General features: G+C 34.8%; 4 protein-coding genes across 8 annotated transcripts; 3 read left to right on the forward strand and 1 right to left on the reverse strand.

Annotated features, from left to right (window-relative positions):
- The first annotated feature begins 13,576 nt into the window (after window positions 1-13,576).
- On the forward strand, window positions 13,577-17,370 carry LOC113706655 (disease resistance protein RPM1-like). The gene is made up of 2 exons (XM_072063889.1): window positions 13,577-14,668; window positions 14,932-17,370. The coding sequence occupies exons 1-2, from the start codon at window positions 14,042-14,044 to the stop codon at window positions 17,245-17,247; spliced, it is 2,943 nt and encodes a 980-aa protein (XP_071919990.1). The 5' UTR covers window positions 13,577-14,041; the 3' UTR covers window positions 17,248-17,370.
- A 19,475-nt stretch (window positions 17,371-36,845) lies between these two features.
- Window positions 36,846-39,650, forward strand: LOC113706654 (disease resistance protein RPM1-like). Its single transcript, XM_027228585.2, has one exon. It carries the CDS (start codon window positions 36,846-36,848, stop codon window positions 39,648-39,650), a length of 2,805 nt encoding a protein of 934 aa, XP_027084386.2.
- An 8,659-nt stretch (window positions 39,651-48,309) lies between these two features.
- LOC113707066 (protein AE7-like) lies at window positions 48,310-54,218 on the forward strand. Of its 2 annotated transcripts, none has more exons than XM_027229224.2 (6): window positions 48,310-48,587; window positions 49,845-50,013; window positions 50,835-50,940; window positions 51,029-51,128; window positions 53,204-53,249; window positions 53,852-54,218. In XM_027229224.2, exons 2-6 carry the CDS (start codon window positions 49,890-49,892, stop codon window positions 53,953-53,955), a joined length of 480 nt encoding a protein of 159 aa, XP_027085025.2. In that variant the 5' UTR covers window positions 48,310-48,587; window positions 49,845-49,889; the 3' UTR covers window positions 53,956-54,218. The 2 variants fall into 2 exon arrangements, with proteins under 2 accessions (XP_027085025.2, XP_027085024.2); XM_027229223.2 differs by having other exon boundaries at window positions 48,313-48,587; window positions 49,860-50,013.
- Window positions 54,219-54,432: 214 nt separating this feature from the next.
- On the reverse strand, window positions 54,433-58,862 carry LOC113707064 (vacuolar protein sorting-associated protein 25-like). Of its 4 annotated transcripts, none has more exons than XM_072063125.1 (7): window positions 58,635-58,831; window positions 58,419-58,519; window positions 57,210-57,349; window positions 55,406-55,459; window positions 55,209-55,297; window positions 55,055-55,130; window positions 54,433-54,690 (listed from the first exon to the last, which is right to left on the reverse strand). In XM_072063125.1, the coding sequence occupies exons 2-7, from the start codon at window positions 58,475-58,477 to the stop codon at window positions 54,569-54,571; spliced, it is 540 nt and encodes a 179-aa protein (XP_071919226.1). In that variant the 5' UTR covers window positions 58,478-58,519; window positions 58,635-58,831; the 3' UTR covers window positions 54,433-54,568. The 4 variants fall into 4 exon arrangements, with proteins under 4 accessions (XP_071919226.1, XP_027085021.1, XP_027085020.1 ...); XM_027229220.2 differs by having other exon boundaries at window positions 58,631-58,810; XM_027229219.2 differs by having other exon boundaries at window positions 58,626-58,810.
- Between the last annotated feature and the right edge of the window lie 13,227 nt (window positions 58,863-72,089).

The raw sequence follows: 72,089 nt of genomic DNA on the forward strand, positions 1-72,089 counted from the left end.
CCGAAAAAAGCGTGGGAGCTTATTGAAGCCATGGCAGAGAACTCTCAACAGTTTGGCTACTGTGAGAGTAACCCCACTCGTAGGGTTAGCGAGGTAGGGACGTCATCCATTCAGCAACAACTGTCAGAGTTGACATCCGCTGTTAGGCAATTAGCCATGGGAAACACGCCGCGAGCGAAAGTATGTGGAATCTGCACGAGTATGGACCACTGTACGGGCACATGCCCCCTTTTGCAAGAGGATGGGGCGGAACAGGTAAACATGATTGGAGGCGTGCCCGCGCCCAGCAGGCAGTACGACCAGTACTCCAATACATATAATCCCGGTTGGCGAGACCATTCCAATTCCAGTTATGGGAACAGACCGTAAAATTCACTCTCAAATCGTTTACCAGGGTTTCAGCAACCATGGCAACCAAAACTCAAACCTTCATCCTCCAACGCAGGAAGTTCTTTGAAGGATATTGTCAAGAGTCTAGCTACGACTACCGCACAGCTCCAGCAGGAGACCAGGTTATTGACCTCGAATATGGCTCAGTTCCAGTAGGAGCCCAGGTCAGACATGAAAAATATGGAGGCTCGAATAAGCCAAATGGCAACTACCATCAATCGCCTGGAGTCCCATGCTCATGAAAAATTGCCATCCCAACCCGAGGTAAATCTCAGAAATATAAGTGCCATGACACTGAGGAGTGGCAAAAAACTGGAGGGGCCTAAAGTGAAAAATTCGAAGAGCAAAAGTGAGGAGAAGATAGAAAAGGAAATTGAAGAGGAAGGACGTATTCGCAAAGACCCTAAGGTAACATTCACTCCTTCACCTCCCATTAAATCTAACTTACCTCCTTTTCCTTGCAGGTTGGAGAAGACAAAAAAGGTAGAGAAGGAAAAAGAGCTGTTGGATGTGTTTCGAAAAGTGGAGATTAACATCCCCTTACTCGATGCAATCAAGAAGATACCTAAGTACGCCAAGTTTTTGAAAGATTGTGCACCCACAAAAGGAAGTTAAGGGGTGATAAAAGAGTGGCGGTGGGAGAAAATGTGTCAGTTATACTCCAAAAGAAACTGCCACCAAAGTGTGGGGACCCAAGTATGTTCACAATTTCCTGCAAAATAGGGGTACCCCAATTAGAAAAACGATGTTGGATTTAGGGGCGTCAATAAATGTAATGTTTAAAACTATTTATGTATCTCTTAATCTTGGACCATTAAAAGGCACGGGTATTATAATCCAATTAGCAGACCGTACCAATGCTTATCCAGAGGGGTTAGTTGAAGACGTTTTGGTACAGGTAAATGAGTTAGTATTCCCAACAGATTTTTATGTCCTAGATATGAGAGATGAGAGGGCATTAAACCCGTCACCTATTTTACTAGGTAGGCCATTTTTAAGCACTGTTGGGACAAAAATAGATATGAATGAGGATACTTTGTCGATGAAATTTGATGGTGAAATTGTGAATTTTAATATTTTTGATGCAATGAAATACCCGGATGAGGCTAACTCTGTTTTTGCTTTGAGCGTTATTGAACCTCTTGTACAGGACGCATTTGAATTGAATAGGGGTGATGCACTGACAGTGGTATTGGCCAAATATCTTGAGTTGGGAGCAACTCTTAATGTAGAAATAAACGATGAGTTACACCGTGCAGTTGAAGCACTGCATTCGCTCCCACCAATTTCTCCTAAGTATCAGCTTACTTCTCTCTTTGTACCAGAAACTCAGGCGAAATTGTTGCCTTCTATTGTGCAGGCACCTGAGTTGGAGCTCAAATCTTTCCCAAAGCACTTGAAGTATGCATTTCTCGGAGACAATGAGACGCTACCAGTCATCATATCTGCTCACCTGTCACCAAGGCAAGAAGACAACTTTATTCGTTTTCTTCGGGATCATAAGGAGGCGATTGGGTGGAGTATAGCAGACATCAAGGGAATTAGCTCCTCATTATGCATGCATCGGATCCGGCTTGAGAATGATGCAAAGCCGGTAAGACAGGCGCAACGGAGACTGAACCCACTAATGATGGAAATGGTAAAGAAGAAAATACTTAAACTCCTGGAAGTGGGGATCATCTTCGCCATCTCAGACAGTCTTTGGGTGAGTCCAGTGCAAGTAGTCCCGAAAAAGGTGGGAGTAACCGTAGAAGAGAACAAAGAGGGCGAAATGGTCCCAGTGAGGAACCCCACAGGATGGCGTCAGTGCATTGATTACCGGCATCTGAACACTGTGACAAAGAAAGATCACTTCTCTCTCCCTTTTATTGATCAGATGATAGAGAGGTTAGCTGGTCGTGTCTATTATGTTTTCTTGATGATTTTTCAGGTTATTTTCAGATCACAATAGTACCGGAGGATCAGGAGAAAACTACATTCACCTGCCCCTTTGATACTTTTGCCTATCGAAAGATGCCTTTCGGCCTCTGCAATACTCCAGCGACTTTTCAAAGGTGCATGGTGAGTATCTTTTCCGAATATGTAGAAAAAATTATTGAGGTGTTCATGGATGATTTTAGTGTGTATAGCGACAGTTTTGATGAATGTTTTGATAAATTAGTTTTGATTTTGAAAAGATGCATAGAGGCAAATTTATTTCTTAATTGGAAAAAATGTCATTTCATTGTGGAGTATGGTATTGTTTTAAGACATGTAGTGTCGGCTAGGGGAATAGAAATAGATAAAGCAAAGGTCGATATTGTTTCTGTTTTACCTTACCCCGTAAGTGTACGGAAAGTGCGTTCCTTTTTGGGTCATACAAAGTTCTACAAGAGATTCATAAGAGATTTCTCCAAAATTAGAGCACCGCTGTTCAAAATGTTATAAAAGGATGTAGCATTTGACTTCACCGAGGAGTACAAGGTGGCATTTGATAGATTGAAAGAGTCATTGACATCGCCGCCCGTTATCCAACCTCTAGACTGGCGCCTTCCATTCGAAATTATGTGTGACGCGAGTGACTACGCAGTGGGAGTTGTGTTGGGGCAAAGAGTCGGTAGGGCCACACATACAATTTACTATGCATCAAAGGCGTTGAATGGAACTTAGCTCAACTATTCTACAACAGAGAAAGAATTGCTAGCTGTGGTTTTTGCATTAGAAAAATTTAGATCTTATTTGTTGGGTGCAAGAGTAACAATTTCTCTGATCATGCAGCCTTAAGGTACTTGATGACGAAGAATGATGTAAAACCAAGGCTCATTAGATGGATCCTGCTCCTGCAAGAGTTAAACCTGGAGATTAAAGATAAAAGTGGGGCAGAGAGCCTAGTTGCTGATCACTTGAACCTCTTGCTTGCACATAAGGAGGAGCAACCATTGAGAGAGGCATTCCCAGAGGAATAACTACTTGCCGTTAATTCGTCGGTGCCTTGATATACTGATATAGTGAATTTTCTAGTGACTAATCAATTGCCTGCAGGTTGGCCGAAAGCTAGGAGGAACAAGTTAAAAAGTAACGCCAAATACTACATTTGGGACGACCCATACCTTTGGAGGCAATACTCGGATCAAGTGCTAAGAAGGTGTGTAAGTGCAGGTGAATTCCACTCCATTTTAAATTTTTGTCATTCGTTTGCATGTAGAGGGCATTTTGGGTCCAAGCGAACAGCTCGCAAAGTGTTAGAGAGTGGCTTTTACTGGCCTACCCTTTTTAAAGATTCGTACTTATTTTGCAAATCCTGTGACACCTATGTTGCAATTCTACCCCCATATTGCTTGTTAAAATTTTTGATGTATGGGGAATAGATTTTATGGGTAATTTTTCATCCTCTTTTGGTTTCTTATATATCTTACTCGCGGTTGATTATGTTTCTAAATGGGTAGAAGCCAAAGCCACCCGTACTAACGATTCTAGAGTGGTTGCAGAGTTCTTAAAATATAATATTTTTATCCGCTTTGGAATGCCAAGAGTTGTGGTAAGTGATAGGGGGACACATTTTTGTAATAAAACTATCACTGCCTTGTTCCGAAAATACGACGTGCTCCATAAGGTATCCGCACCGTATCACCCGCAGACAAATGGGTAAGCCGAAGTGTCAAACAGGGAGATCAAATCAATCTTAGAGAAGATGGTGCGCTCCGATAGGAAGGATTGGAGTTTAAAGTTAGAAGACGCACTATGAGCATACAGAACTGCATATAAGATGCCGATTGAGATGTCACCGTACAAACTAATCTTTGGTAAGGCTTGTCATCTTCCCGTGGAGTTCTAACACAAGGCGTTTTGGGTAGTGAAGCGGTGCAACATGGACCTGGAAGAAGCAGGGATTCAAAGAAAATTGCATACAAGAATTGGAGGAGATTAGAAATGAGGCATACGAGAATGTCACGATCTACAAGGAAAAGAGTAAAATTTTCCATGATCAACAAGTCTCACGGAAATCCTTGGTAGTAGGACAAAAAGTTCTCTTGTATAATTCGAGACTTAAATTTTTTTCCAGTAAATTGCGTTCTCGTTGGATTGGTCCCTTTGTCGTTTCTAATGTGTTTCATTATGGTGCAGTGAAGATCCAAAGTTTAAAGACGGAGAAAAAATTCGTGGTGAATGGTCATCATCTCAAACCCTATTATGAAGAATTTTCGGTTGAAGAAGTGGAAGTTGTACACCTCAAAGATCCAATATATCTTGTTTGAGGGTTTCAGTCATGTCTAGCCAAAAATATTAAAGAAAGGCGCTACTTGAGAAGCAACCCAAGACTAGTTATTTTAGTTTTCGAGCATTTTTTAAGTTGTAACTAAATGTTAGTGTCATTCAGTAGTTTGTTTTTTGGTAGCAGGAAGTTGGCAGTTAGACGTGTCCACGCTAGGTGGTCACGTCTAAGGACAAGAGTTGGAAGGCGACGGTCAGAAGACTCTATAGCAGTTAAGCGTGTCCATGCCAGGTGGTCACGTTTAAGGGAAGAAAATTTTCGTCCGCAGTCAGAAAACTCTACAATAGTTAGGCGTGTTCACACCAGGTGGTCAACCCTAAGGAACTCAATTTCTGAAGATTGGTCAGAAAACTCTGTAGCGGTTAGGCGTACCCACGCCAGATGGTCACGCGTAAGGATAAAAAAATTTTTGACGGATGGTCAGAAGACTAGAGGGCAGTTAGGCGTGCCCACGCCTAAGATAGGGGTCCCTTGAACTAAAAAAAAGGGTGAAAAGATGAAATTGCCCTTGCTAAAAAAAAAATTTCAAAGACCCGAAGCCCTAATCTTTTTCTTCTTCTTCTTTCTTTTCTTTTCCTTCTTCTCCTTCCTTCTTCTCTTTCTTTTAATTCTTCCTCTTCTTTTTCTCTTCTCGCCACCGCAGCTTGCACGTCCGCCACTGCCTCCTAGCTGTCCGCCGCCCTCTCTAGCTCGCTTGACATCCTCCAGCTGCGCACAAGCGAGCCCGGCAGTGCTCGCACGACGCATGACCATCGCGAGCAGCACGCCGCCAGCCGCGCCCCTCCTCCTCGCGTAGCGCCCATGCCAGTCGCGCCACTAGCGCGCGGCACCTCCCTCGCGCGCACCAAGCAACTCCAGCACGCAACAGATCTGGGCGCCCTCTACGCGCTCAACCCCTGCCCTCTGCGCGCGAGCTTTTCTCATGCGTCCTCACCAAGTAGCCAGAGCGCGGACCATCAACCCCTGCTCACCAAGCCTTTGCTCAGCAACGCATGCAGTCACTAGCAGCAGCAGCAAAGCGCGCGCGCCTCCTCGAGCGAGCAGACTTGGCGCGCTTCTCCACCTCTTTGCCGCCTCTACCTCTTCCACCGTACCCGCTGTTGTTGCTGTTCTCCCCTTCGGTGATTTCTTCTTTAATTTTCTGTCATTAATTAGTTGAGGCCGATTACTAGTTTCTATTAGATGATGCCAGATTTTAATTTCTTAGCTGAAACCAGATTTTTGATTTGCTAGCTGAGGACAGAAATTTTGTGCTTGTTTGGGTGCTGTGATACATCTGTGGTTGATTGTTGACTATCTGTTAAATTTTGTGCCTAACCAGTGATATTTGGGGGATGTTTTTACTCTGGTTGCCTGTTTAATTAGTGTTTAGGGAGTTTTGTTGTGTTTATCTCATTATTTAATTTTGGGGTTGAATTGGTAGTGTTTAGAGAAAATTTTACTGTTTATATGCTTAATTAGTTTTTGGGTGAGTTTATTGTCCATTTCTACAATTGTTTTTGGTTGGGAGCTGTGTTTAGAGCCCTTTGCTGGGTGGCTGCCTATTATCTTCTTTTGAACACCATTACCTAGCCTTTGCCTTGTTAGCTGATATCCAATGACTAAACCAAAAACTAAAGGCAAGAACAAACCTTCCACATCCACCCCACAGCCTACGGTCCCCTTGGGTGGACCTGCCCCGGCGACTGATCCGGGAGAGCCCTGAACCCGCCTTAGGCAGAATAGGGAGGTTCATATCTCCTCTCCGACCCATTTTGACGGTCATTTATTTGACATTCACCCGGGCTGCCGACAAGGAGTGGTACGCCTCGACTTGCACAAGGAAGATAATTCCTTGTAAATATATCCATGGCCCTACACTTGATTTATTGCATCTTAGGGATGAGGTCACGAAGCATTTAGCTGACATAGGTTGGACCCGTTATTCTGCTATCATCTTACCTGTTTTTACTGAGTTAACTTGGAAATTTTATGCCACTTTTGAATTTAATATCCCTGACGAATTCTCTGTTACCACCCTGAGGGTAGTGCGGTTTAGGTTGATGGGTAGAGAGTTCACCCAATCTATCACGGAATTTAATTTGGCCCTTGGATACATTGACATTCCCTACTCCCAGAGTGAGGAATATATGCACAGTCCGTGCGAATACACAGAGCCATTTTTCTCTTATAACATTGGTTATTGGAGAGAATTGTCGGTTGACCGACACAACTATGACCCCAACCAGTCTAAGGCATCTTTTCTTAAGAGCCCCGCCTACCATTATTTACATAGATTTATGGTTTACAGTTTCTCTGGCAGAAAGGATAGTTCGGATACTTTGACTAATCCTGAGTTCTTTTTCATTTGGTGCATGGTTACTAGGACTAAGGTCAATTTGGGTTGCTGGTTTGCCCTCCACCTTAGAACTGTGTTAGGTAAGAAAAACAAGTCATTAATCTTAGGCTCATTTATCACTCAATTGGCTGTGAATCTTGGGATTTTGGACTTGAATAATCATAATGTGCATCGTGCTTGTACTATGGAACTCCTCGATTTAGCTTGTTTGGAAAAAATGGGTCTTGTGCAACAGGTGAATGGCGTTTTTCAGTTCGCCCCCCCGGGGCCAATCTCTGTTGCTCCGAAGCGCAGAGCTTCCAAATCCACCGCCCCGGAGGCCGGTAGTCCTTCCACGGATACCCCCGGACCGTCCTCTTCGGCACCTCCACCGTCTTCCTCCGCCGATAGCCAGTTTTCAGTCCTTCGGTTCCAGATGTAGCACATGGACACTCGTATGGGGCGGATGGAGCGTCAAATGGCCGGAATGGCTCAGAATTTAGTGCAGTACCTCCATCACGTGGGTTTCCGTCCGCCCTTCCCTCCACAGCCGTAGTTCATTTCTGCCCTCCTCCGTTTTAAGGGAAGTGTCGTTGCTCGAATACCTCTATTTTGATCTTTCTTTGCTTACATTGGGGGCAATGTAAGGTTTAGATATGGGGGAAGGTTAACTATGCTTTGAGTTGTGCTTTTAGTTATTTGGTTTGCATTTTGCTTGCCTTAGTAGTTAAACGGTGATAAGTGTGATTGCGATATTAGTATAAGCAGTAAGTTCATGCCATGGGGTGTTCTACTTGCCTTGATAATGAATTGATTGATGAATATGCTGAACTTGATATAAAGTTAACCACTTGTGCGATTTTTGGGCCTAATTTTTTTCGTTTGTTTGAGTGGTTAGTGCACATGGTTTGTCATTCTAGAACTTGCTCGGTTATGCATGTCAAGACCACAGTTGAATGAGTTTAATGCATTGAAATGATAGGGCACCTAGGATTGAGCCATTTTTGGACTTTCTTAAAAACCGACCTTTAGTTCATTTACCATTAGGGAGTGAAGTTGATCCTTAACCCCTATTCTTCGCTTAAGACCTTAGTTTTTACCCGTAAACCCTCTTTTTTTTAGACTTTCCTTTTGAATCTCGTGTAAAGAAGTGCTTTGATTTCATTACATGGAAATGTAGAGTATTATTTGGGAGGCATTGCATATACATGAAAAAAAAGCAGAAAAACAAAAAAAAAGAAAGAAAAAAAAAGAGCAAGAGAAAGAGAGGAAAATTTGTGAAAAGAAGAAAAAAAAGTGTAGGAAATCAACAAGTGGAGTTGATTTTTATGGTGTTGGAACTTATTGAAAAAAAAAAAGAAGAAAAAAAAGAAAAAAAAGGAAAAAGAGAAAAAAAATGAGGAGCAATAGGTGAATGAAAAAAAAAAAAGAGAAAAAGAAAAGTCAAAGGTGGTGGCAAGGGCCAATTTTTACTTCACTTGGGGGATTGTTGAGGTGCCTCGAAGTTTCAAATGTGCAAGAAACTATGTAATGAATTTCTGAGCGTTCTCTTTACATTTTTACACCCTTCTAAATCCTTTTTATCCTACCTTCTCACCCCAACCCCGTTACAACCTTGCAAAGTCCCTTGATTGCTGCATTTAGATTCATAAGTAAGTGGTGGCGATATGATATATGAGCAAGCTTATGGTAGTGTCATACTATTGTGTTGATTTTAGAGCCATTTTATATACATATCCTATACACTTTAGAGTGAATGAGTGCACCTTCAACTGTGAGAATTGTCGATTTGGTACATTCTGATTTCGATGAGGTTATTGGGAGATTTGAGATGCCATTTTTGGTATGAACTGCTGTGAATTGCTTAATATCTTGATTGTACTACTGAGTTAATTATGCTTGAGAGCAAGTATTGTTTAGGTGTGGGAGAAATTGATAGGGTGCATTTTAGTGGGGTATTTTGGGCATTAATGCACGATTATTTGACTAAATATTTTCATTAATTGGGTGGATTCTACTGATATTTTGTTTTGATGCTAACTGCAGGAATTGATGCTAAAAAGTGCTTGAAATCAAAATTTAGAAGATTCGTCGTACGTGAGCCACTTCAAGCAATGGGTTCCACTCGAGAAGCTGAAGAAACTAAATTGTATATAGACTTGAATTTTATTTTTATTCTACTTTAGGGAGTCTTGTTTTAATTTTCAAATACTAATTTCCGATAAAGAAAAATCCCCTCCTGGAATTTCGGGTGACCAAAAAAAAAAGAAAAAACAAAACAAAACAAAAGGAGGGCGGCTTCGCTTCGGGAGGAGATTAATCTTTTGTCGGGCTTAGGTTTTTTTTCGTCTTTTTCTTGGCCTCAGAATTAGGTTGCCCGTGGCTTGTAAGAAGACAGGAGACAAAAATGCCGCAGTTGTTGACTTTGTATTTTGGCTTTTCTATCTTATGTGGATTGAATTGAAGAAACCAAGCAAAGCAATCTCTCATATGTTGTTTTTGTGAGGAAAGAAAGAAAGCGAAGAGGAGCCGCAATTGTGGACCTTTGGCAATGTTTTTCATTCTTGCTTTGACCGAAGAAAATTGAAAGTGCATGCTCTCTGTACGATTAGCTTTGGAAGACAATTGAAAGCAGCCATAATCAATTGTTCCCTTTTCTTTCTTCGGTTGACCGAAGTGAACGAGGGCCAATTTCTTTCGTTTGCTTTGATTAAGGAATCGACGGCTTCTTCCAACTTTGCCCGCATGGCCTATACTTTAATTATGGGGAACTAAACCCCTAATTCTAGTCAAAGGGATAACTGACGAATTGGTTCAATAATTACTATAAGATCTAAATTATTTTTAATTATTTTCTTCATTTATTGATATTTATATGCTCCTTGATTTTAATTGTTATAGCCTTGTGTATGATTGGTTAGTGCACAATAATCAATCATTCATGTAGGTTATTTTGCTAAGTAGGGGTAATTGAATCCGTAATTGTTCGTTATCTCTACCTCAGTAGCAACTGGCGTGATTGGGTTTATGTCAGGGGAACATACGATCTAGATTAAACAAACCCTCGTAGCGTGTTTGTTAGTTAGGATTGGGCCTTTCTCATTTTTAATGCAAGATAGAAATTAAATCCTACAGTCATACCTAGAGTTGTTTTTGGGTTAGAGAAAGAGCTAACGGTCGTACCTTAGCTATCGATAAATTAAGGAAGAATTGGTTGTTTATCGCATGCATGACAACTATAACCAATCTATTAATAAATGTTGGAATTATCTGTGAATCGATGATCAGTGCATGAACCATTTCTGAAGTGTACCCTTGGCTAGAGTTCCTCTAATTATTTCTTTTAATTATTTTCTGTGTTTAATTTACTTAGTTGGCATTTAATGCCGAAACCCCCCATTAATTTTGACTTGAAAAGGAACAAATTTCTCGCTAGTCCCTGAGGAGACGACCCTACTTACCACTGTCTACTAGTTAGTGAATTCAGTTAAATAATTAATTCAAGTATATCGGATTAAGCAAACTCTTCGGGAACAGGGTGAATCAAGTAACCCATTGCACACCTAGAGTCCCTGCTCCAGTACTAGAATTGATTATTGACTGCTTCAAGTGATTGTTAGGTTTTATTTATTATTATTGCACAAGTTCGGCACCGGTCAATTAATATGAGCAATAACGTTTTTTTTACAAGAGAAAAAGCTCTCAAGTACATAAGAAAACCTGTACTATATACAAGAGATACAAATAGACTTAATCAGTTAAGAAAATTTAACAGATGTTAGGATCCAAATGCAGAATGAACAACTATTGAGATATCAAGTGCATAACAATTTCATGAGAAACAAGCAACAAGTATGAAAGATAGACGACACACAATATTTAATGTGGTTCGACTCCACCATTGAGTTTACATTCACGGAGAGAAACCCGTTCTTTATTATGAGAGGAAAATCCTATACAAGAATACAACTTGAACCCAAATCCAATCCTTGTATACCATCTCTCATCTCCCAAGAACCCTCTCTCACACTCCATGTATAAGGCTACATGATACCCTTGTGTGCCCTTGTGTGTCTCTTGTATAGTATGCCAACCTATCTATTTATAGGGAATATTATTTGGCCAAAACCCAAATAACAATAGGAAACCAATTATAATTCCTAAACTTACATAGAATAGGAAATAACTTCTAATCTTAAACTAAATAGAATATTTCTTGGCTACTATTTCAAGCAACTAAAACCAATTAGGAAACTAGTTACTTCCACAGAAAACAAGAATTCTCCCTAAAAGAAATTAAACCAATTTCCTAACAATAGACAATCCCCATTCCAAAGCTATCAGACAATTTTCATGAGTTTCAATTATACAGGTTTCACCTATGGTGGAAGCTGGCTCACCTATGCATGGTGGGAAGAGCAAAGGAACAACACATCACTCTGGAGTAGGGCACAAAAATGCTATTGAAAGTAGTGACCGGAAAGCAGAAGAAGTTTCACACAAGGTCCATTGTACTTTTAGGAGAAATAACATGTATGTCCCTCAACAGTTTATGAGCATTTGTATGCACTCAAAAATTGAATTAATTTTATATAAAAATAATTTTCTATGTAATTGCATTTATTATAAATTTAGCAAAGAATTTTGGTTTATAAGGTTATTGTAATTTAGTAGTTACAATATCTAGAGTTGTTATATTGACAAAATGTGATTAAATAGTCAGAGCAAAAATTGGTTTTTCTTTAAGGATAAAATAGAAAGTTTAAAAAATGTCATAAAAATGTTTACACCAACTGCAATTCGTCTAACTTTATATGTTGCATAGATAGTGGCTTTTTAATTGGAGTAAAAATTATAGATGAATTATTAGAAACATAATTAACATAGTGCTTCAAGAAACCAGAATCGTGACATAATTGACCTAGTAGATTTTAACTTAAATCTAAAAATTAGATAAGTAATCTTATATGTAACATTGTGACTTCGATATCGAATTTGTAGATGAGTAATCATAAACATAATTAACATAGTATTCCAAGAAACTAGAATTGAGATTGTAGATAAAATAATCATAAACATAAATCACATAATATAAAGGTTTCAAGGATTGAATATTTTAACTATAAAAATAACTGGATGGTTATCAACTTAAGTCATAGCTCCACAACTAGTTATACTGGACATGATAGGCTATAAATCACAAATTTGACTAATGAAGTAGTGTCAAAATTTTTTGGCTTTTTAAATATTACCATTATCTAATGACAAGGATAACCAAATTATAGTAAAAATCAAAATTTACATAAAACAAAATAAAACTTTAGTCGATTAAAGGTATGTTTCTTAGAATTGTAAGTACACTCGAGAACTTAAAACATCATTAATTTATTAATTAATTAGTTCCTCTTTAAATTAATAAAAATTGTATGGTCACAAAGTCATTAATTTGCAGAGGCTTTGCTATAATTTTAATTACTTGCATATGCTTATAATATGTCATGTACACTAGTATAATATTAACTTTAAAAAACACTAGAACAAATTGAGAGAGTGAAGAAAATTTAGAAGAAAAAGAAGTGGGTAAAAGGGGAAAAAATGTCTTATGTCTTATTACTTGCATTTATGTCTTATTGTCTCTCGGCCCTTTATGTTCTCCCAATTGAACATTTGCAACTTAGTCTTATCAGCCCAATCTACTGTTAATGTATATGCATATATGCAATTTAGTCTTATAGAAAGTCCCACATTCCTCTGCTCCAACTGCCTACCGGTTGCCTTGCCTAAGCCCATGTGGACCCATAAGCCTTTGACAATGGTCCCAGGCAGAGTTGCGGCGATTGTAGTGGTTCTGCCATGGATTGGTGGGAAGAAACTCCCGCTTTGCACACTAGAACCACTAATTCACAATCCAACGAGCAACGACGACTACATAGTTCATACCTAACAAGGATTGGAAAAAAAGCAAAGGAATGACTTTATTACAAAGAACGACGACTTCAGCTTCAAAGTTTACATTGGACCATAGTTAGTAAAATAACGTGACGGGTATAATACGAGATATTATATACACGTATATTATATGGAATTTTTTTGAAAAAATATGAGTAAAAGTTTGACATGAAAAGATGTGTTCGAAAGAATTACGCATATAAATTAATACATGAATAGTATGAACATATTTCAATGTTATGGAACTAAAAAAGGTAAATTTTCCGAAGACTATACTACATTTATACCAATTTTAAACTAATTTTTATGTATGAGACGTTAAATTTATTAAAATTTTATTACTTTATCACTTAAATATGTATAAATCTATAGTTGCTATGATATATGTCGCTATTATTTTATATATAATTCAAAAATTATGTCATTATCTTACTCAAATCTTAAAATTTTTTGAAAAAATTGAAGTATAATTCATGAAATATAATACATTAAAATTTTATTACGTGTTATATATGGTTAATTGAAAAGTATAAGTATTCTTTGAATATTTCTTAAATATATGAAATATGAAAAATTTTTGGAATGAAACGTACGAACATGTGTTAAATGGATATAATACAAGTATTTACTGACTATGCATTGGATACAGAAAGTCTAGATTATACTCCCTTCAAGGCCAAAAGAAAGTCTACATATTCGGTCTTTTCCTTTTTTTTCCAAATTTTGATTGATTTTAACTTTCATGTTAAAATCAACTGGGGCTAGCAAGCAAGGAACAACAGAAGAAAGAGCAGTTCGGGACCGGGATATAATAAAGGAACAAAGACCGGGTAAGTCAAGTCCTCCAGATTCCAGGCATTCAGCTGCCACTTTCCATCCATGGAGCCCAGTAACGCAAAAGAAAGTTTGATTTGTTGAATTCTACATGTCTATCTATATTCTAGCCACTCGATATTCTACGGACAACTTAAATTCAAGCCCCACGAGTCACGGAAAGGAAAGGCCGACTTTCCTGAACATGATATTTCCAAGCAGCTAGTTAACCCTTCCCTTTGCAGAAGAGAAAACAGCATACTTTTTCTTGTGATTATTTTGGTAGGAAAACCGACTCCTGTGAAATTTACCTAAGGAATATGGCTGAGAGTGTTGTTGGCTTTTTAATTAATCAGCTCTCCACCTTACTTTCCCAAGAGAGCACGCTTTTGGGAGGACTTCGTCCGGATGTTCAGTTCATCAAAGATGAACTCGGCAGCATGAAAGCTTTCCTCCGACAAGCTGAAGCAAAGGAGGACGATGACTCTCAACTCCAAGAATGGGTAAAGCAGGTTCGAGAAGTTGCTTATGATACAGAGGACGTTCTCGATGATTTTGCCTTCCGCTTTGCTCGTGGTGATGCAGATGGATTCTTTGGCCGTGTTGGCAAGATCTACAAGTCAACAAAAAATCTGAAAGCTCGGCATCGGATTTCTTTGGAGATAAAGGACATCAAGGCTAGAGTTGAAGAAATTTCTGCAAGGCATCAAAGGTACCAATTGTTGTATGGTACTCAAGAAAGAGGCCCCAGCTCTTCCCACGTGGCAAGCGCAGATTGTGATATTCGTGACCAAGCACTCCTAATCATGGTTCGAAGTCTCGGCCGAGACCGAGACGACTCGGCCGAGTCGTCACCGTCTCGGCCCCTACCGATACGATACCGTGACGAAACGATACCGAAATACTTGACTCGCCGAGAAATCGGCCGAGTCGTCACCGCAACGGATTGACTCGGCCGAGTCACACCAAGTCACTCCGAGTTATTCCAAGTCAAGACGAGAAATCAGCCGAGTCATACCGCGACGGATTGACTTGGCCGTTTCTTTTGCTATTTTTTAATTATTTTTATTTAGCATACTTTTTTATATTATTAACAATTTTCAGAATATTAAATACTTTAAAATTGGCGTCTCACCGAGACCGCGACCGATATGCCGAGACCGATGTGGAACGTTCCGGGCCGCGACCGCGACCGCGACCGTGACTTTGAACCATGCTCCTAATTGAAGAAGCTAAGCTTGTTGGCATCGATCAGCCCAAAAAAGAGCTCATCTCCAAAATCCTTGATGACCATTCCCACTTGAAACTAGTTTCAGTGGTGGGAATGGGGGGACTCGGTAAAACCACCCTGGTAAAAAAGGTCTACGATGATGCTGCAGTGAAGAAACAATTTCAGAGCCATGCTTGGATAACTGTTTCTCAAAATTTTCAATTCAAAGTCATCATCAAGAACTTGATTCAACAATTGTACGAGGAAATCAGACAGCCGGTGCCTCCACAAGTGGATTCCATGGATGGTATTAGGCTCAGCGAATTTGTCAAGGACTTCCTCAAAGAAAGAAGGTACATCCTTGTCCTTGATGATGTGTGGAGTCTAGATGCCTGGGAAGCTATCAAATACGTGTTGCCTGACTGCAACATCGCTAGTCGTGTTGTATTGACAACACGAATTACCGATGTAGCTTCTGCATCCTGTTTAGTATCCCATGACTTTATCCATAAGATGAGTCCTCTCTCTTATGAAGATTCTTGGACTCTTTTTTGCAATAGAACATTTCAAAGTAATGGTTGCCCTTCAAATCTAGAAGAAGTTTGTAGAAAAATACTAAAAAAATGTGAGGGCCTACCACTTGGAATTGTAACAATGGGTGGTGTTTTGGCTCTGAAGGACAAGGATAGGATAGATGAATGGGAGATGATTTTTCGTGGCTTTGGCAGTGAGGTAGATGGTAGCGGTAAATTTGATAGAATTAGAAGGATACTCTTACTTAGCTACAGTGATTTGCCTCACCATCTTAAAAACTGCCTATTATATCTAAGTGTCTATCCTGAAGATTATCCAGTTAGGAATGTTTTTAATTTACTTGATACATGGATAGCACTAGGATTTATAGAAGAGAAAGAAGGAATGACAGCCACTGATATTGCTATGAGATATCTAAAAAAACTCATCAACAGAAGCTTAATCCAAGTTAAAGACATATGGGCTGATGGCAAATTGAAGGAATGTGGTCTTCATGATTTTCTGCGTGAAATCATTGTTTCAAAATCTAAAGAGCAGAGCTTCACAACCGTAGCCACTGGATATTGCACAAGATGGCCTGACAAAGTTCGACACCTAGCAATTCATAACTTCACTGATAATCCTCCACAAGGCTTCAACAGCTTGAAATGTCTTCGATCCTTGATAACATTCGGGTATAAAGATCCTCTAACAACTTCATTTTTGTCCAAGTTTTTATGTGGTGGTCCCAAGTTCCTAAAGGTTTTAAATTTAGAGGAAGCTAAATTGGACAGCATCCCAAAGGAAGTTTTCAAATTATTTCATCTCAAGTATCTAAATCTAAGTGGTACCAGACTTAAAATCATTCCAAAATCTATTGGGCAGCTTCAAAACCTAGAATTTTTAAATCTGGATCAAACCACCATAACGGAGTTGCCTGTAGAAATTATAAAGCTAAGAAAACTCCGTTCCCTTATTGTAGGCAGAGAGGGTGATTATTCAAATAACTTTGCAGTTTGGGGCTTTAAATCTCCGGATGGAATTGGAAAGCTTACTTCCTTGGAGAGGCTGCATAATATAGAAGTAGATGGTGGTAAAATAGTAAGGGAGATTGGGAAGCTCATTCAGTTGCGGCAATTATCCATCACAAAGCTGAGAAGAGAAGATGGAAAGGAGTTGGTCTCCTCCCTCTTGAGGCTGACTAATCTTCGAGAGTTACGCATCGGCTCCATTAAAGAAGAGGAGACTCTTGATCTCCAACATTCCATCTCTCCAAGACTTGGATTTCTTGTAAGGTTGCGGTTGAGTGGGCGTTTAGAGAGAGTACCGGAATGGGTAATGTCACTTCAATCCTTGGGCACTTTAGCCTTGCTGAATAGTGAGTTGACTGAAGATGAGAATGCAATAGACTGCCTTGGACACTTGCCCAATCTGGTAGCTCTTATGCTCTCTCGTGCTTATGAAGGGGAGACATTGTGCTTTAAGGCTGGAGGATTCCCAAAACTCAAGGAATTAGGCATTGTGCAATTAAAAAGACTGAAATGGGTAAGCGTGGAAGAGGAATCGATGCCCAATCTCCAACAGTTTGTTATTGTTGGTTGCAAGCTTATGGAGGGCCTGCCTTTGGGCCTCCAAAACTTGACCGAGCTTAAAGTTCTTGCATTGGCTGACATGTCTGATGAGCTAATCCACGAAATACAGAATTTGGATAAACAGAGTGAAGATTATCAGACAATTTCTCATATCTCTCAAGTTTGCATTGGACACTGGATAAATGGTGAATGGAAAGAAGAGTTCCTCTAAGAAAAGATAGGTAAAGGACAATCTGTTGCAGTCATCAACATTTAAATTATGATGTTTGTTGTCAATTGCTTTTTCCTACTTCTTATCCTTGTAATAAAATCATGACTCTATATTGCTATTCAACCATAATTAGTTCCTTAGATAGTTAGACATATATGTGTTTCTACGTTTATGAATATTGTGGGATTGCCTGTTGCAACAATTACAAGTTCAATTTTCCCTCTTCTATAATTGAAAATGGGGAATAAATTAGTAATATGGATAAATTTTCATTAGGAGTAGGGAAACCTCGCTAATTCATAAAGGGTATATACATTATTTCCTGGACTTCTACAGAATTTGTGGTGACGTTTTCCTTTTTGGTTTATTAGTAAATCCCTTTTTCTCCTTGTGGCTTTCTTTGGATTAGGAACTTGAATGTATACTTGATGGACTAAATGGAAAATAAATATTTTTGGAAATGTGGGGGACTATATTTATCATTTTCGCTAGTAAGAGATTATTAAGGATGTAAAAGTCCAAAACGAGAGTGGAGAATGCTGAGATTTTCAAATTGATTCAATGATCAAGACTGGGTCTCTTTTTGCAAACAATTTCCAAACAATAGTTCATGCCTTTCTTTTTGCAAATAATTTTTGCCACAAAAGTTTTCAATAGATTCATCCACCTCCATAGATATTTTCATGCACGTTTTCATTCAAATCAAAACATTCACTGACAAATTCTTTTTCGTCAATTACCTAAAATAATGTATGCAAATCATAATTTTTAGAGCCTATATCAAAATTTTCAAAAATCTCTCACATACCAATAAACATATCTTCTGTCAAACCAACTTCCTATGTCAAACTTAGGATTGGACTCATAATCAAGTTCCATAGAGATCTAACCAAAACCATTCAAGTGATTGAGAGTCAACAATGACTCTCATATAATATTCTGCATAATCATGGATTTCTGCATAATTTTGATAAATAACTTTGCCTTCTTTTTTCTTATTTTCTTTTAACAAACCACAGAAAGGATTTATTTTAAGAATATTATCCAAATCACATCCTTTGAGATATTTCTCCACTACTGGCTCCCATTCTAATTTTTCATCATACGTACTTAGAATCAACGGACAGAAGAAATAATAAATTCATGAAAAAATTCTCAAGAAAAGAAAAGATTTGGAGACTTTTTTTTTCTAGCAAGGGAGGGGTGGGATTTAAGAAGTGGGAAAGGATGGGGGAATTAAAATTCAGAACCTCTATGCTCTATGAAATAGATTTGGAGATAGTTGTTCAAGGGAAGAGGAGAATACTCTCCATCGTGCTTATGAATGGGAGATATTGTGTTTTAAGGTTGGAGGATTCCGTAAACTCCGGCAATTACAGCTTGTGCAGTTAAAAAGACTGAAATGGGTAAGAGTGGAAGAGAAATCGATACCTCATCTCCAAAAATTTGTTATTGCTGGATACAAGCTTATGGAGGGCTTGCCTTTGGGCCTCCAAAACTTGACCGAGCTTAAATTTCTTGGGTTGGCTGAAATGTCTGATGAGCTAATCCACAAAGTACAAAATTTGGAAAAAAAAAAAAAAGAAGTGAAGATTATCAAACAATTTCTCATATCCCTCAAGTTTGCACTGGACACTTGATAAATGGTGAATGAAAAACAGAGTTAATTCACAAAACTTGACCGGGCTTAGATATCTTGGATTGTATGATATATCTGACGAGCTAATTCACAAAGGACGAAATTTGGATAAGCAAAGTGAAGATTATCAAACAATTTCTCATATCCCTCAAGTTGTCAGTGGATACTGGACAAATGATCGATGGAAAATAGAGTTCCTCTAAGAGAAGAATAGGTAAAAGACAATCTCAATATTTGACTTACAGTCTTCGATGTCAATTATATTTTTAGGGAAAAAAAAAATCTAGTTGTGGCCTTCGTGCTTTTTCCTACTTCTTATCTTTCTAATAAAGGCATGACTCTAGATTGTTGTTCAACACATTTAGTCCTTAGGTATGTATGTGTTTTTATGTGCATAAAGATTTGATTTGTAAAATTATCTTGATTCTTTGTAATAAATCCTTTTCTTTTTCCTTTTCTTGTGTCTTTTGTTTTTTGATTTTGAAAAAGTTATTTTTTTTGCTCAAAAACAAAATTCGAAACAGTGTTCTAGTATCACTCTTTGGATTAGGATAGAGGTGGCAATTTGTCCCAAATCCCAATGGGTTATCCATGCCCATGGGGACTTTGGGCGGGAGGGTATTGTAATTTGATATTGAGTTTAAAATAGAACAAATTTCAATTGTACCTATTAATTGATGAAAAATTTTGGGAAATACTTGGGTACCCATTGGGCCCAAATATCTCACCAAAAAATTTAATTTATTCAAAAATTATCTCTAACAGTTTTTCTAGTCATACCAGCGAATATAATCTAGCAGTCTTTCTAGTCATTATCCATAAGAATTTCTAGCATTTCAGTCAGTTTAGACCTGCTATCAATGGACAATGATGAGAATAAATATTCAACACCCTAAGTGCCTTAGCCATCTTGATATCTGTTGGAATATAGCTATATATCTATCTTTTCCTTTATTTGTTAATCCAATTTTTGGTGGAAATAATGAGTACAAGGCACTTGCATGTTTATTTTCTTGTTAGCTATTTCCTTTGCCTTTTTGTTTTCATGCTTTTAAGGAAGTGAAAATGTCAATTTCATATATGAATAAACCAAAATGTTCATTCTTTTGGTTTAATCCAGAGAGAAAATATGTTCATTTTTACCAAAATGTCATATCTTTTTTAAGCAATTATTGATCATTCTAGAGTGTAAATCAATGTTATTCAGGCTCAGTGGACTAATTTGATTACCCAATGCTGCTACTTGCTAACTCAAAGATTATTTTTTATGGTAATATGATTTTGTCGGAAATTGCATTACATTCCCCATTTGATGAAAAAATGAATTTATGAAAATATAAATTCACAATAAGACTAAGAGAAATTTAATAAATAAAAAATATTAAAGTTATATAAAAAATAAAAAATGAATTAAATATTTTCAAGAAACGTGAGGGACTATATTTAGCATTTTTCCTAATATATTATTAATGATGTTAAAGTCCAAAAAATGGGCAGAGAATGCTTTCAAATTGCTTTGACGATCAAGACTAGGTCCCTTGCCAAGTCCAAATTATGTGATACAATAACAGATATTAATATATCATCCTATATATCTCTAAGTCACTTTCATCCGATATTCTAGAAGAAAAGATCCCTGCAGCGTTTCATCCGATATCTCAAGCTGCTTTAACTCACGCGGATATCTTTTATGATATCATTCTTCTTTTCTCAAGAACAAACACATATCTTGACAAAAGTTTATAGAACCAGCTGAGTTGGCCACTAGGAATTTAAAGCTCTCCTTGGATGTAGCGCTTGCATTCTTATCTAGGCTTTTCTAAAAATTTCAATAGCGGGTGCCAGTCTGGTCTGATGTGTTAGGAAATTGGCTTAATTTCTTTTAGGTAAAATTCTTATTTTATGTGGAAGTAACTAGTTTCCTAATTGATTTTAGTTATTTGAAATAGTAGTCAAGTAAAGCCCTATTTAACTAGATGAGTTTAGGAAATAGTATTGGTTTCCAATTGTTAATTGGTTTTTTGGCAGTAATGTTCTCTATAAATAGATGGGTTGGCATACTACACAAGAGATACACAAGAAGACACAAGGGGGCATCATGTAGCCTTATACATGGGGTGTGAAAGATGGTTCTTGGGAGATGAGAGATGGTATACAAGGGTTGGGATTGGGTTCAAGTTGTATTCTTGTATAGGGTTTTCCTTTCATAATCAAGAACAGGTTTCTCTCCGTGGACGTAGGCTCAATGATGGAGTCGAACCACGTTAAATATTGTATGTCGTTTATCTTTCATGCTTGTAGCTTGTTCCTCATTAAATTGTTATGCACTTGATATCTCAATAGTTGTTTATTCCGCGTTTGGATCCTAACAAGTGGTATCAGAGCTTGCTTGCGAGACTGGGCTACTCAAGGTTCGTAGTTGGATCCTAGTTAACTATTGAGATCAAGTGGATTGGTAGTTGTTACTGATTGAACAATTTAATGAGTGGTATTCTTGTTTCAATGGCTTGATAAAAAAGCATTGATGATGAAGGATGGGAAATCGAAAAGCATGGAGATGCTTGACGGTAAATATAGGCAGGTGATTCAAGGGTCAAGGAAAAGGTGGAGCCCAATGTTGATTTTGGACGTGAATCAGTGGAGACTTTCTCACACCTTCAACGGTTGATATTTCATCCCGGTGGATTTTAGATTTTGGTTATGTTTTTTGGGTGATGTGACACGTGTCCCAAAGAAACAAAGAATTGTAATTTCCATGCGTCAGAAGATTCTGACAGTTACGAGTTTTTCGTTTTAGGTGGAGTCTTGGAAACCACACATGGCGAGACAGTCCTGAAAATGGGAAGAAGTATGGTGATTTTACCACTTGGTTGCCTCAATAGTTAGGGTTAGAGCTCACAAAAGAGGATCCCCGATTGCAAGTGGTGGTGAGAAAAAATCCTATAAAGAGAGATGGTGAATTGAGTCACCTTCTCACGAGTCAACTGGAGGTTAGACTCCGGGCAACTACACATATTCGTTTGCCGATTGAATCAATTTGGTGTCGGGACTGTATTGATTTGTGTGTGTAGTTTGGTACCATATTATTTGGTAGTTGAAAGCAAATGGTTGCTAAAAGAAATTTTTGCCAAGGTGGAGATTTGTTAGAAAATTGACTTAATTTCTTTTAGGTAAAATTCTTATTTTGTGTATAAGTAACTAGTTTCCTAATTGGTTTTAGTTACTTGAATTAGTAGTCAAGTAAAGTCCTATTTAGCTAGATGAGTTTAGGAAATAGTATTGGTTTCCAATTGTTATTTGATTTTTTGGCAGTAATATTCTCTATAAATAGGTGGGTTGGCATACTACACAAGAGACACACAAGGAGACACAAGGGGTATCATGTAGCCTTATACATGGGGTGTGAAAGAGAGTTCTTGGGAGATGAGAGATGGTATATAAGGGTTGGCCTTGGGTTCAAGTTGAATTCTTGTATAGGGTTTTCCTCTCATAATAAAGAACAGGTTTCTCTCCGTGGACGCAGGCTCAATGGTGGAACCGAACCACGTTAAATATTATGTGTCGTTTATCTTTCATGCTTGTAGCTTGTTCTTCATTAAATTGTTATGCACTTGATATTTCAATAGTTATTTATTTCGCGTTTGGATCCTAACATGATGTTAGGAGGTTAGGCGTTGAGTTCACATTCAGCCTTGAATTTAATCACATCTTTTACTTGACATCAGTTGCAGGCTTTCGTAGTATTCCATCAAATGCAGCGTAGATGCCAATCCAAATTCGAAACTAAGTAAATGGAAAATTTGACTTAAAAGGATTACATGAATTAGCAGTTCAAAAAGTTGACTATTTGAGGTGATATTCTTGCTAAATGCAAAGGCTCAACTAAAGACAGCAGTGATACTTAAATTCCACTCTTTCACATTTTCTTCCCCTGTTCCTCACTCACTTCGATGCATAATACCAAGGGAAAGGTCATTTTCGTGTTTATGCCATGAACAGTCAACTTCTTATGAAACATCAACTCAGGAGATGATGCATATGCTTTTGTTGCATATATGCGTTAACTATCATATATTCTGAGTAGTTAACTATGCATATCTGCTTTTCTGAGCTTTAATTCTTGTAAGTAATGGTATATGAAAGGAAGAATTTCAGGCTAGGAAGCTCATCTCGTTTTTTGTTTTCTACTCTCTTTCATATCTTTATTATTGCTTCTGCTGCTGCAATTCATTTTGAGACGAGTAATGAGACAGACTACCAATCTCTGCTTGACATCAAGGGTCTAATAAAAGGAGATCCATTCCAGGCTCTAAGCTCCTGGAATGATTCCATTCATTTTTGTGATTGGCGTGGAGTCGCATGTAGCCGGCTTCATCAAAGAGTCACTGTCTTGAATATGTTATCACTTCACTTGGTTGGTTCTCTTTCTCCCTCCATAGGAAACCTTACCTTTCTCAGAGAACTCAATATTCAGGATAACAATTTTCATGCTATGATTCTTGAAGAAGTAGGCAGACTTTTTTGGTTCAGCAATTGTAACGAGTGTGTTTGGATTGCACATTATTTACACATTATTTACACACACACACACACACATATATATAGATATATATTTTAATGTAAGCAGGAAGACTCGAACCCGAGACCTCTTGCTTACACTCCCTCCCCCGTATCACTCAATCCATCCCTCTCCCATCTTATTTACACATATTGACTTATTTGCATTATCAATATATTTTTCAACTATCTTTTTTTCTCATATTCATTACATCATGACAGGTGCCGAACCTGTGCAATAATAATAAATAAAACCTAACTACCACTTAAAACAGTCAATAATCAATTCGAGTACTGGAGCAGGGACTCTAGGTGTGCAATGGGTTACTTGATTCACCATGTTCCCGAAGAGTTTGCTTAATCCGATATACCTGAATAAATTATTTAACTGAATTCCCTAACTAGTAGACAGTGGTAAGCAGGGTCGTCTTCTCAGGGACTAGCAAGATATTTTGTTTCTTTTCAAATCAAGATTAATGGGGGGTTTTGGTGTCAAATGCCAACTAAACAAACTAAATGCAGAAAATAATTAATTAAAAGAAATAACTAAGAGAAACTCTAGCCAAGAGTACACTTCAGAAATGGTTCATGCAACTGATCATCGATTCACAGATAATTCCAACAAATATTAATAGATTGGTTATAGTTGTCTCGCACGCGCTAAACAACCAACCCTTCCTTAATTTATCGATAGCTAAGGTACGACCGTTAGCTATTTCTCTAACTCAAAAACAACCCTACGTACGACCGTAGGATTTAATTTTTAGATTGCATTAATAATTAGAAAAGCCCAATCCTAACTAACAAATACGCTACGAGGGTTTGTTTAAATTAGATCGTATGCTCCCCTGACATAAACCCAATTACGCCAGTTGCTACTAAGATAGAGATAACGAACAATTACGGATTCAATTACCTCTATTTAGCAAAATAGCCTACGTGAATAATTAAATATTGCGCATCTATTCAATCACTCACACGAGCTATAGCAATTAAAAGCAGGAAACATATAAATACCAATAAATGAAGGAAACAATTAAAAGCGGTTTAGATCTCACAGTAATTGCCGAACCAATTCGTCAGTTGTCCCCTTGACTAGAAGTAGGAGGTTAGTCCTCCATTAATGGAGAACAACCATGCAAATAATTGTTCCAAGCTTTTTTCATTGTTTTTTTCTCCAAAAATCGGTAAAAAGAAAATAATACAAAGACAAGCCGTCCTTTTTTCTTCTCCTGATTGCTTTTTAAAGCATCCCCCAAAGCCAAACGAAAATACATCCAAGCCAAGTAGCAATCCCGCGGAATCCGGCTTTCTTTCCTCTTCTCGTTTGCTTTGTTTCCTATTCAGCTTCTACTACTCATTGTTCCTTTCCAAACGTGAAAGAAGGAATACAAATAGACTAGCCTCTTTTTTCCTTTTGGTAGCCACGAAATTGAAGGAATTGATTTTCCTAATTTTTAGCTTTTTGAAACCAAATAGACTTCCTCCCAATCTTTCGTTAATAATCCACGTAGACTCCCTTTTGAATTAGAAAACTCTTGAAAAATCACATCTTTTATCTCTTTTTGCTCTACCTTCCTACAATTTGTACCAAATACCAAATATAAGTAGAATCAATCAATTAAAATAATATTTGGTTAAAATCAAGGGAAGAATAATTATAAATTTAACAACAAATCATGACTTATCACATCAAAAAAGTAGTACTGTATTTTTTTTTTTACAATATTATCTCAAACACACTTGTTGACAGTTGTAAATCAAAACTTTCTTTGCAATATCCAGCGCCACCACCTCCGTCTTCTCACCCTTCTTCTTTCCTTCACCAGCGCCTCCCCCTCCACCGTCCGCCTCCAACGCCACCACAAATCCACCCCTTTATTATTTCCCTTCCCATCTATTGGCTTCCCAGAGCAAGACTGGTATCCTATCCGCAGCTAAACTTTCAAGGAAACAAGGGCGGGGCAGTTATAATTAGCTGTCTTGAAATCACCACATTGATCTATTTATTTGTTATTTTCATTTGGTCAGGTTAAGAATTAAAGTTGTGACTTTTTCTAGTATATTAATCGATGGATAACGAACGAACTGACAATTACCACTTGCCTATATTGAGTTGTGTAAAGGGTCTTGCTTTTTCTTGCAAGATATCTGTAAATATTTGTATGCAATTGAAAATTTGGAAACGCTCTTCTACTACTGTCCAACATTTTATAATTCATGGTTATTCTGTTTGTAGTTTTTGGAGTTCTTGCATTTTCTTTTGATTATTTTCAAATTCGAATTTTTGAATCACTTAATTGTATGGGGGACACTGTACATTGCCACTAATATTACCAGTTTTTCTAGAAATACGAATATGTTTGAGTTATTTAGTTCAGGATATTTGTGGGATTTGGTCGCAAAATTTTTTTAAAATTTTTTATCTTTGCAGCGGCCATGTTGTGAATTTTGTCAAAAGCTAGTACTAGGTACGCTTCATGTCCTTGTACACGTGTAAAGCTCAGGTGTAGTTTTGGCTATATTATTCCGTACTAATGTTTAAACAAATCTATTTTATGACTCAGATGATTTTGACATGGAAAAGTTTTAAAATAGTAATAGTAATAAAGGATCTCTAAAATTAATTTGTATGAGTATGTCATTTTAAATTGATTAGTAGAATCATGGTTTTGATAAGTTGTACATGTTGGTATATGACCCCTTCTATTCTACTTGATAATTTTTTTTTTGAAGGGTAAACATTTGATTGCAATTGCATTTTGACCAGGTTTCAATTGTTTGTTTTCGAGCAAATGCATAAATATTTTTTTTCACTTGATATGGACAATGAGAACATAATAACGAATAAGGAATAACATAATTGCTTGATTTCATGTAATTTAATATTTTATTAGCTGGTAATTATACTACTAACATGAATGCTTGTTTTAATAAATGCATTACTTATTCTCTTAAAGTAAAGGGAAAAAAGTCAAAGTTCCCAGTATAAGGTAAACAAATAGCACAATACAAACAAATAAAACAAAATTAAAAACATATGTTGTCCTATGACATATTTCATGATAATTAAGTTAAGTCCGTACAGATTTTATTGATGCTTGTTTTAATAAATAAACACGCCCAATTCTAACATCTAAAATTTGATTATGCTAAATTTAGAGATATTATTATTATTTTCTTTGTAAAAAAAAAAATCTATCAGCTGTATGTTTCAAAAATCTGTTAAAAATAAGTTATTACCAATCAATGATGTCTGTATAATTGGGCAACACAAAGAAAGTCTATCAATTGTACGTTTCAATCATATATATTAAACCCGATCTGGTCCGATGGTCGAACTAATCAACTCGATGAACTTGCCACTGGATTGGGTTGGGTCTCTAATTAGACCGTCTAAGCACAAAACCCGTTGACTGGTTAATGACTCAACGGTTCAATTGGATTAAATTGGAACCCGCCCGGTTTTGTGGACGAATCGATTTTGTGGAAAAAATTTTAACAAGCTCTTGCTAATATTCGAATTCGAGACTTTAGGCATATATCTATGACATGCTTACCACTAGACTACTTTGTCATATACTATATGAACGTTTTGTCAATTTTATCTTTATTTTTTTATTTTTCAAAAGCAAATTTATTTGGAATCTTTTAATTAAAACTTATGACCCCCCAAATTCTATAAGTTATAAAATGAATTTTAAAAATAACATATTACATAATTTATTTTAAAGACAAATAATGTTTTTAATAATTTTTTGCACTTAAAATTCGTAAATAACCTTGATAATTACATTAAACACAGATAAAATTTTACACATGAAGTTTCATGGATTACTAATTAAATTTATATTTTGTCAGTTCTTATATGAATTAATTATTCTATAGCGAATTAAATTAAATGAGCATTTATGATGACATTTTTTATTATATTTTATATCATATATCCTATATCAAAAATTATGAAACATAATATTTAAATATGTTTAGTGACCCATTGATTTAACCAATCACCCACTAGTTGAATCAGTGATCCGTTAATCCATCTCCCTCGCCGGATTTCTTTCCGGATTAGATTTAATAACTATATGGTTTCAATCTAATAGTAGATTCAAAGAATTAATTGTTTAATCAAATCCTATTGAAAGAAATCCATAGTTGTTTAATTCCATTTGAAAGGGAATCTTCTTCAACATAGTTGTCAGGTACGTCACCATTGTTGTAATTCAACAAACTTCTGCATTTGTCAGGTACGTCACCATTTGAAAGGGAATCTTCTTCAGTTGTCAGCTATGTCACTCATAAATCTCTATAGACAATTGACTTTTCCTTACAAATTCCATGTACAAAAATGCCTTCACAAACATCAATTATTCCACTAAAGTCCCTGACCAATTAAGACCTCTGTTTTGAAACTCAGACCGGACCGGCCGGTCGAACCGGGAACCGGCCAGGTAACCGGTCCGAGTCTTATTAAAAAACCGGAAATTTAAAATCCGGTCAAAGCCGGTCAAAAACCGGGTTTGACCGGGAAAAAACCGATTTTTCCGGTTCAACAGTAATTTTTTATAAAAAAAATTCAAACTTTATAATATTATGTTTTGACCCCCTAAATTATTAAAACTTATCGATATACCTCAAATATTTGATACTTTATGAATATTGTCCTAAAATTTGATGTTATTTTTCAATTAAACTCATAATTTTAATTCTAAACTTGTTAATATTTATTAAATAATATAAATTGCTACTTAATTGTTCTAATTTCTTTATATTTTCTTGTTAAATATATTTGAAATATCAAATATATATGAATATACCTTTATTAATATCAATATATTATTAGATATTATAAATATAATATTTTAATTTTTAAATAATTTTTATTTATGACGTCATCCGGTTCGACCCCTATCGACCCCCGGTCGAACCCATTGACCCCTGACCCCTGACCTTGACCGAGTCGCTATCCGGTCCGGTTCTGAAAACATAGATTAAGACCCCTAGCATGTACAAAACTGTGGAAAAACCAAATGGTCAAGGATCAAGGGATTTTTTTCATCGAAAATGTGGTATGTTTTAGTTTATTTTTGAAACATATGTTTGCAATTATTTTCTTGAGAAAATAATTTCTAATTTTCCGTGCTCTAATGTTCTTGGATATTCTGTTATTTTCCATGCTATTTTAGAAATCTCAACCAACTGTGCATCACACACGTTTAGTCACAAGTTGTTATTCTGCAATTTTTAATGGGGCCGCATGGATTCAGCAGAGTTGAATAAAAAACAATTTTTCTGCTCGAGAATATTCTTTGATAGCATATCAATGCCTTGTTGGATTTCTCTTGTGGAAATTACCAACACAGAGCGTAATTGCAAAGAATATTTTCTCTAAGATAAAGTGCACACGATTGTTTAGAAGTTTAATAAGACGTAGACAATAGAGGGAATTTAGTGGAACAAAGATTAAAAAAAATGGAGAAACCAAAGAAAACTTACCATGTTTCTTTGAAACCTAAGTAAGAATATGTACTACTATAGGATTTAAAAAAAAAAAAAAAAAGCTACTGACGGCAAATCCTTGAAAATGCGAAAAATATTGAACACTGTGTCATGATTTTAATCCAATTACATTTTGCCACATCATCAAATGATTCAAATTATTGAAATAATCTAACAATTCATAACTCTCATTCAATAATAAATTTAATTTCATCAATGTAGGATCTTAACGGTACCATAGAATTCCTCTAAAAACAATTTTTTTTTTTAGTATAAGCGAGAGGATTCGAATTCGAGACCTTTTGCTTACACTTCCTCCCCCGTACCACCTAACCCAACCCAACCCTCCCCCTAAAAACAAATATTAACCGCTATATTATACCCAAAAAGAATGCATCGTTTTACTTTGCCTCCATCATCCACGTCGCAAGTTCCTCTTATATCTCACCTTTGGTATTCATGCATTCACAGATTTCTTGAGGTTATTGAATATCTAAATAAAAATGGTAAAAATTACTAATTCTTTTGTTTTTTTTTCTACGAATTCTTTTCTTGCTTATTTACTTGTTAAATTGCAGCAAGAATATGAAAGTTACTTTGCGATTTATTGGATAGAAGTGTTGGTGATCGCAGAATCCATAGCAGCGCAGAAATTTATCTATAAAATTCAGAACTTGTTCTAATTCAAAAAAAAAAGAAGAAGAAGAAGAAATATCCTTTTTGTAGCTTTTGTTTCAAACTATGCATCTAAAAGGTTCTACAGATATTCTTGTTCATTAAAATTTAACATTCTGAATTTCTATGTGACCACTCGATTGTCTCACTTTGGTTAGCCGAAACAGCCTTGCAAGTTTGGCTCTGGCAGAACAAAAAGTTAGAGGAAATGTTAAAAGGGAATTGATTAGTGAAGAAACAGCTTGGGCATTTTAAGAAAAATAGCACTGGCAGAACAAATAAAATAATCGCCAGCCATCAGAATAAGAAATCAACAGCTAGAAGAAATAATATTCATGAAAGAAAATCTCACGAAAAATAAAGAAAAAGATTTGGAGACAAGTGGCTGCTAAACGACTAATTACTTAGAATATTGTCGAAAAAAAATCGGAGATCTATGACTTTAACAATGGTGTAGTATTGAACTACTGCTGCCGGGCAAAATCTTTTTTTTTTTTTCTAAAGAACAGTGGACAACCCGGCAGCAAATGAAAATATTTTTTTTTTAAATAAAAGTGTCGAAAAAGTTTTTAAAAAAGAACTTAAAAAAGAACAGACTGGAAAAGTTTCAAAAAAAAAAAAAAAAAAGGTGCGGCACCACATGCACTTTTTCCAAGCGTTTCTTCTTCTCATCTCTCAGACTCTCTATCTGTATCTGACTCACAGGCGGTGTGGACTTTCAGACCCATAGCTTCCATATTTTATTGTTCACGACACCACTTTCCCCCCACTTTCACTCAGTCACCACGCCAGCAGTTATATCATATGGATAAATTCACTTGTTTTTTTTTTGTTTTGGTTCCTTTTTTGCCTTTCTAAATTTATTTTTTTATAGCACTTATTTCATTATAATCTTTTTTTATTCAGTATAATAAGTAGAAGGTTTCGAACTCGATATTTTACAATTATAATCATTTATTTTAACTTTTTGTAAACTTATTTAAATTTATTTTTGCAAACTAAATTATCAATTTATACCATCTTTTGCACTCATTATTAGTTTTAAATATTTACTTGTAATATTCAATAAGCCTAATTCCCAATTTTTTACCCATCCGTACTTTATGTCACAAAATTACATATTATTTAATAATTGAACAATAAGAATATAAAATTTTGAACTAACTACTATAAAAGTTAACATAAAAATTTAATTCAAAAATTTTGAACCCCTAGCATTTTAATCCTGTGCAAATTGAAAATTTTATTTTGGAAAGGTAGGAAAAGAGAATAAAACTTGTCATAAATTGATAATACTGAAAAATGAGCCAATTAATAAACTAAGAGAAAATAAAATGATAAAATAAAACTAACAATTAATAATAATAATAATGAAATAAAAGTAGTTAATATCATGACAAAATAAAAAATTTTAAAAAAATGGGTGAGGGAAAGAAATGAGATTTGGGGGAAAAGAATTCTATGGATCAATTGGGTTTGATGGGATATCCAATAATACCCATTTAATAAATGGGTATTATTGGGTAACTCATTTATACTCATATGCAAAAGTTTAAGATATGCATACCCATTTATTCATAGTTGAATATGGATAAATTTAATTAAATGAATTTGTTTGACACCAATACCTGCAGCTATCTAATTAAATTTGCCACATGCTATACCTTGAGCAATAAACTTTTTTGTATAAACCAAGTCACTATTCATTCCTGAGCGGCTATGCGTTGCATTGGTTCGATCTCAGTATAAGGGTCCATATTCATTGTTCAGAAGAAAATGAGAAACAAGCATCAAACTTAATCTTGCATGATAGTTCTATAAAACATTAAAAAATGTCCAGCCTTTTTTTTTTTTCAAAACTTTTGCATTCCTGCCTGACTGTGTCACTTTTTAAAAAATTTTTTTTTTTTTACCAGAGCCCGGGAGCCGGTGCTTTTTTTTTTTTTTTTTTAAATTTTTAATTTGGCTTTTGCTGCCGGACTGACAAAGCCCCGCAGCAATAGTTCAATATCACACAATTGTCAAAGAGCCATAGATATCTGATTTTTCTTTTTTTTTTAGCAATATTCTAAGTAATTAGCCTTACTAAACAGATTAAGAAAAGAAAAATATGATAATTGTCAATTTACATATATTAAATTTGCTATTATAAGTTTTTTCTTGTTTACGCAAAACTGTAAAAATTTATATTAATATGAGCAATAACGTTTTTTTACAAGAGAAAAAGCTCTCAAGTACATGAGAAAACCTATACTATATACAAGAGATACAAATAGACATAATCAGTTAAGAAAATTTAAAAGACAATCCCCATTCCAAAGCTAGCTATCAGACAATTTTCACGATTTCAATTATACAGGTGTCATCTATGGTGGAAGCTGACTCGCCTATGCAGGGTGAGAAGAGGAAAGGACCAACACATCCCTGTGGAGCAGGGCAGACAAAAGCTAGTGACCGGAAAGTAGTAGAAGTTTCACACAAGGTCCATTGTGCTTTTAGGGGAAATAACATATATGCCCCTCAACAACTTATGGGCATTTGTATGCACTCAAAAATTGCGCTAATTTAATATAAAATTTATTTTTTTATGTAATTCCATTTATTATAAATTTATCAAATAATTTTGATTTATAAGGTTATTGTAATTTAGTATTTACAATATTTAGAGTTGTTATAATGACAAAATGTGTTTAAATAGTCAGAGAAAAATTAGTTTTTCTTTAAGGATAAAATAGAAAGTTTAAAAAATAACATAAAAAAGTTTACACTAACTGCAATTCGTCTAACTTTATATGTTGCATAAATAGTGGCTTTTTAACTGGATTAAAAATTATAGGTGAATTATTAGAAACATAATTAACATAGTGCTTCAAGAAACCAGAATCGTGATATAATTGGCTTAGTAGATTTTAATTTAAATTTAGAAATTAGATAAGTAATTTTATATGTCACATTGTGACTTTTAAATCGATATCGAATTTGTAGATGAGTGATCATAAACATAATTAACATAGTATTCCAAGAAACTAGAATTGAGATTGTAGATAAAATAATCATAAACATAAATCACATAATATAAAGGATTCAAAGATTGAACATTTCAACTATTGAAATAATTAGACGGTTGTCAACTTAAGTCATAGCTACGCAACTAGGTATACTGGAAATGACAGGTTATAAATCACAAATTTGACTAGTAAAGTAGTGCCAATATTTTTTGGCTTTTTAAATATTAACATTATCTAATGACAAGGATAACCAAATTATAGTAAAAATCAAAATTTACATAAAACAAAATAAAACTTTAGTTGATTAAATGGATGTTTCTTTGAATTGTAAGTAGACACAAGAAATTAATACATCATTAATTTATCAATTAATTAGTACCTTTTTAAATTAATAAAAATTGTATTGTCTCAAATTTATTAATTTGTAGAGGTTTTACTATAGTTTTAATCACTTGTGTACGCTTTTAATGTGTCATGTACACTGGTATAATATTTACTTGAAAAAATACTAGAACAAATTGAGAGAGTGAAGAAAATTTAGAAGAAAAAGAAGTAGGAAAAAGGGGAAAAAATGTCTTATGTCTTATTACTTGCATTTATGTCTTATTGTCTCTAGGCCCTTTATGTTCTCCCAATTGAACATTTGCAACTTAGGGTCTGTTTGGTAGGGAGTAAAATATTTTCTTCGGGAAAAAGTCTTCCACTGAAAATTTTTTACAGGAAAATAGTTTCTTTTCTCTATTATTTTCTGGTGTTTGGATACTTATTTACAAAAACACCCAAGCCCATCGTAATGACTGAGCCCATGTTACTGTGATTAACTTATTCCTCTTTTAGCATCCTTGTAGGCTCTTCTTCTATCACCATCGTCATCTATTTTCCCACATTTACATCTGTTGAAGAAACCAAAACCACACATAGACATACTGATCATTATCACCAATCTCACCCAAATATAGACAACTTGAACAGTCCTTTGGATTTAGATTAGTTAATCTCCAGAGATTTGAGTTTGTCAAAATTTTTTGCCTTAGCATAAATTTGTGTGTGAGACAGACAAATAGAGGATAACGAAGAGGATGCATGTGCAGGAGGAGGAGGAGGAAGCATGGCGACGTGATTGCTTGAGTTCGATGTTTCCATTTCTTTAAGATAGGGAAAATAACTTCAGTTTCTTTTTTGCGGAAGTTATTTTACGCCATTGAGCATAAAATCTTTTCCAAAAGAAAATATTTTCCTATGTTATAATTGAACCAAACACTTGAAAATTAGGAAAACATTTTCCAGGAAATGTTTTCAGTCCTAACAAACAGATCCTTAGTCTTATCAGCCCAATCTAATGTTAATGTATATGCATATATGCAATTTAGGGCCTGTTTGGAACCTGAGTTTTTTGGGAGTTTGTCTAAAACTTTACTGTAGTGCACTGTAGAAGTTTTTGAAAAAATTTTGTAAAAGTTTTTGTAAGGTAAAAAACTTTTTTGTAGAAGTTTTTGAAATGTTACTGTAGACGTTTTTTGGATTATTTTTAGAGATATTTTTAAAACATATTTTTGAGTATTTTATAATTTATAATTTTTATATTTTTACATTTTTAAACATTTATGCATTTATAATACATTTATAAATATTTAGAAATAAATATATTTATATATTTATATAAAAATATATAAATGTATTATATTATATATAATACGTAATATACATATATTTATAAATGTATAAATGTATAATTAATATAAATGTATAAATTATAAATGAATATTATATAAATATATAAATTCTAATTTATAAATTTATATGATGATTATGTATAAATGTATTAATATAATTAATATAAATGTATAAATGTATTAATATTATGTATAAATGTATAATTAATATTGTTTATAATTTATAATTTTTATTGTTCAAATATTTATATGCATTTATATTACATTTATAAATAAATATATTTATATAAAAATATATAAATGTATTATATTATATATAATACATAATATACATATATTTGTAAATGTATAAATGTACAATTAATATTGTTTATAATTTATAATTTTTATTGTTTAAATATTTATATATATTTATGCATTTATAATACATTTATAAATAAATATATTTATATAGTTATATAAATGTATTATATTATATATAATACATAATATAAATATATTTACAAATGTTATAATTGTATATTATTATAAATGAATATTATATAAATATATAAATTAATATATTATAAATATATAAATATATAAATATATAATATTATGTATAAATGTATTAATATAATTAATATAAATGTATAAATGTATTAGTATTATGTATAAATGTATAATTAATATTGTGTGTTAATATTATGTATAAATGTATTATGTTATACATAATACATAATATAATTGTATATAAATATACATAAATGTGTAATATATATAATATGTCTTATATATATTAAATATATAATATTTATATAAATGTATAATTACATATTTATATTAATATTAATTTATATGGTATATATTATTTATATAAATATATAAAAATATATTTTAAATAAAATAAAATATTTATAATATGTTTAAATAAATATATAAATATATAAATATATAATATATATAATAAATTTTTGAGGGTGAGGGACTCAAAAATTCAAAAAAATTTTTTGAGGTTACCGGCGGCGGCGGGAGAGGTGGTGGAGGCAGTGTCTGGTGTGGTGGGTTGGGTGAGGGAGGAAGAAAAGTTTTTGAGAAATTTTTTGTGTATAGATTTTTGAAGTGTGTAGGTAAAAAACTTTGAAAAGTTTTTTGGGGTTCCTGTAGTAAAAGTTGTTAAAAAACTAGTAGGTAAAAAACTTGGTAAAAAACTAGGGTGCCAAACAGGCCCTTAGTCTTATAGAAAGTCCCGCATTCCTCTGCTCCAACTGCCTACCGGTTGCCTTGCCTAAGCCCATGTGGACCCATAAGCCTTTGACAATGGTCCCAGGCAGAGTTGCGGCGATTGTAGTGGTTCTGCCATGGTGGATTGGTGGGAAGAAATTCCCGCTTTGCACACTAGAACCACTAATTCACAATCCAACGAGTAAAGACGACTACATAGTTCATACCTAACAAGGATTGGAAAAAAAGCGAAGGAATGACTTTATTACAAAGAACGACGACTTCAGCCTCAAATAACGTGACGGGTATAATACGAGATATTATATACACGTATATTATATGGAATTTTTTTGAAAAAATATGAGTAAAAGTTTGACATGAAAAGATGTGTTCGAAAGAATTACGCATATAAATTAATACATGAATAGTATGAACATATTTCAATGTTATGGAACTAAAAAAGGTAAATTTTCCGAAGACTATACTACATTTATACCAATTTTAAACTAATTTTTATGTATGAGACGTTAAATTTGTTAAAATTTTATTACTTTATCACTTAAATATGTATAAATCTATAGTTGCTATGATATATGTCGCTATTATTTTATATATAATTCAAAAAATATGTCATTATCTTGCTCAAATCTTAAAATTTTTTGAAAGAATTGAAGTATAATTCATGAAGTATAATACGTTAAAAGTTTATTACGTGTTATATATGGTTAATTGAAAAGTATAAGTATTCTTTGAATATTTCTTAAATATATGAAATATGAAAAATTTTTGGAATGAAACGTACGAACATGTGTTAAATGGATATAATACAAGTATTTACTGACTATGCATTGGATACAGAAAGTCTAGATTATACTCCCTTCAAGGCCAAAAGAAAGTCTACATATTCGGTCTCTTCCTTTTTTTCCAAATTTTGATTGATTTTAACTTTCATGTTAAAATCAACTGGGGCTAGCAAGCAAGGAACAACAGAAGAAAGAGCAGTTCGGGACCGGGATATAATAAAGGAACAAAGACCGGGTAAGTCAAGTCCTCCAGATTCCAGGCATTCAGCTGCCACTTTCCATCCATGGAGCCCAGTAACGCAAAAGAAAGTTTGATTTGTTGAATTCTACATGTCTATCTATATTCTAGCCACTCGATATTCTACGGACAACTTAAATTCAAGCCCCACAAGTCACGGAAAGGAAAGGCCGACTTTCCTGAACATGATATTTCCAAGCAGCTAGTTAACCCTTCCCTTTGCAGAAGAGAAAACAGCATACTTTTTCTTGTGATTGTTTTGGTAGGAAAACCGACTCCTGTGAAATTTATCCAAGGAATATGGCTGAGAGTGTTGTTGGTCTTTTAATTAATCAGCTCTCCACCTTACTTTCCCAAGAGAGCACGCTTTTGGGAGGACTTCGACCGGATGTTCAGTTCATCAAAGATGAACTCGGCAGCATGAAAGCTTTCCTCCGACAAGCTGAAGCAAAGGAGGACGATGACTCTCAACTCCAAGAATGGGTAAAGCAGGTTCGAGAAGTTGCTTATGATACAGAGGACGTTCTCGATGATTTTGCCTTCCGCTTTGCTCGTGGTGATGCAGATGGATTCTTTGGCCGTGTTGGCAAGATCTACAACTCGATTAAAAATCTGAAAGCCCGCCATCGGATTTCTTTGGAGATAAAAGATATCAAGGCCAGAGTTGTAGAGGTTTCTGCAAGGCATCAGAGGTACCAGTCTCTGTATGGTACTCAAGAAATAGGCTCCAGCTCTTCGCACGTGGCAAGCGCAGATTGTGATATTCGTGACCAAGCACTCCTAATTGAAGAAGCTAAGCTTGTTGGCATCGATCAGCCCAAAAAAGAGCTCATCTCCAAAATCCTTGATGACCATTCCCACTTGAAAGTAGTTTCAGTGGTGGGAATGGGGGGACTCGGTAAAACCACCCTGGCAAAAAAGGTCTACGATGATGCTGCAGTGAAGAAACAATTTCAGAGCCATGCTTGGATAACTGTTTCTCAAAATTTTCAATTCAAAGTCATCGTCAAGAACTTGATTCAACAATTGTACGAGGAAATCAGACAGCCGGTGCCTCCACAAGTGGATTCCATGGATGGTATTAGGCTCAGCGAATTTGTCAAGGACTTCCTCAAAGAAAGAAGGTACATCCTTGTCCTTGATGATCTGTGGACTATAGATGCCTGGGAAGCTATCAAATACGTGTTGCCTGACTGCAACATCGCTAGTCGTGTTGTATTGACAACACGAATTACCGATGTAGCTTCTGCATCCTGTTTAACATTCCATAACTTTATCCATAAGATGAGTCCTCTCTCTTATGAAGATTCTTGGACTCTTTTATGCAATAGAACATTTCAAAGTAATGGTTGCCCTTCAAATCTAGAAGAAGTTTGTAGAAAAATACTAAAAAAATGTGAGGGCCTACCACTTGGAATTGTAACAATGGGTGGTGTTTTGGCTTTGAAGGACAAGGACAAGATAGATGAATGGGAGATGATTTTTCGTGGCTTTGGCAGTGAGGTAGATGGTAGCGGTAAGCTTGATAGAATTAGAAAGATACTCTTACTTAGCTATAGTGATTTGCCTCACCATCTTAAAAACTGCCTATTATATCTAAGTATCTATCCTGAAGATCATCCAATTGGTGTCGACGATATACTTGGTAAATGGATAGCACTAGGATTTATAGAAGAAGAAGAAGGAATGACAGCCACTGATATAGCTATGAGATATCTAAAAGAACTCGTCAACAGAAGCTTAATCCAAGTTAAAGAAACATGGGATGATGGCAAATTGGTGAATTGTGGTCTTCATGATTTTCTACGTGAAATCATTGTTTTAAAATCTAAAGAGCAGTGCTTCACAACTATAGCCACTGGATATTCCACAAGATGGCCTGACAAAGTTCGACACCTGGCAATCCATAACTTCACTGGTAATCCTCCACAAGGCTTCAGCAGCTTAAAGTGTCTCCGGTCCGTAGAAACATTCGGGAATGAAGATTCTCTCACAACTTCATTTTTGTCCAAGTTTTTATGTGGTGGTCCCAAGTTCCTAAAGGTTTTAAATTTGACGGGAGCTGAATTGGACAACATCCCGAAGGAAGTTTTCAAACTATTTCATCTCCAGTATCTGGATCTAAGTGGCACTAGAGTTAAAATCATTCCAAAATCTATTGGGCAGCTTCAAAACTTAGAATTTTTAATTCTGGCCGAAACCACTATAATGGAGTTGCCCGTGGAAATTTTGAAGCTAAGAAAACTCCGTTCCCTCAACCTATACGGAATAGGTGATTATTCAAATAACTTTGCACTTTGGGGCTTTAAATCTCCGGATGGAATTGGAAAGCTTACTTCCTTGGAGAGGCTGCATAATATAGAAGCAGACAGTGGTAAAATAGTAAGGGAGATTGGGAAGCTCATTCAGTTGCGAGAATTATCCATCACAAAGCTGAGAAGAGAAGATGGAAAAGAGTTGCTCTACTCCCTGTCAAGGCTGACCAACCTTCGAGAGTTACACATCTGCTCCATTAAAGAAGAGGAGACTCTTGATCTCCAACATTCCGTCTCTCCAAGACTTGGATTTCTTACAAGGTTGTGGTTGAATGGGCATTTAGAGAGAGTACCAGAATGGGTGATATCACTTCAATACTTGGGCACTTTAGTCTTGCTGAATAGTGAGTTGAGTGAAGATGAGAATGCAATAGGCTGCCTTGGACATTTGCCCAACCTGGTACATCTTTTTCTCCTTCGTGCTTATGAAGGGGAGACATTGTGTTTTAAGGCTGGAAGATTCCAGAAACTCCAGAGATTAGACCTTGTGCAATTTCAAAGACTAAAATGGGTAAGAGTGGAAGAGGCATCGATGCCCAGTCTCCAAGAGTTTGCTATTGTTGGAAGCAAACTTATGACGGGCCTGCCTTTGGGCCTCCAAAACTTGACCGGGCTTAAATTTCTTCAATTGTTTGACATGTGTGATGAGCTAATCCACAAAGTGCAAAATTTGGATAAACAAAGTGAAGATTATCAAACAATTTCTCATATCCCTCAAGTTTGCACTGGACACTGGATAAATGGTGATTGGAAAACGGAGATCCTCTCGGAGAAGATAGGTAAAGGATAATCTCTTGCCGTCACAACATTTGAGTTATGGTGTTTGTTGTCAATTAGGATTCTGGGGATGCTATGACCAGTGGATAACTTATTAAAGGTGGGAGTGAAGTATCTTGTTAAATATGAAGTGATGTAAGATATGGCTCGTAGTAATTGGTTTGGTTTGATGTTCATATACTTTGGCTAATGCAATGACATATGGTGGAGTATTTGATTTCCAGTTCTCATTGGCACGCAATTGTTCACGTGTAATCTCTTTGAATTTGTACGAATAGTGGAGTATCTTTCTGATCCATCTATCAAGTTGATGGCCCAGTTCTAGTCTTCTGGCTTGTGGTGATTATAGGTCACAGTATACATTTGCTTAAAACGTGGAGTACTTTGGATCAGATTTTAATTGGTTGGTATTTAGGCATTGGATCTCATCTCAATTGGTTGGTATTTAGGCATGAACTCTCATCTCGCAAGTCAATTCAATGTGGGGAGTGAGTAGCGTTTCATTTATGAGGAGGCGGCGATCCTCCTCCAGCCATTAATAACTAGTCCGATTTTAGTTTCAAATTTCTGTAAGGCAGCAAATAACTAGTCCGATTAATAACTATTGAACCCGAATTTATACTTGATGGACTAAACGGAAAAATAAAATATTTTTAGGAAATGTGAGGAAATATATTTATAATTTTCCCTAATAATAGATTATTAAGGATGTTAAAGTCCAGGAAGAGCGTGCAGAATGCTGAGATTTTCAAATTGCTTCAATGATCAACACTGGGTCTCTAGTCGCTTGTTAAGTCCAAATTCTATGATAATAATTGATGTTACTGTATCATCCAATATATCTCTAAGTCACTTTCATCAGATATCCTGAAAGAAAAGATCTTCGGCTTTACGATCCCCTACCTAATTTAGAAGCAATTGCTTTAACATGCGCAGATATCTTTCCATAATATCACTCCTTTTTTCCCCCTTGATATTGTAATTCCTCTAAGTATCTAACCAAGAAAGATACTCCAATATAAAACAAATACATATCTTGACAAAAAGTTTTAGTATCATATTATATTTTGATATAAAACATGTATATATATTGTTATATTATATATTTTCACTAGTTGACTTGGCCAATCCTAGTGGGAGGTTAGGCATTGAGCTCACATTCAGCCTTGAATTCATCAGTTGCAGGCTTTCGTAGGGCAGAATAAAAAAAGTTAAAGTAGCATTCCAGCAAATGCAGCGTAGATGCCAACCCAAATTCCGAATTATGTAAATGGAAAATTTGACTTAAAGGATTACGTGAATTAGTAGTTGAAAAAGTTAAAGAAATTTTTGTAATGTCTATAAAAGAAGTCAACAAGAAACTCCTATTTTCAATCCAAGTTGATTAGTTGCTTCTTGGAACTTTACTTCTAGTAACCTAAAAAGAGTTATCTACCTTGATTTTTCTAGTTCTTTCGTACTCATAAAATTGATAGATCAATAAGGACACCAGTTTGTACAAAGCTGTTGAGGGAGCAAGAAGATGGACAAATTTGCAATTGCATGTTTGGATTGCATTTTCTTGGATTTTTTTGTAAAAAAATTACTGTAACGATTTGATGTATGTGACAAAAAAGATAATAAGAAAATGTGATCACGAAAAATGACGCAATTTTCCGGTGAAAAATGGCTGTCCAAACACCAGGAATCTGTTGCCTGTGGGAGGAGTATTGCCGGTTCCAAGCAAGGGAAGGGAATGCAGGAGTTCAAAACTCTTCAAAGCAAAGTTTGACTACTCAATTAGTGATTGAGCAACCCTTTTGTTCTTCAAAAGAAAACTTCTTGTTCTCTATAAATGAGTTTTATTGACTATCAAATACTACTAATTATGGTAAGATGAATTTTATTGTAGCATTTTAATTGTATTTGGAATTTTAGTGTCAGGTTTTGATATATTGATAGCTATTCTAAATCAGCATTCTAAAATCCACAATTTATATTTTAAAATTATCTATTACCTAAGTGGAATCGAATTGGAAAATATTCATGTCATCCATCCAAATGTGATTTATGTGATTCTCAAGAACCCAATTTGAAAAGGCTACAAAAAGCTAAATCTAAAATGATGGGATAACTCGTGTACAAATTAAGAAACAAATAAATATCAAAAGAAATTAAAGCACAAAAATATACAACCTCAACAAATCGAAACCAAAATTGGCAAAATAGAAGGCTTATTTCACTAAATATTATTGTTTTTAGTTAAAATTAAGGGGCTATTTGTTAACCTCCATGTATTTAGCGGAGGTAATGTAAGTGAGGGTCCTTCAAGCCCTCTCGCGTATTTACATTTGTAATTTTGGTAATATGAAGAATACTCCAGTTTTGTTTCTTTTAAGGAAATAGTGTTATGAAATAATTAAAAGTGTGGATGTCTCTTTGTATTTTTTAGAGAATTAATTCATGATTTATGACTACATTATGTATAGAAGTTACAATCCATAATTTTATTCATGTAGTGGAGAAACCGTTTCATAAGTTTTTTCATATTCTTGTAATAGTGGGTGTTTAATAGGATTGATGTACCTTTAATCTTGCAGTACCTATATATAGAGGTACATTGACATCCTTTGGGATAACTTTTGATAGTGGTTGGAATATAAGAATATTCTTCTCCCTTTCTCTATTTCTTTCTCTAATATCTCTATTCATATTATAGTAATTTATTAGTTTTACAACACGTTATCAACACGAAGTCTCTACTTTTGAGCAAAAGGTGAAAACGGAGGCTCTACCTTAAACAAAGGTGAAGCACAAGATTTTGTCGAAATTCTGCCCATATTTCTTCAAGAAAATTCTGAGAAGAAATGGATGTCAAATATTTAGAATTAAATAATGGTGATGATGTTATTTATCTCATTGATAGTGCTACTATGCACACCATATTAAAAAATAAAAAATATTTTTTTTGTTTGAAAATGGAAGAGACAAACGTTAATACCATTAGTGATAGTGCAAAATTAATTGAAAGCTCCGAAAGAGCCACTATATTTCTCCCTGAAGGGATTAAAATTATCATAAATAATGCACTATTCTCTCCCAAGTCTCGAAAAAACTTATTGAGTTTTAAAGATATCCGCGAAAATAGATATCATATTGAGACAATGACTGAAATAAATGGTGAATTTTTATTAATCACAAGTATCATTTTTGGCAAAAAATGCGTAGTAGAAAGATTATTTTCTTTTTCTTCTATCTTATATTATGCACAAATTAGTGCAATTGAAATTCATTATCTAGTAGACCAGAAGTCTACTCATTCCAATGATTTTATGGTTTGGCATGATCGTGTCTCGGACATCCCGGATCTATAATGATGAGATGAATAATTGAGAATTCACATGGTCACTCATTGAAAAATCAAAAAGTATTAAAAGCCGATGAATTCTCTTGTATTGCTTGTTCTCAAGGAAAATTAATTATTAGACCATCACAAGCCAAGTTGGAACTGAATCCCTTACATTTCTAGAACGAATTCATGATGATATATGTGGGTCTGTAGATCCACCATGTGGACTATTTCGATATTTTATGGTGCTAATTGATGTATCAACTAGATGAATTCTCTTGTATTGCTTGTTCTCAAGGAAAATTAATTATTAGACCATCACAAGCCAAGTTGGAACTGAATCCCTTACATTTCTAGAACGAATTCATGATGATATATGTGGGTCTGTAGATCCACCATGTGGACTATTTCGATATTTTATGGTGCTAATTGATGTATCAACTAGATGGTCACATATATGTTTATTATCTACTCGCAACCTAGCGTTTGCGAGATTGGTTGCTCAAATAATTAAATTGCCAGCATAATTTTCAGATTATCCAATAAAGAAAATTCGTCTAAATAATACTGGTGAATATTCGTCACATGCTTTTGACGATTATTGTATATCCATTGGAATAACTGTTGAACATCTTGTAGCTTATATTCACACACAAAATGGTATAATTGAATCACTTATTAAATGGCTACAATTAATTGCTAGACCATTGTTGATGAGGTTTAAACTTCCTTCATCTGCTTGGGGACATGCCATTTTACATGCAACAATACTTGTGAGAATTAGACTGACAAGTTATCATACTTATTCTCTCATACAATTAACTTTTAGTTATGAACCTAATATTTATTATTTACGAATATTTGGTTGTGCGGTGTATGTCCCAATTGCACTACCCCAACGTAGTAAATTGGGCCCCAAAGAAAATTGGGGATATATGTCGGATATGAATTACCTTCAATTATTAAGTATATGGAACCATTAACAGGTGATTTATTTATTGCGAGATTTGCATATTGCCATTTTGATGAATCACATTTTCTGACATTAGGAGGAGATAAAAATCAACCTAAAAAGAAAATTACTTGAAAAAAATCATTGAATTTTCTTGATTCTCGTACTAAAGAATGTAAACTAGAAGTTCAAAAGATTATACATTTGCAAAAAATTACAAATCAATTACCAGATGTATTTAATGACTCCAGAAGAGTTACTAAATCACATACTCCTGCTAACAGGGGTCGAGCCTGTGTAATAATAATTACTAAAAAGTCCTAATTAACACCACAATTAATTATAGAACAAATCCAAGTACTGGAGCAGGGACTCTAGGTGTGCAATGGATTACTTGATTTACCCTATTCCCGAAGAGTTTGCTTGATCCGATATACCAGAATTGTCTATAAAAATATTAAATTTGCGTACAATGGCAAGTAGGGTCGATTTTACAGGGAACGGATAGAAAGTTGTTTCTTTCCAATAGAATAAAATTGGGGGATATTTAATGGAGTGAAAATGAAAATAAAATAAACAAAATTCAAAAGCTAACTCACCAAGTATAATTTACTAAAAATAGCAATAAATGAAATTCTATCCAAAAGATCAACTTCTCAGACACGGTCCAATTAAATGATCATCGATGCAAAGATATTTCATTCATTCATTACTAGGTTGGTTATAGCTATCAACAAACTCTGACAATCAGTTCTTCCTTACTTTTTTGACAGTCAAGGTACGACCATTAACTACTTCTCTAATCAGAAAATAACCCTAGATACGACTATATGAATTTAATTATCTGCTTGTATTAAAGTTAGAAGAAACCAACCCTAACCAATAAACACGTTAAGAGGGTTTATTTAAACTAGATCTTACATTTCCCTAACACAAAGCCAATTTTGATGGTTGCCACTAATTGTCAACTAAACGAACAATTACGGATTCAATTCAGTTAGCGTGGCAGTAGACTATTAGATTAAATTAAATATCCGGTCGTTGATACTCAATTAATAAAATACCCATAAACAATTAATCTAGGAAACACATGAATAGTAAGTAATTGGAAGAAATAATGAAAATTCGATTAGATCTCACAGATGTTATGGATCGCGTCCTCGTGTCGACCTTTAGGTAGAGGAAAAACCTAGCCGTTCCTCATCGTATCAATCTCGCATGATTTGATTGATTCCATCCACACAAATATCAAAGAATTGGGAACTACGAAGTAACGAAGAAAGCAAAAGGAAAAGTCTTGATTGTCTCTAATTTTTTTTTCTTTTTGTTCGTACTGAAGCAAAGTAAAAAAAAAAGATAGTCTAATGGAATTCGTACCAAAAGCAAAAGCAGCGAGTAAATTCATCTTACAGGAAAAACAAAACTAAAGCCAATCTAATTGGTTTGACGTGAATCTGGATTTTCCTTTTTATATCTTCCAAGTAGCCGCCGCCAGCAAAAGCAAAGAAATGTCACGGAGCAAGACTTTGTCCAGGGGTTTTAATCCCATGTATCTCCACGGTTCATGTGGACCTGATTTCCTAATTGGCCCTACTGCTACTAATCCTGCGGGTCCGACTTTTGGGTATCCTTCTACAGTTTCTGGCATGGGCACGCTTTAAGATGAAAAGTTTTCTGAAAATTCACCTCAAGATACCACTTTTAATACCAACCGCCTGTAATTTACACAAATATCAAATATGAGCAAAATCTCAATATTTAGCACCGTAAGTAACCAAAATTATGGCAAAATAACATCGCAAATTGTGCCGAACAATTGCTCTATCACCTGCTGAAAATGCTCCAATTAAAATCGATGTCCCTGAATAACAAATTACAAGTGTTAATGAGTCTAAAACACGTCTGAAGCGTGGGAGATCTCTTGGTTCCAAAGATAAAAATTTTCAAAAGAAAATAGGAGTAGGTGAATCAACAATTAGTGGCAAAATTCAATCTCCTGAAGAGGTCGCTCCTAAAGAGCCAATTCTTGAAGAGAATGAAATTATAAAAAATTCAATAAATATTGTCATTTCAAGAAAAAGTTGGAACTGAAAAGAAATAATTATTGATAGTATATTTGCATATAATGTACCACTTAATATTATGGCAGAGGATGAGAATCATGAATCTAGATCGGTTGATGAATGTCGAGGTAGAAATGATTGGTCAAAATGGAAAGATGCGATCCAATCTAAATTGGACTCACTGATTAAAAGAAAAGTTTTTGGATCTGTAGTCCAAACACCTGAAGGTGTCAATCCAGTACGATATAAATGGGTATTTGTGAGAAAAATAAATGAGAAAAATAAAATTATGAGGTATAAAGCAAGCATTGTAACCCAAGGATTTTCACAAAGGTTTGAATTTGATTATGATGAAACGTATTCACCTGTAGTGGATGCTATCATATTTAAATATCTTGTGAATTTTGCAGTACATGAAAAATCAGATATGCATCTAATGGACGTCGTTACTGCATATTTATATGGGAATCTTGAAAATGATATTTATATGAGAATCCCTGAAGGATTCAACATGCCTGAAGCATGCAAATCAAATTCGAAATATTTATTCTATTAAATTACAAAGATCTCTGTATGGACTCAAACAATCTGGACGTATGTGGTATAACCGTCTCAATGAATGTCTTACCAAAGAAAGTTATACCAACGATCCAATATGTCCATGTATTTTTATCAAGAAAAATGGATCAAATTTTGTGATAATTGCTATATATGTTGATGAACTAAATTTGATTAGAAGTCCTGAAAAGATTCAAAATGGTGTTGAATATTTGAAGAAAGAATTTGAGATCAAAGATTTTGGAAAGACAAAATTCAGTCTTGGTTTGCAAATTGAGCATTTGAAAAGTGGAATTTTTGTCCATCAAACTGCTTATATCTGGAAGATATTAAAACGATTTTATATGGATAAAACACATACATTAAGTACTCTAATGATCGTCAGATCATTAGATCCTAATAAGGATCCTTTTAGACCACGAGAGGAAAATGAACAGATACTTGGTCCTGAAGTACCATATCTCAGTGTAATTGGTGCACTAATGTATCTCGCTAATTGTACAAGACCTGATATATCATTTGCAGTAAATTTATTAGCAAGATTTAGTTCCTCACTCACAAGACGACATTGGAATAGTATTAAACATATTTTTCGTTATCTCCAAGGAACAATTGATTTTGATTTATTTTATTCAAATAAATCCAAATCTGAATTAGTTGGTTATGCTGATATTGGGTATTTATCTAACCTGCATAAAGTAAGATCTTAGACTGGCTATCTACTTACATATGGAGGTACAATCATTTCTTGGCGATCTACAAAACAATCATTAGCTGCCACTTCATCGAATCATGCTGAAATAATAGCAATTTATGAATCCAGTCGAGAATGTGTTTGATTAAGATCAATGACCTACTACATTTCGAAGAGTTGTGGGTTATCCTCCGAAAAAGAAAATCCTCCAACTATACAATATGAAGATAATGCAACTTGTATAGCCCAATTGAAAGGAAAATATATTAAAGGAAATAAGACAAAGCATATTTCACCAAAATTCTTTTTTACTCATGATTTGCAAAAGAATGGTGAAATTGATGTGCAACAAATCCGATCAGATAATAATTTGGCGGATTTATTTTACCAAGACATTGTCAACTGTAATATTTGAGAAATTGGTAAAGAGTATTGGAATGCGACGATTAAAAAATCTCAAATGATGTTTGCATCAGGGGGAGAAATTAATACACAAGAATAGTGTACTCTTTTTCCTTCACTACGGTTTTTGTCCCGATGGATTTTTCCCTAATAAGGTTTTAACGAGTCATATTCTTTGTGTAATGGACATCCAAGGGGCAGTGTTATGAAACAACTAAAAGTGTGGATGTCTCTTTGTATTTTTAAGAGAATTAATTCATGATTTATGATTACATTATATATAGAAGTTACAATCCATAATTTTATTCATGTAATGGAGAAATCGTTTCATAAGTTTCTTCATATTCTTGTAATAGTGGGTGTTTAATAGGATTGATGTACATTGAATCTTGTAGTACCTATATATAGAGGTACATTGACATCCTTTGGGATGATTTTTGGTATTGATTGGAATATAAGAATATCATTCTCCCTTTCTCTACTTCTTTCTCTAATATCTCTATTAATAGTAGTTTATTAGTTTTACAACAAATAGAACATTTTTACTTCAAAAATCATGGGATTTGGTACTGAAATTTTTTTTTATTAGTGCATATGTTTCTACAATTATCATTTCTCTACTCACAATTATGTCTATATACATTGTTTCCCATTTAAAAATAAAAAATTTTAAAAAAAAAAGAAACAGAAGAAGAAAAATGGTGTTTATGAAATCAACTTCAGAGGAAATTAAAGCGTTGGAAATAGCCAGCAACCGATCATAACAGTACCTAATCAAAACTTTCTCCACAATTTCCAGCGCCACCACCTTCATCTTCCCGCCCTTCTTCTCTTATTCGCCAGCTCCTCCCCCTCCACCGTCCGCCTCCAACGCCACCACAAATCCACCTCTTTATCATATCCCTTCCCGTTTTTTAATCTGCCACCGCTATTGGCTTCCCAGAGCAAGACAGGTATCCTATCCTAAGCTAAACTTTCAAGGAAACAAGGGCAGGGCAGTTATAATTAGCTGTCTTGAAATCACCCCTTTAACTTATTTATTTGTATTTTTCATTTGGTCAGGTCAAGAATTAAAGTTGTGACCTTTTCTAGTATACTAATCGATGGATAACGAAAGAACTGACAATTACCACTTGCCTATATTGAATTGTGTAAAGGGTTTTGCTTTTTCTCGCAAGATATCTGTAATTATGTGCATGCAATTGAAAATTTGGAGGTGGGAATTATTTGGTTATTCATCTATGCCTGATATGTTAAACCCATGTGGAAACACTCTTCTATTTTTTTTTTTTTTTTTTTAATGAAATGGATGTTATCAAACATTTTATAATTCGTGGTTATTCTGTTTGTAATTTTGGGAGTATACTGTAATTGCTTTTCCATTTCCCTTCTTATCTTCTTTTGATTATTTTCAAATTCGAATTTTTGAATCACTTAATTGCATACTCCCCTATTCCCAGAATGGGGGAAACTGAACATTGACACTAATATTACAGTTTATCTAGGAATGCTACTATGTTTGAGTTGTTTAGTTCAGGATTCCAGTGGGCTTTAGTCGCTAATGGTATTTTCTTTATTTTTTTTGGTAGCTATTTAGGGTAGGAATAATGGTATTTTCTTTATCTTTGCTGTGGCTATTTTGTAAATTGAGTCAAATGTTAGTGTTAGGTACACTTCATGTTTTTCTGCATATGTGTGAATTTAAGTAGTTTTCTCTAGGGACAAAATGCAGAATATTTGTCATTCTCATACGGCACAATTACAAGAAATTTACACTGGGGATTTGAGGCACTTGAATTTTCTTTTGGTGTATGCTAGTTAGCAAGTCTTTTTCATGGGATGATAGACCACTTATTTGATAGTGAGAATGATTAATCTTCTGTAGTTTTGGCTGTATTATACTGTACTAATTTTTGAATAAATCTATGATATGACTCAGATGATTTTGACATGGAAAAGTTTAAAAATACTTCTAAAACTACTTGTTTGAGCATGTGATTTTAAGTTGATTAACTGAATTGTGGTTTTGATAAGTTTTACATGTTAATATATGACCCCTTCTATTCTACTTGTTCATTTTTTTGAAGATTAAATGTTTGAGTGTTTGACTACAATTACATTGTGACTAGGTTTTAATTATTTGTTTTAGAGATGCTCCAAACTTAGTGTTTTAACCTGTTGATTACTGCTAGTTCTAATATTGATTTTAGTTTCTAATATTGCAGGGTCACGTCAATCCTTGTTGAGTGGTAAGAATGGTGTCCAACTTAATTAATGCCAATCCAGTTGTATATGAGAAAAAGGATCATCGAACCCGAAGTGCGGTAAATGACGTGGATGAATATGTTGGTGAACCTATTGACCAACAAGAAATTTTTGATATCCTTTTAGCTTGGTTACTTTGTTTGAAACAGTGTGTACGCAGATTAAATTTTGCATCTTATATCTTTGCTTATTATGATGTAAGATTGCAGCCTGTTTGAAGTATAATAATGCTTTTTGAACTGAATGATCTCTTGAGCTAACCAGTGATTGTATTCTTTGCATGTCTACACTAATGAGCATTCGAGATGGATAGGCAAAATGTGGTTATATTACCTTTCGACGTGGTTTTATAAGAGTCTGTATATTGTAACTTTCAAATTTAATACATGAATGGAAAGCTGCTGCAGATTATCAATGCTTTGGTTCATTTGGAATTTTAACACGTTCTATTATGCATAGTGTAAATTAGTCTATCAATGTTTTGATTGATGCAAGAAATCTTGGCACACAGGTATACTCTTATTAATGAAAGGAAAGGTAACAAGCAGATAATGATACATTTTCCTGTTGAAGGGAAAATCACCATTTTGGGAAACATAATTTGAGAAATGCATTGAGAGGCTTCTGTTCATCATTATTGTCCCGTGACTTGAGCACTTCCAGGTGCTACTCCTGAATTTTCTCAAGCGGCATGTCTAAAGTTTGCATGAGTATGCATTATAACAGCATTGGGCTTTTAATTCCCTCACTTGCAAATTGTATTTGTTATTTTTCAGAAAAGCATGCACAGATGGACGTGCATAGACACTGAACTGTATCTTAGTTTTTTCACAAGGTTAATCTTTGTCATTCACTAATGGACTATTGATAATATATTATTCATACATGGGCTGCACCTATAGTGCAAAAACCTTGCAGCTTCTTAACAGTCTAACATCATCTTAGAGACATAAAGGATCCAGAGCATCCTTACTCCTTGGAAGAGCTGAAAGTCATTGCAGAAGATGCAATTGAGGTGGATGATAATCAGAGCTATGTAAGGTATGAAACTTGGTTGTGTATGCTTGCAAATTAATGGACAGGCCTTATTTTTTGTGTTATTAGATTGTAATAAAGTTTTTCGATTCAGGGTCACATTCACTCCAACAGTTGAACATTGCTCTTTGGCAGCAGTTATTGGCCTGTGCTTGCGGGTGAAACTCATGCGATGTCTTCCTTCACGCTTCAAGGTATGATGATGAATCTTTTTTGGCTTTGTTCAGAATTTTTTTTTACTTGAATGTGCAACATATGTACTTAAATCTGTTTATTTTTGTTCCCAGGCTAATATTTATCTTTTTGTGCATTAGTGTGCCTCAAGTAGAAAATGATTTTGATCAAGAACCACGTACAATTTGTTATCTTCACTTGATCTGAGCGATAATCTGCTCTGTCTGTAGTGTGACCTGGATTTTTTCACTTGAATGTGCAACATATGTACTTAAATCTGTTTATTTTTATTCCCAGGCTAACATTTATCTTTTTGTGCATTAGTGTGCCTCAAGTAGAAAATGATTTTGATCAAGAATCATGTACAATTTGTTATCTTCACTTGATCTGAGTGATAGTCTGCTCTGTCTGTGCTGTGAACTGGATTTGATAGTAACAAGTGGTGGAATTCAGCTAACTGTTTACCTAATACACGAATTTATTTTAAGAACATTGTTTCAGATTCGGGCAATGGTACTGACAAAGTAGAAGATTGCATGGTAATATATATATTTTTATTTATCTTTCATTCATTGAGGACTGTGCAGTTCTTCCCGACAAACAAGAACCATAGATGCATAATGATCCTCCTTCCATCCCGCTGAATGTGTTATGCTTACTTTTCTTGAACTGTCCCAAAATTATGCCACGTACCTTCTCAAGATTTACACTTTTTCCCGTTTCTACCCTTCACATTCCAATCGGTTTCACATGCTTGGCGGGTCCCATTGACATGCAGATGTCTTTGAACAAAGAGGTGCAAGGTCGTGCATGTGATGTGATGCACACATGTTCAAATGATAGCAATTGTCAATCACACATCAACATGAACCTGATTCTGTGGAAGTTTCATGCCTAACATGGCATCCATGTCAAACTTACTATAAAAAGACAACAGAATTTGACTGTGGTTTAGGGGTGAAACTGGAAAAGAAAGCTCAACCTGTTTCTCTTTACCCTATACAGAAATTTTGGAAGTTCCCAAAAGTGACAAAATTCTTGGAATGGATGGAGTGTCAAATACAACTGCAATGTCAGGACAAAATTCCACATGCATTTATGATATAACATGTTCACTGTTTTGGAATATTAAGTTTCAACTTTTTCTCTTTACATCATTTTGTACTACTTTTCACTGTCGCTTTAATGTATGTCATAACTCATGGTGGTTCTCCTGCATGGTTTGTTTGCATTGGTTTTCATTTTTGCCTAATACAGGTGTATGCTTTCGATTCTTCTTGTGTTGTCCCAATAAGCAATCTGTTCACTCTTCACCTATGCAAAATCTGTGTGCAGGAAGTTTCATGTATCTTCAATAATGTTAGAACTTAAAATTATATGGTTTTACCAAATTAAACAAACATCTTTTGCTCTAAGTTCGAATAATGTTGATGGACAATGTTTGCATTCTACTGTGAATGTAAATGTAATGTAACAGGCGACCTCCATAACGAATAAGTTGAAGAGTCGAACATTTTGGACCTTGTAACCTTGTGCTGCCTTGGTTGGGATTAATGGGTGTCATACATATCTGCCTTGTAGAAAGTGATAACCATTAACTTCTTTATGGGACTGAACCTGGAATATATTTGATTTAGGCTTGGAGTAAGATAACTGTGTATCAGCCGGTTGGTTCATGGCCTTGTAAGCTATTATATTGCACGGGGCAAACACCATTTTTGCATATAGACCTTTGCTATTGTAGTAACTATTTTGCAATCTCAGTCCATGTTCTTAATAAATTTGTCTACAAATTTTGTATGATGACTGGCTTTGAAATATTTATGAGAAATTTGATAGAAATATGGGCACAGATGGTAATTTCTCGGTTCATTTTTAACAATTCCAAATTTTAGTTCTACACAATCATGAATTTAGATGGCAATTATGAAACTTTAAAACCTTTAAAGTGGTTTTTGCTTGCCAGTGTACGGTCTGTAATGTTTTAAGAGTTTCTAGCGGTTAGCTAGCTTTTTAATAGTTGTTGCCCGTGTTCTGTATTTTGGGTGACACATTTTCACTTCTCTAATCCTATTAATGTTTGTTTCCTTTCCAGGTGGACATTAGAGTAGCACCTGGAACACATGCAACTGAAGCTGCAGGTCCTCTCTCTCTCTCTCTCTCTCTCTATCTCTCTCTCACATGCATACACACACAAGCTGTATCTTGTTATTCATGTAAGCAGCTTGATTTCAAAGACAAGTGGCTGTTTACAAACTGGTCTATTATGTGCCTGTTTCAACTCTGAATGACATATTTTGGTGTGTTTCGGGAAACTCATGCCGTATTTTGTTAAGCTCTTGTGCCTCTGTGCTTATTGATTTCTTAATAAGGCTAAGACATGTAGAGTTACCTTTTCCTATCCCTGCCCTCGTCCCTGTCCCTGCATCCACATTTTGTTCCACCCTGCAGAATCCTTCCCCTTTTTTCGGTGTTTTGTGTGGGTGTGCGCGGCAATGAGAAGATGGTGAAAACAGTGTTTGATGGTTGTGGAAGATTTCAGTTAGCCCCGTGAATGTGTTTACCTGCACTACCCGTTGGCCCATCATGGATCTTGCTTCTTGGCAGTCCATTTAACGCCCCTTAGATTCTGTTCGCTACATGCCTTTTTAGTTATTGATGTTGGCTACCGGGTACTTCTAGTTTTTGTTCCTCTTATGTGTAGATGCTGAATTATGTTGTTTATAATGTTCTTATGTTGCAGTGAATAAGCAGTTGAATGATAAAGAAAGAGTAGCAGCAGCTTTGGAAAGTCCAAACCTATTGAATATGGTTGATGAATGCCTTGCTCCGTCTTATGCCTCATGAGCAATGTATGTGAAGTTATAGCTGATCAGTGAGAAAGATCCCAGGCATTCTGCAGCTATCTCTGCTCGCCTTGCATTCAGCGGACTGTTTTTTCTAGGATAATTTTCCTCGTTTTCTATGAGTCTCTCTTTTTAGCTATTAATTTGAAGTGATTTTTCTGCATTTCTCCTTACATTACTCGATTGTTCAGATGTAATATTGGCTCTGTAGGCCGTATCATATGAATAAAGTAGTCACCTAAAGAACACATTTGTAAATTGTAATTACAAGTTTGTCAACACTTTATTTTCGAGGAATCAAATGATGCCTAACAATGGAGTCATGTTGAACAAAAAGAAATGATCCAGAGCCTCTCTGATGGATCTCTCTTTGCCTATATCAGCGCAAAATCTTCCCCGCTCTTCTTATTTTCAATTGTTTTTTTCCCCATACACGTGCAATATAAAGCTTCAAAATTTTGGATAAATAGGAGCCGAATAGTCTCAAGTGAAGTGCAGGATCATCTGAATATCCGCAAGAAAATAGCTGTCTCATTTCTGTTGGATTAATTCTAGCTGTGAATGCATAGTCGAAGATCTCTATACAAATACAAAAACAGACAGAAGCAAGGATGCTAAAGAGAGAATTTCACGCCCTCATCATCCGTAGAAGCTCCTTTAAATATGACAAGCTTCCCTTTGTGTTCTAGCAGTTTCAGAGCTCGCATTAGAACTGATCGGTCGATTCCATAGAGCTCTGAAGTACAGCAATACGAGGTGAGAGTTAATAACGAGAAACTTCAAAAACAGGATAGAGCTTTATAAAGTGTGTGAAAAAAGCAGTCTCAGATGAGTCATTACCAAAAAATATTACTGCATCACCATTACATTCTAGTTGGCTATGCATTCAGGATCAAGAAAACCGTTTCATAATTCTACTGAAGCTCAATAGCCTAACCGTATGAAACATTTAATGAAGTGCTCAAAAGCAAGGATCTCACGGTGATGAACAGTCGAGTAGCATGCAACATTATCACAACATGATAACTAAGGGCTTAAGGAACTAAAAGTGAATTTTCACAAAAGGTTTTAGCATTGCAAAACAATAAACAGCCAATTACCTGTTCCTCGGGATTCAGTCCCTGAACGAATTTCTTCAACTGTCGTAACATTGTCCTCCAACCCGTTCTCTTTCACCTAATTAAAAACACAAAATATCATTAGTCAACCGCTTATTCATTACCAGTGTGAACTGTGCTTTGTAGAATGACTCACAAAGTGCACAATCAAGTCAGCCCACTCTTGAATTCGATGCCAAAGGATTAGACATTTTTTATGACCTTTGTCTGTCCATTCTGCACGTCCTGCAGGATAAGAGGATTAATCAAGCCATGAGGATTGCAAGATGCGAGGCTTCAGATAGTATATTCAAAGAAAAATGCAAATTGAAAAAAATTCACACAAAAACAGACCGTCTGAAACAAGGGCTGAGAGAAAAGCCACTCTAGCTTCATGACTAAGAGATCCTGGACAGACATATATAGAGCGTGAATTGACAGTGACAAAAAATGACACAAGGACACCAGCAAGAAAATGGTAGATCAGAAGCCATTACCACATTTCCCAATTTAAACATGAACAGTGCAGTTAAGTTGGACATGGTATAACATCACTAAAGCAATCAGTATCCATTATATGCTAGTTGAACCAGTACGTTTTAATTTGTCACACAAGTGACAAAAATATAATGTTGTGGCTATGCTAAGGTGGGAAAATGACCATACTATGAAACTTGATATTATCATCCATGAGCAATACCTTAGTATCAGCCATTTGGATATCATGCAGAAACAAGTGCAGTTTCTTTCACATGTAAAACGTTTTGCTCATAAACAATTAGGCCACATTCAAGTAAGATTCAGACCAACTTTGCTGCAAATTGATTCATTCTAAGTTTAGCATGCGGAGATATTCAGCAAGACTAAGAAAACCTAAACAACAATAAAGTCAACTCAATCCTGCGAATGCATATCATTCAAAAAAGAGCTATAATGAGAAGGCCATTTCATAAGAATCTGACATAAAACAAGATTTGCTTTTCTCACAACCCACTTATAAACTTGTGACAAACTATAATTGGATACTCATTCTAATTAGCACAGCTCTACTCTAAAAATCATGATGTCTACCTGTGCATCATCATCAGATCATCCCATTATATGTAAACAAAAGAACATGTCCAGACAACTATTAGATGGAGCATCTGTAGTAATCTAAATTACTAAACCCAATTGGAATAACATTCATGCCACATTTGAACTCTATAGTGAAAGTTATATCAGGTTGGGAAGGAAGATGACTCCATGATGCCAAAACCCAAGCCTAGTTAATTCAAATAGCAGGACCTATTGATTCATATAAGACTGTTTAATTCTGCGATAAAATGCCCACTTCAACTAGAACTCAAATAGGATACAAGTAATCACAGTTTGAAACATGGAGCGGATTTATTTAAAACATCCTAAACAAGGTCAAACTCTTGATGCCTAAATATAGGATTTCCTGGATTAATGAAAAACGTACGAAAACTAAGACACTTAATATAATACAGACAAGTACATTTTTTGCCAGAGTATCTTATTGCTCATTACGGACTCATAGCTTCTCAGATAGGCTCCAGATGAGGATGCCAGTTGTACCCACTACTGATGTAAAATTTTCCACCATCAATTATCATAAAACTAAAAGTGATTATGCCTTAATATCTCAAGGATGCTAGTAGCCGCATGAGCATGTGTTGAAGCCAAAAAAACGTCAAAATAGGACAGTTCTTTTTGCATATACATTTGACAACGGAAAGTAGACCACGTCTTTTGATGGTTTTCTTTTTCAATCAAGACATTAGGATAAGGAAACACGGAATAAAACCAAGCTACACCGGAAACTGAAGATATAAATTGGATATATAAGCTATGAAATATAACAAAGTTTGTCCAATAAAATTTATGTCAATGTAAGACTGACATATGAATATACAGTTGAAATAGGTTCTGCTTATGCTAAGTGCCTCATCTTGAATTCTTTTTACAACAAGAAGAAAAGTATACATGAGTCCCTACATACACGGATAACACAAACAAAAAAGTAGATACTGTACACCAGTATGTAGTTATACACTTGGAGTGTTCAATTATGTCTTGTATACATGAGATGTGCAGTATTTCTTGCTGAGAGGAAGTTTAACATCCAGACAAAACAGCACGAGAACATACTTACTCTCAATTGCACGATTGCTGAATAGAGGAAAGTCTTCCTCCAGTCCGATTATAAAAACTTTTTGAGCTCGGCAGTACTCAATTATTAGCTCTTTCCATAGTTGCACCTGCTTTTCTCGAGTGTCCCTAACTGGTTGTAAACTAAAAAGCGGAAGGAGGAGAGAGAGAGAGAGAGTTAGAGAGGTTTAGTACTTAGTGGAACGTGATATTAACAGTAGACGTCAGCTATGGGATTCAAAAATTTTACAATGATCAAAAGATCAACCTTCACTTTTCATAGCTGGATAGATTAATCTAGACAATGTATCAAATGAAAACGAAACAGAGATTACAGAAGAGTTTGAATTGAACTACTGAAACACATAATTGAAATTTTAAAGGCAACTCAAGATGATGGCAGGAACATCTACTAGCAGTATTATTATCTGACAACTGTAGGATTCAACTTGAATTTTGTAACTATGTAATCAAATATAAACTGTAGTTCTTCCAAGAACAATAGTGCTGGCAAAGTTCTCAGTTATATTTACAAAAGGCATTACACGCCTGTATGCTGAATTAATTGATAGGTGAAGAAAAGGCAGATAATAGGAGAATTCAACAATATAATAGGACGCCTGCAAGGCTATTTAAGGGAAAGTGAAACCATACATGGAGCTACACAAAGAAGAGATTGATACAAAGCATGAATGACAACAATCCATAGTTCTTACAAAAAGCTCTGTATCAATAACATGTATCTTAACTTCGTCTTGCTTACCCAAAGTATCCACAGGAGATGATTTTTAAATATGAAACTAATGAAATTTGAAAACAAAAAAAATGGTATTAAACAAGTGCAAAATATTGCTGCATAAAAAGTGATCCAGAAAGAATTCTATACAACACTTTCACAATAGATCACTGCTTATCAAATTTCACTAAAGTTCATTAAATCCAGCCAAGAACTCGTGATTGTATCAAGTAATTTCACTTTATTTCCGTCTTTATTGTCTCAAGCTTTCTTTCTCAAACAACAATGTGAAACTAAACACCAGATTCAGCAGAGCCCACGAGAAGAGAAGCTAGAAATCAAGGCAACAAAGATGACAATTTCCAAATAAAACCCAAAACTTTCCCATAAATAAGGGGAAAAACCAAAAAGAAAAAGTTAGGCAATTATCAAACCAAAACTCACAAATTGGAAAGCCAAAAGGGATCAAGAAATTACGTAAAATAAGGTGGATAGTTGAAAAAGTGGGGCAGCTTAAATTCCCCCAATTTCTGCATATCCCAGCTGTTCTTCAAATTCCTCTCCGATTCAAAAATATTCTGCAAAAACATATACCATCAATCAATAGCCAAAAGTGACTTTCAAAATGGGTTTTAAGAATTTTTGCTAAAATTTTCCGTTTTGGGCCTAAAGCAATGAAGAGACCTTACCGACCGGTAGAACTACTGGAGTGGAGGGCGACGGGCGTATTTAGAATTTTCAGTTTTTCGAATTTGGTTCTTTCTTCTTTCTTCTTTTTTTCTTTTCCTAACATAAACGAATGGAAATTTCTGTAGTTATAATCTTCTGAAATGCTGCTGGTAATTGGTAAGTTATACTAACATTAACAATTTGGTTTTGACTTCCATATATTTATTTCATTCAGATTTAGTTTTAATATACGAAAAATAATTTCCCATTTGTATATGCTTTGTAGAATCAAAATTGTATACACCCTTGGGTGCCAATTGACCTAGGTTGATCAGAATACGCCTATGAATTACATGGAATTTTCTTCTTTTTTTTTTTTCAAATTCTTCCACAAAACGTTATATTCACATATATTATATCACTATGAAAAATAAATGAACATTTTCCTGCATAAGAAATTGAACTAATATGATATCATATTTGATCGGTGTCTCGAAAACGGCAGGATATTAAACTACCATTCCCTAAGGAGAAAATAGTACTAGTAAATAACAGAGCATGCACTTGAAGTGCATCCTTGTAGATGTTAACTTACAAAGAAATCAAAGGAAATGATATATGTAATGTACCTCACTTTTTAGCTCCATACACTAAAATCATATCTTTTGTTAGGTCAAAAGATTCACCACCTCAATAATTTGGGAAGTGTTAATTTGGTTCCTAGTTCAGAATTGGAAATAGAATCAGAATCTTCAACCCAAGGATGTGTTATGGTGATTTTTCATTGCATGTCTAATTTGGAAGTATAATGAATTTTATTTTAAGTTAATGATATTTGCACTCCACGAAAGGGCAAAAAAAAAAAAAAAAAAAAAGCCTCTAGGTCCTTTACCATTTTTTCCTACTTAAAAGAATGAAGCACAAACCTATAAAATGTTTTAGGAGACAAATTGGCCCCTCTATGCATTTACTGCTAATTAACTTTCTCTATTTTGTCTTTTTTATTTTATCAATTTTCTCTACTATTAATTAGTTTCAAATTGTTGGACTACTAATAATGAAGTAAATTTCCAATGGCTATGATTTTGAGAATGTCATGTGACTATGAATTATTTTATAATCCTTGAATAAAGTACCAATCTTTGTAGTTCGAAATTTTCTATTACTTCATTTTCATGGAGTTTTACAACTTTAAAAGTATTGTAGTTTTTTTTGGTCCTCTTTCTGAAAAATATTTTAGTAGTTGAGAGTATAGACATCTCCATGAAATAAATATAAATTAATTATCGACAATGGCTTGAGGGGTAATTTTGGTATTTAAATTATTAGAGAGTATAATTGTGGGTGTTTGTGTTATTTTAAACCGTAATAAGTAGAGGAGGAGTGTTTGGAGCTTTGCGCCAATACTATTACTCTTATTTTATTATAAAATTAATTAATTTCAAATCCAAATTATATGTAGGAAATGGTAAGAGATAAGAGTAACATTGGATGATTGGTGCAATGATCTACCAAATAATAAAGGGTTAATATCAGAAACCTCCCTTGAGGTTTCTTCTAATCACACCTAGAACCCCTCATGTTTTCGAAATCACACTTAGCACCCCTGGAATGACAACTTTGGTATCATTGTCAGCTCCTCATTATTTTTGTTCCACTTTTACCCTCTTTGTGAACTCTATTTATGTAGAGTTAATTTCGGAAACCTCCCTTGAGGTTTTCCCTAAATTATGTAAAACTATTATGTAATTATGTAATATTTTTTGTACAAGTGTAATTCTAATTGAACTATTTGTAAAACTTATCAACACAAATACGATTATTACATATTGGACTCATATGTACACTAACAACTTATCACACTTCTATTGTATCGATGTACAAGAAATTTACATAAAATTACAAAATGTTCAAAAAATGTTACACGATTTAGGGATGGTTGATCTAACAATTGTTCCTATCCCACTCCCTAATATTAAATAGCTATGGAGTTTCCAGTGATGTTGATTTTTGGCAATGGACATAGTGCCATTGCCAAAATTGTAATTTCTAAGTGAATAATAACATAATCTAAAAGTAGTTTAAAGATGATGGGAATTCATGCGTATATAGCATTAGCAATCCATTTTTACTTGATAATAGGGTATCACAATATTAATAACTTACAAATTCCATTCGACTAAGATGCACAAAAAGCTATTTATACTACCTCATTTTCACAAAAATGGAAGAGCAAGTTTATTTACAACTACAGCCACATATTGAAACTATTGCTGCCATTATGAGAATCCATAGTCACATTTTTTTTATCTCCGTTCAGATCAATGTAACATTTTTAAACAATGTGTAACTTTATGTGAATTATTTGTAAAACTTAATAACAGAAACGCAATCTATTATAAAGATGTACAAAAAGCTTACATAAAATGTTCAAAACATGTTACACTGCTCAAGGACGATTTTGTAGTGTTACAAAAGTTGGAGGGATGTGAGTTACATAAATAGAGTTCACAAGGAGGGTAAAAGTGGAACAAAAATAATGAGAGGCTGACAATGATACCAAAGTTGTCATTTCAGGGGTGTTAAGTGTGATTTCGAAAACATGAGGGGTTCTAGGTGTGATTAGAAGAAACCTCAAGGGAAGTTTCTGATATTAACCCAAATAATAATTATGGACATCATTAACTTCAATAAATATTGCCACTTGTACCAATTCACCCTACACCTCCTCACTCTTCCTTGCCAACGAAAATTACAAACTAAAATACCACTGAAAATGTAGCTAGATTAGCTAGCAAGACTGAGAAAATACCACTGAAACTTATACACTTGTTTGTGGAAATTTAATATTGCTTTATCGTGTATAATTAGCTCGCTGGTCTATTAATAGGAAAATATGGTTCGTTGGAAAGGAAAAGAAAAAGAGGGAAAAGATCATATTGCCTCTTTTCTTTTCTTTTTTGGCAAACGCCATAAACAAGTCAGCAGGGACGGAGCCAGAAATTTATTTTTGAGGGGGCTGAAGTGTATTAAAAATTTTTTTTGTGACGAAATAAATATATTTAATAAGTAAAATTTGGAATCAATAATTATAAAAATAATAAAAACATATAATTATACATACCCAAAAATTTGTTATTGATTAACACTTGAAATCATTTTGAAAATAGTTCAGGGGTGCAAAGTACAATTAAAATCTCGTCGCGAGACAATCCATGCAGTCACCTGCTTATGTGACTAACTACCTTAATTCACAAACCAATCCAGAAAAATATAAAGGACCAAATAAAGGAAATCATTTTAGCCAACAAGAATACTAAATGCACGTTTTTATCCGATTGTCTCGCGAGGAAAGTGCGCTAAAAGTACAAATATTACGTGTGGGGAAGATACTCTAACTCCAGACAAATTCCCTTTCCTTCTTGACTTCGGATTCTGTAACGTCGGTTAAATCCTCACTATATAAACAAACATAAGCAATATTTGCAGTAAAACCTGTTTCTTGAATTTAATCGTTCCATCCTCTCTGCAGATTCCCGTTAATTTGCCCTTTGTTTCTTCCTCAATTCTTCAGATATCAAAACTGCTGCAATACTCCCCAGGGTTGTACAACTAGCCACGTTCAAGAACCACCGATTACTGATCTGACTGAGGAATCAGCAATGGATTTCGACCATAATGAGAGACCTAATTCCACGCTCTACCAGCAATTAATGGCTCTGCAACCTCTCTATCCTACCGCTAGTTTAAGGGAACTGATTTCTTTTGCAGATGATCTCTTTCCTTATGCTTCGGAGGATGACTTGATCAGCTTGGAGGAGGAAGGACTAATGGGGCAAGACGATGGTTATAGTACTGGTAATCTTATGATAAGTAGTGGGTTGCGAGAAGATAACATAATCCAGCAACTAAAGATCAGAAGAAGAAGTCGTCGTCAAGAAGAAGTTGCAGATGATGATGAAGGCTTTGAAGAAATCTGTGTGGTTTGCCAGGGTGAATACGAAGATGAGGAGATGCTGGGAGCACTGGGATATTGGACACGAGTTTTCCGGCGGCTTGGGGGGGGCTTAAGCCCCCACCAGCCCCCCTTAAATCCGTGGCTGCAAGTCAGGACGATAGTCCAAATTTTATCAATAATAAAAAGAAAACAACAATGAGGAGGAGGGTTTAAACCTAACCTCCATTACATGAAAGAAAATAGTGAAAAAAAGGAGTACTACTCCCTTATATTAATGTCAGAGTTTGACCTAGGGGAACATTGCCTCTTATTTAATTTGATTAAATAAATTAAACCAACACCCTTTCCCCCAACCCCAAAAAGAAAAAAAGATTGAAAATTGATCAATGTTTTTTATTTTCAACAGTCAAATGGATCAACTTAAGCTCATGAGTCATGACTTCAACCTCCAAATTCCAAAAACAAGTTAAAATGGGACGTGAAGGCATTGAAATAACAAGTCAAATTGCCCGACTCCAAATCCTTCAATATCCTTACCTAGTAATGGTAGTAGCTGCCAGACTTTCAATCGAGGATTCAATTTCTTCGGCTTGTTTTGGCGGAAAATCAAAATGGTTTCTAATTCCAAACAATTGTTGAATTTAATCTTGACTAGCATAGCCTATAGCCAACAAAGTAGCCAATAGTTGTTCACTTTAAAAGCCTTAGAAGTAGTGCCGCCAATTTTAATGTACTTCCATGCGATCTACTCTAAAGTAATTTTTTTTCAAGAAAAAAATTATATGTATTCTCAAAGTGTTCATGACTAATTAATTCTTGCTCCCTATTTTATTTGCAACTTTAATCTAGATTAATTTTTCGGCAAAATGTAAAGACTTATCTACACGAGTAGCGGAAGAAGACGAGCTTAAAGTGAATTTAGAGGGTGTCATTATTTATAAGTATGGAAAGTCCAAAATCTTTTCGGGAATTTGAGTCCGGATGCAGCAGACGTATTTGCTGCAATTGAAGGAACGTATGAAGGATTAAAGTTTCATGATGGACAGATTACTTTGGAAGGTGATGAAGCAAATGTTATTAATGCACGGAAGGAGGCAGAAGATTATGTATCTGATGCTGGGAACCTGCAGATTGATGATGCCAAAGTATACTTCAAATGAATTCATGGGTGTAATCTTCAATGGGTTAGGAGAGAGGGCAATGAGGCTGCACATTGTTTGGGACAGTTCACAAGAGAGGTTGTGGATGGTATTGAGTGGAATGGTAAAATCCCTCCCTGTATTCATATGTGTTTTACAGGGATTTGGATGGATTGAAGCAATTAGAAAGGGAGTTTTTTGACTATGAAAAAAGTTAATTTTTTAAAAAATATATATATTTACACCAATAGTTTTAGATTTTTGATCCAAGTGGTACTAGGAGAATGTTAGCGTGGAGGAAGCTAGCTAGGGGAATGGAGGGGGCGTACTTCCCCCAAGACATGGAAATTCTAATCCCATCGCTATCAAATTTGAGAATTTTCAAAGAGTTATTTCTTTTTGAAATAAATAATTGCCCCTACAAAAATTCACAAGAATTGCACATCTATGCTATATAGTCTATATAACACTAAATCCCCCCCCCCCTCCCACGCAAAACCCCATAGTAAAGTTCTAGTTCCGTCTATGGATTTCAAGTTTGACCATAAAATTTTATTTCATGCATTTAGATGTGTTTACGTAGAAAATTTTTACATTGTGGTATAAGAAAAACTAATCCATTCTAATACGGATTGGTAAACTAGAAGGAACTAAAACTACCATCTTTGTGAACTAAAGGAAGTGCATCTAGAAAGACTTGGGAGGATAAAAAATGGAAATATCTAATAAAATAGGACCTATTAATCAGCAAATTCTATAAATCCAGTCAAGTTTGAAATTACGTACACTCCTTATAGAGTGAATGGCCAAAAATGTTACTAAATTATTAAATATGATACGGATCAATTACCAAACATTTGATTACGGCTTCCCAGGCTACCTTGAAGAATGGCTGATTTGACTATCTGTTTGGGCAGCGCGTGAAACAATTTCTCATAACCGTGATCATTTTTGTTATCCTCTTGGCTTGAAGAGTTTGCTTTTGGGAAGTTGGATATATAATTCTTCCATTTGAAGGTCAGAGATCAGAATGGTGGTTAACGTATATTGTAGATGCATATGTGGATAATTTTTGCTAGTTGGCAAGAAGTCAACTGTGAAGAAGCTAGATATGTGCTCACTCATAAATGTCTTTTCCAGGAGAGAAAAAATTAGAGTAAAATTTAGAAAAAAAATTTTCAATTTCTGGGAGAACATAAATGTGGTTTTGGTGCCCATTTATTCAATTACCAATGTGCGAAAGACTACATTGGCTCTGATTTAACTTAAAATTACAAATACATGTTTTTTTTTTCTTTTCAAAGAAAAGATGGATCAATTTCAACATGGCATAGAACTTTTTAGACTCACATATACATTCCAATGACATTTGCAGGTAAATCCTGTACAAAACTCAGTGTCAATTTTTGGTTTTCAGAAAAGTTCTGGACAACATATTAAACTAAAGATATCACAAAGTCTGGTGATAGTACTGTATATAACACGCAAACCAAAATAAATGTTGGTTTGGAGGTTGCCTAACATGTTGTTTTGGAGAAGTGCCAATCTAAAAGAGAGTTTTATTAGCACTCCAATATTAGCTTCCAATATTCAAACTCACATACCAAACACAAGCTCTCCTGCTATGTAGCAGAAGAATATGCCCTCCTATTTGAGCTTCAGTTGAATCAGCAATATAAATGACAACCCCACTATTTACACTAGCTAGTATTAGACTATTAGCTCCCAAAACTTCAACTAAACAGTAAATTCCATCGGCTTGTTTTTGGCAGAAAATTAGAACTGTTTCCTTTAGCAAAGACTTGTAGAATTAATGAATCTTGCCTACAATAGCGCATAGCCAACAGCAGTTGGCATCGATTGCTTTTAGAAGTAGCATCGCCAGCACTTTCAGCACTTCCAAGAGACTAATTCTCTGATAACAATACTCTCAAGATCTTAGCCATGACCTTAATTACACCGTATCAAAAAGGATAAGTTTTAAATGAAAGAACAATCTGCAAAAAAAAAAAAAAAAGAAACAAGAAAAAAATATGATCTACTTGTTCAAGTTAAGAATTCCATACAGTTGCAAATTGCTTGCAGATTGAGTCTTTTATTTTCGCTTTATCTGAACTAAACCACCCGGAAAGTTTCGAAAGCTTTATTGAAGCTTTACAGCTTGCAGGTTACATGTTGACTTTGCTATCTTAGTACCATACATGCTATAGTATTTTTCCATTTCATTAGTTTTAAATACCTCATGAGTCAACTATTCCAAACCCAACAATCATATCAACTTTCACTTGAAGATTCGCCAATTCATATACCAAAACGGAGCAAAAAAAAAAAATGATTATGATTATGAGGATTTCTTTCAAACGTTTTAATGAACGAAAGCTCTAACATAATACTAGCAATTTTGCCTAGAGCAGGCACCGATTCTGTTCGTTTGGCTAAAATAATTAATTGCTCTTGATAAGTGATTAATTTACGTAATTATTGTATGATATTTTATATTATTTTTAGTCACTTTGGTTATATTATTGGAAGAATATGAATCATTTTGGCTATAATTGGTAAAAAATGCTTTTAAGTGGTTAAATGAGGTTTTTATCACTTTTTACTTGGATTTTGTGTATTTTGACAGTTTTGACACATTTTCGTATTTCGGCTATAACTTGAGCTACAATGATCGGATTGGGATGATTCTTGAACCCATTTGAAGATAAGAGATAGATCTACAACTTTGGTGAAGACATCCGAATCCAGTTTGAAGGTTTTCCAGGTCAAAAAGCCGAAGTACAAAGTCAATTGCTATTGGTCGAAACTGAAACAGGGCAATGAGCAGACAAGGGTATTTCAGTCATATCTCAGCCTACACAGATCCAAATGAGGTGATTCTTGATGCATTGGAAAGATAACTCAAAAGGCTACAACTTTCGTGTTTTACACATGAGCTGGTTCAGCCTCTAACATCAAGAAAAGATCGGTTGAAGTTGGGCCAAAAACAGAGCAAGTGATCCACACTCGGATCCACTATTCATCCGAACCCTCGGCTGTTTCTGGGTTAGTGGATCCGAGGCACTGTAGCAGCTCGGATCACTGGTCAGAAAAGGCTGCTTTATACGCGTAAAACTCAATTTCACCTCCACCAACTCACATGTGATGCTAGACATGTGAGAGACATTACCAGCTGTAAGGAGAAAGTGTAAAGCTTCATTTCTTGACCACCTTTCATCATTAAATAGCCAAATTCATTGCAAGAGATTAGGATCCAAGAAGAGATAGGAGAGATTGGAGTTCATAGCAGAAAAATAGAGTGAGCTACGGGAGAAAGCTTGAAACTGCAGAAATGTAGCTCTTTCATCTTCCTAGTGTTAGTTTAGCTTAGTATAGAGTAGTGTAGCTTTTCCATTCTTGTTTATTATCTAGATTAGGATGAAGATGGAGGATGAAGAAGGCAAGGAAGAAAGCTCATGTGACAAGGGTTGTATTCCTTCTAAACTCTTTATCTTTTGTATTTGATTCCAAGTTTAGTTAATATACAAGTTCTGGATTTTGTGTTCATTATGTGTTTCTAAAGTTTATACCTTGGGTTTGGTTGAACTTTCTATGATTGTTAGTGTTAATTGTTTGGTTATTTGATTGTTACGATTTGAGCAAGTTATTTAGCACTTTGGCTCTTTAAATCATGATTAATCTGGTACCATTGATTGTGATTATCTAAGGTGTTGTTTCTGCAATGAAAATTGAGATTTAACACTAGTTCAAGAAGTGCTAAACATAGGGAGTACACTCACGAAAGTAGAGGTGCACTTATGTGGTTTTTAGTGATTCATTTCATGTAATTTCATTGAAGAAATGAACTTGTAGCTAATTTCATAACCATGAAAATAGGTATGAATTAGTTATGAGTATAGTTGATTCACTACGAAAGTAGGTTTCACATGTTTAAGGAAATTACACCATAACTAGCCTAGATGTAGTATTCAATGATCCAAATATAGCACTTGCATGAGTAGTTAGGGATACTACAACCTAAGGAGCTTTTATTTGTTATTTTGTATAATTTCAGTAGGTTAAATTTCTTATAATTCATTGATAGTCTAAATAATAGAGAAGCTTTAGTAATACCGGTAATTGTTCACTCTTCCTTGTGGGATCGACCCGATATATACCCTAAACTACTAGTTGACCTGTATACTTGCAGTGAACGGGTGTAATTCGGTTTTTTTTTAACTTGCACGTATGTAAAATACCCGTCAAGTTTTTGGCGCCGTTGCCGGGGAAGATTTGGCAATATCGGTGTGAAGAGCAACTTTATTAGTTTAGACATAATATTAGTTATAATGTGAATGTTATTTTCTGTTATTTTTGTATTTTATGTGTATGTGTTTCATTACCTATTTTTCTTACTAATTTTGCTTTTGAGGTTGTTTAAAAGCAATTTTAGGTGATGAGAAGGGTAGGTCAATTTGGAGGACAAAGCTTGAGAAGTGGAAGATTGGCAATGGATGGTTACCAAGTGCAAAAATCCTTCAACAGAGGTAACCAAGAATTTACTGAATGTATGTCTTTTGAAGATGGTTTAAGGTGCTTAAAGGCAAAATTTGATGTAATTAAGTTACAAGTTCAAATGGACACCATGATGCATGAAATTGAGCAGAGGAGGAATGTTAATGTTTTTAATTCTTATCATGTGATTTGTGACTTGTGTGGAGGTTATCATGCTACTAATACATGTATGCAAGCACAAAATGTGGATTATTATGATGAATTAGAGCATTACAATCCTTGTTTTGATCAATATAGTGCTAATTGGAGCAATTCTCCTGCTTATGGTTGGAATAATCAATGTACTTATAGTGATAATTCATGTTTTTATGATTACCAACCTGAAAGTGTCCAATATGAATCAAAACCATCTTGGGAGTTGGCAATAGAGAAGTTAGCTAATACACCTCTACCTTGGGAGTTAGAAAGTGAACCATTAGCTAATGATTCTAATGCATCTTGGGAGCTAGCTGTAGAAAATTTTTCTAATCAATTTGATTTAGCCATAGAAAAGCTAGCAAATGCAACCTCTGACCGTTTTGATAGGATTGAGGAAATGTTAGATGAATTAGCTTCTCACTTTGGTGATATACATGAGCAATTGAATGTATTGTGTGAAGTTATTTCCTCTAATAATGTGCAAAATGATCCTAGCATGAATGGTGGGAATGTTGTATGTGAAAATGGGTTGCATTTTGATGAAAATGATGAATCTCAAGAGTGTTTTAATAAGCAAATATCCATTTCACATGATAATATCTTTGGAACTAACTTTGAACCTCAAGAGGTGAGTTTTAATGACTCAATTTTCACCCCTCTTGAGGAGTGCATTGAAAGTATAGGTTCTAAAGGTATTCCTGCTCAAAATACTCTCATGACATTTCCTTTGGTAAGTTCTCAAGTGGTGCATATTCAAGGTAATATCTATGAAACACTTGGAATATGTAAGTCACTTTCATTTCTCACATCATTAGATTATGTGGCTTTTTCTATGAAGTCACCTTTTAATGATCCACCACGGCCTAAAATGGTGGATTATTCGTTAACTAAACCTCCTTGAAAAATGAGGTGATATAGTCAAGCTAATGACTATAAAGAAGCGCTTGTTGGGAGGCAACCCAACGATTTCTTGTTTTTAGTAAGTTTTGGTTGTTTGATTAATGTTTTTGTGTGTTTTGTAGGTAGCAATGACAAGGAATCATGCGAATTATTTCAAGTGCAAAGGAGTTTATAAGGAGTGGAGACTAATGCGAAAAAGGGAAGCTTAACCTTTATTTTTTTTGAGTTTTACAATGCTTAATTTTATGTTATGAGGTTAAGTTAGTCATTTGAATGAAGTTGAAGTGCATTCAAGTGTTTAAATGTGTTCATGACCTATTTGCACTCTTTTGAACCATTTGAGCACCATCATGTGCTTTGGAAGTGTCGAGGGGACTATTCGATCCAAGAACTTCAACCCTCAATTTGGATTCTACATGCTTTTGATTTGATTTGAGGTGTTGAGATTCATGTTTAAGTCACTTTCCATGTGTGTAAAGTGTTGAATTGTTCAAAATTTCATTGTAGAGCACGAATTAGAGAGTGTGTTTCAAGTTGGGGCCAAACTGAAAATTGCAGAAAAATCTGCAATAAATGCAGAATCCACGGATCCGAGCTCGGATCCATATGGATCCAAGGCCTCGGATCCACTTCTGCAATCAGAGAAAACTTCGTGCCACGGATCCGAGCTCGGATCCATATGGATCCGAGGCCTTATTTTTTTTTTTTTTCAACTTACACACGCACTCACACCTAAAACACACACTACTCACTAAACTCACTCTTTTCACCATCCAATCTTCAAACCAAGTATACCAAAACACTCCTTTTTCACTTGAGAGATGATTTCATAGCTAAAAATTCTTCAAAAACAAGTCTAAATTCGGATTTGAGCTTAGCAAGAACAAGGGTTTCAAATTTTTGAACTATCCATTTGAGGCCGAATTGGAGTGAAATTTTTGGGGGTTTCTTCACCATTTGCATCCATAATCATCAACCAACAAGTTTGAGGTAACAAATCTTCACCAAATGTTGTCATTTGAATTTTGCCAATTTTTATTTTTTTTATTTTTGGGGCAATTTCGAATTTTTTTTTTCTCATTTTGTGAAGTTTGGTGCTTTACATTGTGCTTATTGAACTTATTGATGATTATTGGTGATGTTTAACTCATGAGTTTGTAATTATTTGGTGAATTTTTGCTAAATTTATGCCTAATTTGGCTTGGTGACAAAGTTGCATATTAAGTGGCCAATGTAGTATTTTAATTAGCTTTGTGGGAGTTTATGATATTCATGTGAGTAATTTAGATTACCTAATGAATGAAAAGGGGCTTGGTTGAATAATTTCTTGAATTCTTAGGTAATTCTAAAAGAAAAGGTGAATTGAAGATGACCTTAATTGATGAAATTCATAAATGCGCTTATAATCCTTGTGGTTCAATGGTTTCTAGTATTTCATGAATTCTCAAGAAGGTCATTTATATTTTGGCTTGGTGTGTTCGCCTCCATTTTGAGATTGCTTTTGTACTTGCGGGGATTTGATCATTGATGACAAAATGTATAAATGGAACTTATTTTGTTCATGATTGTGGATTTTTTGTGTGAAATTAGCTTCCCTTTGCTTTGGATACTAATGCATATATTTGATTAGCAAAGATTAGCTCATTTCATGTTTTTATCCCTTGAACATTGTATGGTTCCACATGCTTGATCATTTTTCCTTTTTCCTTGAATTGCATGATTTTGTTGATTGCAACCTTTTATTTTTAAGAAATTTATTTGTTTTGATTTTGTCTTTTTCAGGGTGCAATAAGTGAACTCTCCATTCTTTCTCAAATACGGTTGGAAATTCGTCACTTGGCCATGGATTCTGATTACGCAAGTTCAATTGAGCAGTATTTTCTTTTACTCTTTATTTATTTTCCTTTTCTCACATTGAGGACAATGTGAAGCTTAAGTGTGGGGGAGGAAATTATTGAACTTGCATTTTAAGCCTATGTGATGATATTTTGTGGATTTAAATGTTTAGAAATGTTGGAATTGTGTTTGAAATGTTTGCCATGTGGATAATTTGCTTGAAATTGGGTTTGTTGGCAGGGAGTTTTCATCCATTTATAAGGAGAAACTCTGTAAAAAATTTTCTAAAATCTTTTTCAATATTTCACTATGGCCCAAAAGTTCTTCAAATTTTTGCATTTTCATTCAAAAAGGGCTAATTGTTCCAACCTTATTCTTCCAATTGTTGAAATGTTACATGTATTTTGGAAGGTTTAGTCCTCTTTTAACTTGAAAATAGTATTATGCAATTAGAATTTTTACATTTTAGAAAGTATATTTGGTAAAGTAAGGAAAATTATGCCTATAATTTTACATGTTTAATGAGATTTTTTCTCTTTACTTAATTTTGCAAGTAAGTGATTGATATAGTCGATAAAGGTTATACTCCTCCTTTGATTATTTCTATAAATATTTTTTTTCTATGAGGGAAAAATAAAGAAAAAAAAAAGAGAAAAATATAAGAGAAAAAAAAAAGAGAAAAGAAAAGAAAGTAAAAATTGTTCTACTCCAATGATTCTCGTACCGAGTAACCGGGCGTTGGCATCTACAAATGTCGACATTCGCATAAAAAGGTACTTGAATTAAGAGTATGCATTAGCAACTTGAATAAGTGAAATGTTGAGTAACCGGGGATCTTCACCTAAAAGTGTCGATTTTCGCGTAAAAAGACATTCTCACTATTTAAGTAAAATTTGTATGAATAAATCCCTCTTAGTTATAGAATTTTGAGAAAAAGATGATTATAGGAGG

The sequence above is a fragment of the Coffea arabica genome, chromosome 8c, assembly GCF_036785885.1.
Source record: "Coffea arabica cultivar ET-39 chromosome 8c, Coffea Arabica ET-39 HiFi, whole genome shotgun sequence".
NCBI lineage: Eukaryota > Viridiplantae > Streptophyta > Magnoliopsida > Gentianales > Rubiaceae > Coffea > Coffea arabica.

Coding starts and splice junctions, on each gene's coding strand:
- LOC113707064 (XM_072063125.1), bottom strand. CDS start 58,477: ATGCAGAAATTGGGGGAATTTAAGCTGCCCCACTTTTTCAACTATCCA. Junction 55,460..57,209: donor CAGCAATCGTGCAATTGAGA/GTAAGTATGTTC, acceptor ATGTCTGTCCAG/GATCTCTTAGTCATGAAGCT. Junction 54,691..55,054: donor GACTGAATCCCGAGGAACAG/GTAATTGGCTGT, acceptor GCTGTACTTCAG/AGCTCTATGGAATCGACCGA.
- LOC113706654 (XM_027228585.2), top strand. CDS start 36,846: ATGGCTGAGAGTGTTGTTGGTCTTTTAATTAATCAGCTCTCCACCTTA.
- LOC113707066 (XM_027229224.2), top strand. CDS start 49,890: ATGGTGTCCAACTTAATTAATGCCAATCCAGTTGTATATGAGAAAAAG. Junction 50,941..51,028: donor GATAATCAGAGCTATGTAAG/GTATGAAACTTG, acceptor TTTTCGATTCAG/GGTCACATTCACTCCAACAG. Junction 51,129..53,203: donor GTCTTCCTTCACGCTTCAAG/GTATGATGATGA, acceptor TTTCCTTTCCAG/GTGGACATTAGAGTAGCACC.
- LOC113706655 (XM_072063889.1), top strand. CDS start 14,042: ATGGCTGAGAGTGTTGTTGGCTTTTTAATTAATCAGCTCTCCACCTTA. Junction 14,669..14,931: donor GAGTCGTCACCGCAACGGAT/TGACTCGGCCGA, acceptor CCGTGACTTTGA/ACCATGCTCCTAATTGAAGA.